The 72,089-nt window shown below is 38.5% G+C and overlaps 2 protein-coding genes across 2 annotated transcripts; one reads left to right on the top strand and one right to left on the bottom strand.

Moving 5' to 3' along the window:
- Positions 1-22,117: 22,117 nt before the first annotated feature.
- LOC103117415 (butyrophilin subfamily 1 member A1-like) lies at positions 22,118-30,312 on the bottom strand. Its single transcript, XM_007527461.1, has 9 exons — positions 30,234-30,312; positions 28,832-29,179; positions 27,317-27,598; positions 27,038-27,205; positions 26,033-26,053; positions 25,913-25,939; positions 24,918-24,944; positions 24,682-24,708; positions 22,118-22,806 (listed from the first exon to the last, which is right to left on the bottom strand). The coding sequence occupies exons 1-9, from the start codon at positions 30,310-30,312 to the stop codon at positions 22,118-22,120; spliced, it is 1,668 nt and encodes a 555-aa protein (XP_007527523.1).
- A 9,809-nt stretch (positions 30,313-40,121) lies between these two features.
- LOC103117413 (butyrophilin-like protein 1) lies at positions 40,122-56,617 on the top strand. Its single transcript, XM_060190898.1, has 9 exons — positions 40,122-40,689; positions 42,579-42,720; positions 46,814-47,164; positions 47,763-48,044; positions 48,177-48,398; positions 49,826-49,852; positions 50,210-50,236; positions 54,727-54,753; positions 55,820-56,617. The coding sequence occupies exons 2-9, from the start codon at positions 42,639-42,641 to the stop codon at positions 56,326-56,328; spliced, it is 1,527 nt and encodes a 508-aa protein (XP_060046881.1). The 5' UTR covers positions 40,122-40,689; positions 42,579-42,638; the 3' UTR covers positions 56,329-56,617.
- The last annotated feature ends 15,472 nt before the right edge of the window (positions 56,618-72,089 follow it).

Genomic DNA, 72,089 nt, shown 5'->3' with positions numbered 1-72,089 from the left:
AGAGAGAGAGAGAGAGAGAGAGAGAAAGGAGAGGCACCTACAGTACTACTCCACCTCTTGTGAAACTCCCAACCTTTAGGTGAGAAACTGGGCCTTGAACCCTGGTCCTTGCATATGGTAACATGTGCGCTCTACCATGTGAACCACCACCTGGACCCTGATTCTCCACTTCTATTGGTAATTATCTTCCCTCTAATCATTTCACCATCCCATTTGTAAATTAAATAAATATCTCACAAGGGAAAGATAAAAACAGACTGGTGGTATGGATTGACCTGCCAATGTCCATGTCTAGCAGAGAAACACTGCAGAAGCCAGAACTCTAATCTTCTGCACCCCATAAAGAATTTTGGTTCATACTCTCAGAGAGATAAAGAATAGAGAACTTCAAAGGGAGTCAGGCGGTAGCACAGTGGGTTAGGCGCGTGTGGCATGAAGTGCAAGGTCCTGCATAAGGATCCGGGTTCGAGCCACCAGCTACTAACCTGCAGGGGAGTCAATTTATAGATGGTGAAGAAGGTCTCCAGGTATCTTTCTCTTCCCTTCTCTGTCTTCCCGTCCTCTCTCCATTTCTCTCTGTCCTAACAATGACATTAATAACAACAACAATAATAACTACAACAACAACAACGAAGTCAACAAAAAGGGAAAATAAATTAATTAAAAAAATAATAGGGAGCTTCCAATGGAGGGGATGGGATACAGAATTTTGGTGGTGGGAACTGTATGGAAATGTGACCCTGTTATCTTACAATCTTGGTAATCATCAAAGCAGCAATAAAAATAAAAAAAATAATAAAATGAATAAAATGGATACAGAGATTAGGATAGAGGCAGTCTAGATAATTTAAATAAGAAATGTGACAAAGGGAGCCAAGTGGTGGCACACCTGGTTGAGCGCATGTATAACAATTTGCAAGGATCCGGGTTTCAGCCCCCAGTTCCCACCTGCAGAGGGAAAACTTCATGAGTGGGGGAAGCAGGGCTGCAGGTGTCTCTCTCACCCTCCCTCTCTATCACCCCCTTCCTTCTTGATTTCTGACTATCTCTATCCAATAAATAAAGATAATTAGAAATTATAAAAAATAAATGAAATAAATAAAATTTAAAAAAGAAATGTGACAAAGATAAGAGAAGTATGGAAAAAGAAAAGAAATGAAAGTGAAAAAGTTCATTGAGAGTGTGTGAGAAACTCACCTGGGGTTACATATACTTTATGATGTATGCCACTCAAGTTTGAACTGGGATGCTATGATTCTGGGGGGAAGATTCAGTATTGTGATATCTTTCTCTCTCTCTCTCTGTATCTCTCTCTCTCTCTCTATCTCTATCTCTATGTAGAAAAGTCAATCTCTAACAGTGAAATGCCAGTGACAACAACAGAATAGTAAAGAACGTGGAGATAACATATGAAAGGAAAACTGTATGTTTCTTGTTTTGTTCTTTTGCAGTCTGGAGAGATGCACCATTATATGCTGGTGAGTGACCTAAACTGTTGAAGAAAATCTTATTCCCAAACATATTTAAAATGAACACATACTGTGTGCATAGCAACATACTGAGAATCAATGAAACTACAACATGTGAACTCAGTCTATGACTCAATATTAAAAAAGATAACGTGTTTTCAACATTAAATATTAGCAGTTTTATTGCTTAGAAATATGATTAACAACATGCTTCTATATTTTCTGTTATGTAATCTAAGTAGACCACAGGACAAATAAGTCATTTGATTATAATGCCATATTCCACATTTGCTATTCAATACCCCCAGTAGATGGCCAACTCTTATACTCAAGGTATGTTAGATAAGAGCACAGAATGGGTCAAGTCTTTAAAAGATATGGAAAGAAGTGAAAATAAAAGTAATATATTTTATTTAGTCATTATAAGTATTGAGTTAATCTTCTGGAATTTATATTCATGTATTATGGGTACAAAGCTTTTCTATCTTTCATTTAATAGTTTCTCATGTTCATATGTTTCTTACAGATTGGAGGAAAGAAGAGTTCAAAATGGGTGAGTCTCTGATGATCGAGGAGGGACAGTGATCCCTGTGGGTTTGTCTCAGAGAAAGATGAATGCAGATAAGCTGCATATAGAAAGAGACAGAGGAGTTCCTATAGAATGGATATCCTCTGAACCAGGTAAACTGAGATCCTTCACAGAGATAGAATGATCTACTTGTCTTTGCAGTAAATGTAATTCTTGATGCAGCCACAGCTCATTCTGCCCTCCTCCTGTCTGAGAAAGGAAAACGTGTAACCTGTCAAGAAATATGCCAAGATCTACCCAGCTCTATACAGAGATTTGACTCCATTCCTTGTGTGCTTGGTCAGCAAGGCATCACCTCAGGAAGACACTACTGGGAAGTGGAGGTTATGGGCAGTAATTCTTGGGACTTGGGAATTTGTAGGGACAATGTAACAAGGAAGGGGAAAATCACTGTGTCCCCACAAAATGGTTTTTGGGTCATTAGATGCTATGATAAGGAATACTGGTCCCTCACTTCACCTGAAACACATCTTACTCTAAATAAAAATCCCCTTACTGTGGGGATATTTGTTGATTATGAGGCTGGAGAAGTGGCTTTCTATAACATGACAGATGGATCCCATATTTACACTTTTGCACACAACACATTCTATGGTGTCCTAAAACCTCTTTTCAGACTTTGGTCATCTGAGTTAGGCTCTTTGACTGTTGTCTATATGAAGGATGAAGACTAATTCAATTCATATTCTTGCCTTCCATGAGAAATTATCGCTTTGGATCCCAGTGATGACCGCAAATCTCCAATAACTCACAGTTTGGTTTTTCTTTCTTCTTCACTGGTTCACTCTTACAATGAAGTTCTGGGATAATATTATGGCTATCTCACATATCAGTTCTCTTTTCTATGTATATGCACATCTACTGTTGTCTGTGCTTTATAATAATCCAGAATGAAAACTAGACTTCCCAGCCTCTCCTGAGTGTAGTGTAATAATGATTGAATTTCTCTTTGTGACTTTTGGGTTCTTAAAGGAATATATATATATATGTATATATATATATATATTTACTATATTTAATATATATATTTACTTCTGATGACTATAATATGCCATGATGAATGGAATTCCAAGAGCATTTCTAAGCAACATATGATATGGATGGTAGAAAGATAAAATTAACTTGGTTTTTTTTTTTGTCTGTTACTATTAATTTTTTATTACTGTTGTACTAGATCTTCAGTGCTTTGAATTATGTTTTAATATAGAAAGAGACACAGAAAACAGAGACATATAGGTAGAGAGAAAAACACTACAACACTTAAGCTTTCACTGGTGTGTCAGGCTTGGACCCAAACCTGGATCACTTGTCCAGCAAAGCAAAAATGGCCTTCCCTCCCCCTCACCTGGTACGGTATCTTGATGGCCCATATTTATGTATTAATTTCTTTTAGAAACATTTGTAACCATATTGTTGTCCAATTTCAGAATTCTTTTGGATTAAAATAAATTTGCAGAGCTGGCAATATAACTCACTTGGATAATGTGTTGCTTTGTCAGGTTTACAACCCTAGTTTGAGCCTGGCTCCTACCATAGTAAAGTCAGCTTCGGTGCTGTGGTTTCCTTTACTCTCTCTGTCTTTCTTTCTGCCTGGATGCATCTACCTTTAAAAAGAAAAGAAAAAAAGAAATTAGTAAATTTATAAGCTATTTATGTACTATATTCTTGTTACTTGGGAATAATTTATGCCTGACTGACTCACCCATAGATAGCCTTTTGAGGTTACAGTCTAAGACAGCCCTTGTTACATATTCATGTGAAATAAGAAATGCAAAATCCTTTAGTGGATGACTTAGTCACTCTTACTTTTTCTAGGGTGTGAGTCTCATTAGAACATCTTTATTTCTGGGAGTCGGGCTGTAGCACAGCAGGTTAAGTGCAGGTGGCGCAAAGCACAAGGACCGGCATAAGGATCCCAGTTCGAACCCCGGCTCCCCACCTGCAGGGGAGTCGCTTCACAGGCGGTGAAGCAGGTCTGCAGGTGTCTATCTTTCTCTCCTCCTCTCTGTCTTCCCCTTCTCTCTCCATTTCTCTCTGTCCTATCCAACAATGACAACAACAATAATAACTACAACAATAAAACAACAAGGGCAACAAAAGGGAATAAATAAATAAAATAAATATTAAAAAAATTTTTAAAAAAGAACTTCTTTATTTCTGTACTTCCAGTAACTCCTGAATTCATTTCTTACCCGTTCTAGCTTAGGTAATTTGGCTACTAATTTTAAGAATCTTAACTTTTAGGTCACTACTAATTGACCTATAGTAGAGCCTGGGCTAGAAAGATTCCTCGCTAAGGAGACCACATGCCTTGTGGTCTATCAAGGACCAATCCCTGGCTCAACAGGAGTGTTGCTACAGCACTGTAGGAAGCTCAGGTGCTGTTCTCTCTCTCTCTTGTCTCTCTCTCTCTTTATCTCCCTCTTTCTACACACACACACACACACACACACACACACACACACACACACACACACACTTTTTTTTACAGGCCATTCAAACTGTACATGTTAGAGTCCCTGCCTCTCATATACTGCTGCTTCAGTTGTTGCTGCTGCTGCCACTGCCACTACTAGTACTATCGCATGACCTTTCTGTCACATGACTTGGTAAGACCACTCTCCCAGTATGGATTATTCTGTGTAACCGTTTTTAATACTTAGTATTCTATAAAATTTCACTTATGTGAACAAGTTGGTTCCTCTATTTTTGTCTGGTCACTGTTCTCCACCTGGATGCCAGTACTGTGTGTGTCAATCCTCCCTCTTATGGGTCTCCAGACATTACCATTTACTTTGGCAGAGCTTATTTTATTTTAAAGTCCAAATTATTTAAACTGCCAAATCTATTTCCACCCATTTTCAGTATGGCTATGGTCCCACTTTAATATTTTCAGTATTCACTGAACATAGTATATCTGGAAAGGGGAACTAATTGAATGTTAGTCTATACTTACTATATTTGAATTCAATTTTAATAAGCTCAAAACTCATAATAGCAGTAGTAACAACTTTATGATTAGAATCAATCAAAATTTAATCATCTCACCTTTATATACGTGACAACACATTCTAAAATCTCACATCTCCATGACTCCTCCCTCATTATTCTATTGATAGCAGTACCCCTCTTCCTTTATAATAAATACCACCCTGTCCATTCTCTCATTCTCTAATACTTTTTTGCTACCTTTTGCACTAGAATCCATGTTATTCCACTTGACTTTTATACTAGATCCTTCCCATAAACCTTGACAATCCAGAGCCAGTAAGATATCTCACTGGGGAGGCTATGTGCTTTGCTATATGTGCAGCTCAAGTTCAAGGCTGGTCCCCACTGTACTGGAAAAAGCTTCAATACTTCAATCTCTCTTTCTTGGAAAAAGTTAACCCAGAGCAGTGATGTCACCTGAGTGGTGAAAGTAAAATAAGGCTAAAACTTTCAAAATCTTTCTCATATAAAAATCAATAAAATAAATCAACATATGTTCTATATCCTCCTTCTAACACCTTTATAATCAAACTTCTCCAAATAATGACCCCAAATTTGTATTTCTATTTATAGTACCGTAAGATGCAACAATACTGCTCCTAGGCATATCCAAAGGATATACAAGACAAATGGATATAGGCATCTCTGTGTTTATAGTGACATTATTTACAATAGTCAGTGCTTGGAGGCAACTTAAATGCCCATCAATAGATGACTGAATAAAGAGGTTATGGAATATATATTCAATAAAATACTTCCCTGCGTTCAAAAGAATGATATTATATCCCTGAGGGCAAAATGAGTGGACCTGGAAATGATTTGCGTAACAAAAAGGTGAAAGATAGCTAATGAACTTGCAAAAACATAGCAGGCAAACTATTTCTCAGACTGTGACTATTATGATGATTGTGAGATGGGGATGGGTGTGCAGAGAACTTTGGTGGTGGGTGTGGTGTGAAAGGATGTCCTTGTCACCTCATATTCTATAAACCATTCTCAAATAATTAATAAAAACTATATTCTAAGGGCTGGGAAGATAGCAAAAATACTTCCATGGCCAAGACAGCAAAGGTCCTGGGTTCAGTCCTCAGCACTACCATAAACTAGAGCTGAACACAGTGTTCTAGAAAATAAAAATATCAAGAGAAATCATGGGATAAAAACTGATTGGAATATGGGACCCAGTAAATGTAACTGGTAATAATTATGCTAAATGACATAAGTGAAAATGTGAAAGAAAATTACTGAATGATTTCAATCATGTATGGAATATAGATAACTAAAACAAATGAATTTTCAAATTATAATAATCACATTGGACTTTGTGAAAACTATGGTAGTTATTGTAGGGAAGTGGATAGAGGAAGTGTGATAGGTGGAAGCTCCTGGTTGGTATGATGGTACAGGATTTTTGGTCACTGTATTGTGAGTTACACATACATATATATGTATATATATAATTACAAAACTGTACTTCTAAGATCTTATTGTAAACTAATATAGAATAGATAAAAATGAAAAAATATTTTCAGTATTCACTGAACATAGTATATCTGAAAAGGGGAAGTAATGGAACATTAGTTTATACTTATTACACTTGAAGTTTAATAAGCTCCAAAACCATATATATATTTCCAGTGTTACTCTTTAATGTTAATATTCTTTTCCAAAATGTTTATATTAATTTTTATTACTACCACCAAACTGTTGGAAGACATTTTGTTTTGTTTCATACCCTTGTCCATCACTGAAATATGTTGACATTTATATTATTTTCTAATGTAGTTTTGTTTTCAGATTATTAATAAAGAAATTGAAAAAAACATTTATGTATCATTTACATTTCCTTTCTATGATGTTTCACTTTGCATTTTAATACTTCACCCTCATAAAACATACCCCATTTACTAATTTATTTACTTATATTACTGTACTAGTTGATTTGTGGGGAGTCTCTTTTTAATTGTTGTAGTTATTATTGTTGTTATTGATGCCATTGTTATTGATATCCTCGTCCTTAGGACAGAGAGAAGTGGAGAGAGGAGAGGAAGACAGAGAGGGTGAGAGAAAGATAGACACTTACAGACCTGCTTCACCCCCTGTGAAGGACTATGTAGACCTAGATATTTTATAGACCTAGATATTGGTCATTTTTGTAGCTTAATGTGTTACAATTAATTTTATCCAGAATACTAAAATTTCCCCCTCTGTACTTACATTATTCCAATTCCAATTCCAATTCCAATTATCACACAAGTATACTAGAGCACTCCCTTTTCCTAATCCAACTCTACCAGTCACCGTTTATTTCCTCGTTGGTAAGAAAATATATTAACTGGATTTGTTGCTTTCATACATGCTTTTAAGTTCTGTCTTGTTTTCCTTGAACCCACACAAAACAGGTCACTTCCAACTGTAATTCTCTTACTTATGTTAGTCTAATGCTGTCACTTTCAATGGTAATTTCTAAAACACCATCTTATTTCCTATCTTAAAATTATATTTACATATCTAGTCATCACTGCATATTGAACATCTTTTCCTGATTTGTTCCTGCATATCACTCTGGGATTCTTATTGCACAGATCTGACAGCCACATCTCATTTTTTTATGATGAATTCCCCTTAACTTTGTAACCTCTCAGTGACTGAGACTTTGATTCTTCTTGTGCAGTTGTTTCCTATGTGCTTTAATTCTTTTTTAAAAATTTCATTTATAAAGTGGAAATATTGACAAGACCATAGGACAAGAAGGGTACAACTCCACACAATTTCTAATCCCAGAAATCCATATCCCATCCCCTCCACTGATAGCTTTCCTATTCTTTAACCCTCTGGGAGTATGGACCCAGGGTCATTATGGGGTGCAGAATGTGGAAGGACTGGCTTTTGTAATTGCTTCCCTGGTGAACATGGGCATTGGCAGGTTAATCTATACTACCAGCCTGTCTCTTTCCCTAGTGGGATGGGTTTCTGGGGAGGTGGGGCTCCTGGACATATTGGTAGAGTTGTCTGCCCAGGGAAGTCATACTGGCATCATGATAGGTTTAAGTTCTAATGAACATGTGCTGATGAAATAGCTTACTTGGACAGCATACTACATTGCTATATGCATGACCCATGTTTAGAGTTGACCCCCACTGCATTGAAGGAAAATTCAGTGCTATAGTTTCTCTCTCTTCCTCTGTATTAAAAACAATAACTAAGAAAGCAAATAAAAAGCCTCTAAGGACTGTTTGACAGAACAGTTTCTATTAGATATTGAGCAGAAATAAGTAAGGTGGAACTTTTTATTTGATGAATTTAATCTGCTTAGAGAACTTGAAAATACCCCGGACACATTTCAGGATAAGGAACAGAAAATATATGACACATGAAATTGTTAAATATAGTAACATGAATTATTGACTATATCTACAATTTGAAGATAACAATAGGAAGTCAAACATGACTTAAAAGTTTGATTACTACTTCCTACTTCACTTCCCTCAATCACTCTAAGTCTAACCTTGTCAGATAAAGTAAAGACTACAAAAGGTGGCTAGAGGCAAGAGACTGCCACACTTTAATGATGTCCCTTTTGGTCACTACCAGACCAACTCATCATCTTAGTCAGGGAATCCTAGTTCCCACATAGATATAATGGGTCTAGACCTCTAACAGACCCCTCTCTCCACCATCGCTGGCCATCTCCATCAGGAACAACATCATAAACCCTCTTAAGGTCCTCTCTAGGACATTGCCCTCAAGGTAGAACAATGGTAGATATTGCCCCACTCTCTGAATGGAGGCTGGGTCAACATACTTTGCCAGTCAAGGAAGACAAGTCCTGAAATGAGTGCAGCCTAGAATGTTCCTACCTGTGACCACGGGATGTGAGCTCAGATTGATGAGAACTCAGAGGTTACACTAAATATGGATAGACATGGACCCTATATCAGAGTGATGGGGTTTACAGCTAATGGTATTGATATACTTTTCTCATATTTGTGAGCTTCTTTCTGCCCTGACTCAGCTTTCCAGTTTTATTCTCAACTCTGACACAGTCTTCTTAGATAATATTCTTAGTTCATCTTCTCAGGCAAAAATTAGGGACCCTTGGAATATAACAAAAATAGACTTCCTAGCTTCTTCCAACATGAAAGCCCCAAATTTCATGTGCCATATTCTTACCTTTAGGTTCCTGATTATTAAAAAAAAAAGTTCTATTTTATATCTTAATGCTATCAGCCACCAGATTGCAGATGCTACTGACTTCCAACCTGACTTCCTTGGGCAGATGATATGACCAATGTATTCTGGAACCTCACCTTTCCAGAGCCCTGCCCCATTACAGAAAGATAAAAAAGGGCTGGAGGTATGGATCGACCTGCCAACTCCCATGTCCAATGGAGCAATCACAGAAGCTAGATTTTCTACCTTCTGCTCCTCATAAAGATTAAACAGGCAAATCAGTGACTCAGTTTCTTGTCTAGCACAAAAACAATTCTAATAAACTAAAAAAAAAAAATCTACCAGATTCACTTTTTTTTTGCTGATCCTGGGTTATGCACATGCACTATTTCATGATTCAGGCTACTTATTAATTCAGATAGAGTGGCAGAGAGGTGTCTGGTGTCTACCACCACAACAGAGCTTCCTCTGGTATTATAGCACCTCTTGTGTGATGTTGGGGTTCAAATCTGGACATTCACATTGTAAGGTATGTACCCTTGGTTGCTGGAAAAGTCATGAAGCATTTTTGCATTGGAAAACACGTCATGACTTTATGGAAAATAGGTACAATAATTTCACCTACAATTCTGGGTCAACTTTTTTCAGATAGGCAGAGATCAACAGAGACAGAGAAAGATGGAGATATACCACAGCACTGATGCTTCCACAATGCTATAGTAGTTCCTATGTTTTGTGTTTGAGGGCTTGAACCTGGGTCACACCCATAGTAAGGCCGACACCTTACTAAGTGTGGGGCTGGCCACTCTGGGTCCCACCCACCTCCCCCAGCCATTGGGGAGATGGAGGTCAGAATGCCATCCAGGGGTTCTAGGGTAGCTCTGCATGCTGAGGGCGCAGAGAGACAGGGCAGTCAGCTCTGGGAAAGCCTCAGTGAGACAATTTGTTTATTGAAAGAAAAAGCAGGTAAATACATCCATAACTTGGGGGTAAGGTTGAGGTAACCATTAACCTAAGCATAGAGCAGCACAATGCATAGTCACATTTTGATCAACAGACTGTTTGATCACAAGTAAAAGATTACCATATAAAGTTTGGTCACAAGATTTACAATGTACATTTTTCCAGAAGTAAATTGCAAGCATGTTAGGGCAGCAGTGGGGAAGGGAGGCAGCTGAGTAATCAGGATTTTTGCTGGTAGTTTTAAGGTTAACCGCACACAGCAGTTCATGGCTGTTAAGTAAAGAAGGAAGGGGAGGCTTGGCATGTGCAGAAAGGCACCCATATCCAGGGGTCAATCCATCATAAATTCCAGAGAATGGAGGGACCTGGCCTTGTCTTGACCCTAAGGGAGAGCTGGGGGTCAACCTGTTTGGACCTCATGGAAAAAACAGCCTGGACTTTCTGGGACAGTGGACCCCACTCTCCAATAACTAGTTGAGCTATTGAACCAGCCCTGGCCTTCATTTATAAAGGACAGTAAAAACAATCTATACACACTACCTAGTACAGTAGTGGAGTTCTAAGTTTCTTATGTTACCATAAATTCTAGCTGATGAAAATGTTAATAATTAAAAAGAAATTCATCTGACTGATAGATTATTCAGTCATAAAGATTTCTGTATATATTTATGTACATGTATAGAAAACATATATACATACATACATATATATACATAGTTACTCTTCCATAGTCTATATGACTTTATTATTTAGCATCTATTATTAATATCTTCAATCAAATAGAAATATTTGACTTTAATAACATACTTGTACTGAGACGTACACTATATCTGGATATAAGTTCATAGTGATTCATATAAATGAATAGAAGGAAAATGCTGATGTTCACTGGAGTAAACTTTTATATATTTGAATATTATAACTGTGCAAAAAATTTTCTTACTCTCAATTTAAAATTCTAGGTGAAAATGTCTGTGTGCATATAGTTTACACTTTCCAAGCATTTATAATTACATGCATTATCTTATAAAAGTAATTTAATATTGATTTTGTCAAATATCAGCAGAAACAGAATAATGGAGTAGTAGAACCAAACATTTTTGTTGTTCTAAAGAGAAGGGAAGCAACTAGGCCACCAGTAGGTATATGAGAAAGAATCAATATTATAAAAATTCATTTTATTTTTTACTAATTGAACTTACAATAATGTGAAGGGATTTTATTTTTTATGCAAGACATCCTCTCCTTTCTCTAAAACCAAATTCCTAATATGTAATTCTTATTTTTAATTTTTTTATTATCTTTATTTTTATTGGATAGAGACAGCCAGAAATTGAGAGGGGAGGCAGATATAAAAAGGGGGAGACAGAGAGTCACCGGGAGACAGAGAGTCACCTGCAACCTTGCTTTACCACTTGTGAAGCTTTCCCTCTGCAGGTGGGGACTGGGGCCTCAAACCTGGGTTATTGCTCACATGTGCACTCAACCAGGTGCACCACCACCTGGCCCCGTATTCTGATTCTTCTTTTCTATAGAAACTTCAGAGTGAGCTTGGTAAGTAGGTGTGGTACCATGCTCCAGTGCAGATGAATCTCTGTCCTCCCAGAGGGAGGTGAAGCTCCAAGGCAGAGGGAGCTGGAACTGCTGCAGCACTTTCTGATTCTGATGAGAGCCTCAGGCTTGATTTTCCCAACCCTTAAGTGTGGTTACTACCAGAGAGGATTGACCAAACACAGGTATCTACAGTGTCCTTCATTCTTCTTTGTGCTTTGGTATTCACAGGGAACCCAGTGAACCTCAGAAATGCCTCTAGGGACACAGTTAAAAATAAATCTCTATGATGTTTGACAGGAGGTGCCTTTGGAGTGTGTAGGAAAGTGTAGCTACCCAGTGCTTGAGACCCTTTGAACACATCAGGCTTCAATAGTGAAGGCAGCATCATTCATCATTGCTATTTGTCACCATCCACTATCCTATGGTCCTGCAGTGGTTATTGCACCTTACTTTCAGAACTTGTAGATTGTAGCAGCATCACAGTTGGGACAGTTTTGCTTCTTTCCCAGATTCATCCTGTGCCCTGTGATTGGGTTGGTAATGTTCCCATTTTTATGATAAAAGTATTTAGAGAGGTTCGGTATATAGCTCACCCAGGAGAGAATTTACCTTGCATTGTATGAGGACCTGTGTGTTAGCCCTTGGTCACCACATAGGAGCACCATGCATAGGGAGATGTTCATGAACTGTGGAGTAGTTCTGGGGTCTCTCTCTCTCTCTCTCGCTCTCTCTCTCCCTCCCTCCCTTCCTCTTTATTTCTGACCCTCCATGGGAAAAAAAAAAAGAAGATAAAAGTTCACCAGAAACAGCTAAATTGTGCAGGTGCAAAGCACCAATGAAATTCTGGTGGAAAGAAATTAGAAGCTGGGAGATAAATGGATTTAGTACCCAAGATAAAAGTTCAATAGTTTAATAGTCGGAGATAAGTGATTTCACTACCTAGGATAAGCCTCTTTGACTTACTTCCATTACTAAATAAAGATACCTGCTTTCTTCTGAGGTTAAAAGGAACTTGTAGCACTCTCTTCTTTCACCAGTAACTGACTTTCATCTACCGCTGGAGAGAGAGAGAGAGAGAGAGAGAGAGAGAGAGAGAGAGAGAGAGAAGAGAAAGAACATGACAGGTGAATTTATGCACATTTAATAGTCCATATAAGAGCTTTTCAGAAATATCAGTATATCAGTGCAGGTAACACTCCCCAATCCTTGCCAGTGTCTGTGATACCTTTGACCTCACTGGGCCATAAAGATAAAGGGGAGCTCTCAGGAAGATCAAAGCTAATTTCACAGTCTGAGGAGAGTTGTGAATCTTGCCTCCCTAGTGGGTTCCCCTTCTTCCTGGGGCAGAGTCTGCTCCTGATGTGACAAAATGTTTAACAGACAGATTTGCTAGTCAAATTAGAGACCTAGCATACACAATACAATCCAACATATTGCAAAGTTGTGCCAATTTTCTGAGACCACAATAAAATACAAGGAAAATGTATAGCTTCCCTTGGTTCCATATCAAGTGTGGAGGGAGGAAATTTGTGTCCTTGAGAGCTTTGAGGGTGTGTTGTTTATTGAGGAGACTAGGAACTTTGTAGCTTCCTCCATCTTGTTCTCATATTAGATCTCAGAGGCAGGACCTACTTGAAAAAACCACAGGCAAGTTCTTTATAGAAGTCTTGCACCTGAAATTTCAACTTTTCTCTGAAACTAAAGTTACTAGACTTATTAAGGAAAAATTCATGTTATATCTCTGGAGTGTTATAGCCTGGCATATCCAAGAGTGAGACCAAGTGGAGAGCATGGAGTTACGTTTATTTCATGTCAGTGGAACCAGGTTTGCTCTACCACACCTGATTGTTCTTCCCCATTGGGGAGCAGCTTTACAAACTGGGTGCAACACAAGATGAATGTTTGTAGACCTTGAAAAAGGTCTGAATCAGAGGTCAACAGCTGATTGGCTACCATCAGAGTCTCCCAGGATGACATGATGACATGTTACTACCAATCCACTGCTCCTTGTGGCCATATCCACTCACCCCCACACACACACTTTTTCCATTTTATTTGATAGGATAGAGAGAAATTGAAAGTGGGGAAGGGAAGATAGGGAGAGAGAAAGACACCTGCAGACCTACTGCACTGCTGGTGAGGCATGTGCCTCCCTCTGCCCCCCCTGAAGTGGGGAATGGGGACTTGGACCTGGGTCCTTCTATAGTTTTATGTGCACTTAACTGGATGCAGCAACAGCAGGCCCTGAGAACACAGCCCCATAATTTTTTTCAATGCACCAGTCACTCAGTGTTTTACATCTTTTTGGTTGCCAGTAGAGCTTCATTATCCCTGGCAGACTTTTTCAGATAGAAAGACAGTCAGGAACACACTACAGTATCTAGTCTCTCCTCATTGTAGCAGGGTCTAGGTTCATACCAGGGACATCCCCAAGACAAGTACACTATACAAATGCACCAAATAGTCTTAATCTCAAGCAGAAGGTAATTCTCCCTTAATCTCTGCTTTCTTCTCCAAACTTTATTTAAAAGGTAACTAAAAACTATGTATTCATTTATTGCCACCAGGGTTATCATTGAGGCTTAGTGCCTATAAGACTCACCCGCTACAAATAAGGGACTAGGAATTACCTGGACCCTTGCATATGATAACATGTGCACTCTGCTGGCTGTACCACTGCCCATCCCCTCTTCTCCAAACCTTTGAATACCCTTACTACCTCTCAGTGACTCTATTTCCAGAGACTCCAGGCTTTGTGCTTTAATATCTCTTTTCCAGAGTTATCCATCACCATAGAGAGACTGAAGGAAGGTGGGATAAATACAGTTAATGTGCACTTTAGAAGGATGGTTTCCACAGCCATTTGTGGAGTGGAGGACATGAACAGAAACACTACGCCATCAGGTTTTCCATTGCTATCTGCAGACAGCCATGGGCTGTTCCATGTAAAGACCATCTGTTAATTGCAAATGAGTCTCATGTGAATGTGACCTGCTCCATTTACAATCTACTTCTCAGTGAGGAAAAAATGCATGTTTTTATGCCTCAGGTTGGTGATGTATTACTCTAAGCTTTGGAAAGTAGATATAAAGACTAGCTCACACATACTTATTTTATTGTCTTTCATTTATTTATTATATTTCTGGTGAAATCTCTTGTAGCTCTTGTAAATCTATTCTTCAGACACTAGGGATTTACTTCTTTGAATTACTCTCTAGAAAAGTCCTGAGATCATATTGTTATATTGCCAGAGACTAAATTCTAAAAACTATAATCTGTTGTTACTCTACCTACTACAAGCTATTTTTTACTGACACAAAAACAATATCACTCTTTTTTGCCCCCTACAAGGAAGGCTTTTTTCTGTATTAGTACTAGATTTCCAGGGCTGGCAATAGCTCAGTTGGACAGTGCACTGTTTTGACATGTGTGTGAGTCTGGTCTGAGACTGACCCCCACTACCTTGAAGGAAGTTTTAGTGCTGTGGTCTTTTTCACTTTACCTCTCTTTCTCTATCTAAGATATAGAAGTCATTTTTTATAGTACCATTTTCTGGGATGTAAACTGGGTAATATTTTTATTAGTGATTTCATAATGATCGACAAGATAGTGAGATAAGTGGGGTACAACCCTATACAACTTCCACCACCAGAGTTCCACATCCCATCCCATCTATTGGAAGCTTTCCTATTCTTCATCATTCTGGGAATATGGACAGAAGATCTCTATAAGATGCAGAAGCCAGGAGGTCTGGCTTCTCTAATTGCTTCCCTGCTGGACATGAGTGTCCACAGGTCTATCCATACCCCCAGCTTGTTTCTATCTTACCCTAGTGGGGCAGGAATCTGGGGAAGTGGGGTTCCAGGACTCATTGGTGAGGTCGTCTGCCCAGGGAAGTCAGGTTGGCATTATGGTAGCATCTGCAACTTGGTGGCTGAAAAGCATTAAGATATGTAGCAGACTGCCGCTTTCTCCGAAGGGATGTCAACATACTCTGCCACTGGAAGAAGACGAGTCCTGCAAGGAATACAGCTTAGAATGTTCCCAGGTATGACTACAGAGTGAGCTCAGACCTACTGGGATGCAGAGTTACACTGGTTCCTGTGATGAACATAAGCCCCATATCAAATAGATAGGGTTTACAATGATCAATATTTAAATACTTTCCCATACTTGGGAGCTAGTCTGCCCTGATCCAACTATCTAGTCTTATTTCCAACTCTGACACCGTCTCTCCAAATAATATATTTATCCAACCTGCATGTTAGCTGTTGGGCTCAGGCAAAAACCAATAAAGTCATGGGCCCCTTAGAACATACCTAAAATAGACCTACTAGTTTTTTCAAAATGGAGACCCCAAATGTCAGCTGCTACAGTCTTGCCTTTGGAGTCTTGATTATTAAACGGTTTGTTCTGCTTTATATCTTAATGCTTTTGCAGCCACCAAATTGCAAATTGCTACCATGATGCCAACCTGTCTTCCCTGGATAGATGACCTCACCAGTATACCCTGGAATCTGACCTCTCCAGAGCCCTGCCCCACTAGAAAAAAAAAAGAGAGACACTGGCAGTATGGATTGAGCTACCAAGGCCCATGTCCAGTGGAGAAGCAATTACAGAAGCCAGACTTACCACTTTCTGCATCCCATAATGATCCTGGGTCCATGCTTCCAGAGGGACAAAGAACAGGAGAACTTCCAATGGAGACTATGGGATGTGGAACTCCAGTGGTGGGAATTATGTGGAATTTTACCCTTCTTATCCTACAGTCTTGTTGATCATTATTAAATCAATAATAATAAAAAGATACAATGAACAAATTGTTTAATAATTAAGGACCTAAGGGTAAGAATATAGCATATTAGATTTGGGATCTTCATATTGGAAGAATCTATGAAGTCTATTTTAGGCATATTCCTAGGGATCCATGACTTTTCTAATTTTTTACCTGAGCCCAATAGCTAACATGCAGATGGATTGAAAGTTTTGTCTGAGAAGATAGTGTCAAAGTTGGGAATAAGACTAGAAAACTGGATCAGCACAGAGAGTAGCTCCCATATCTGGGAAAAGTATATAAATACCATTAACCATAAACTCCTAGGGCCCGTGTCTATTCATGTTTAGCACAGGGACTTATATAAACTCTGTATCCCTGTCAGTCTGAACTTCAATTCCATGGTCATAACTAGGAACATTCTAGGCTTCAACCATTTTAGGACTAGTCTTCAGGTAGCAGAGTATTTTGACCTAGAGTGGGCAGTTTTCATCACTATTGTTTTACATTGAGGGTAAGGTCCTATTGAGACCCATAAGAAGGTTTATGATGTTGTTCCTGATTGAGATGACCAGTGATAGTGGAGACAGGGGTCCATTAGAGATCTAGGCCCATCATGTCTCTGTGGGAACCCCAAGATTCCCTGACTAGGGCCCCAGACGTTGAGGTGGCCTGGTATTGACCAAAAGAGCCATCATTAAAGTGTGGCAATCTCTTGGCCTTATCTAGCTTTTGTAGTCCTTACCTTTTCTGACAGGGTTAAATTTAGAGTGATTGAGGGATGTGAAATAGGAAGTAGGTAAGGAGGGTATCTAGGTCTAAGTAGAAAATATTTGATTAAATACATTATGATGTTTTGTTTAGGTCTCTCTACTTGCTTGCTTCATTTATTATGTCACTGTAAACTATTGTGAACTTTTTATTTTTTATTTATTTTTTGCAACTAGGCTTGGTGCTGGCACTGTGAATCTGCTGTTCCTGGTGGCCACTTTTTTCCTTTTTTTTTTTTTTCTTTAGTGGCTAGGAGAGAGAGAAATTGAGAGCGAAGAGGAGACATAAAAAGAGAGAGAAAGATAGATTCCAGAAGGCCTGCTTCATTTGTGAAGCAACCCCTCCCCAAGGGGGAACCTGGGGCTTGATCTCAGATCCTTGAGTGGGTTCTTGCTCTTTGTACTATGTGTGCTTAACCCAGTGCACTAGCGCCCAGCTTTGATCTATATTATTACTTTAAGGTATATATTTTCCCCTAATTTATGGATACAAGTGCACATTGTCCTATCTCATGGGTTCTGGTCTATATCTAGGTTCTATAACTTTGTTAGGAATTGTGTTACCCAAAATGGAATTTAAGAGTCCTATGAGCTAGAAAAGGTTTCACCAGGGTATTGGAGCTGGAGGTCTGACATCCCAGGCCTGGCATCTCTGGACACAGTTCAAAGTGAAACATGTCAAGGAGGCCCTTGTTACCTTGATTTTATTGAGATCAGCAGATATAGTATCAAATGGTATGGGTCAAGAGAAGGGTGAAGGAAAATTAGCAGAGCCCCAAAGCTCCATACAAGATCTTACCATAAATTATGTCAGTTAATGCTATTTACAAGTAACTACATCTTATATCCTGACCAAACAGTTGCTTCTAGTCTCCCTGGTATAGATTATCAGTGATTTAATATTTCAAAAATATTATTAGAAAAGTATTAACAGTTTAAGCTCAGTGTTAAAATTCAGTTGAAGGAATGTATACTCATAACTGAGTCTATGCATTAAAAAAGCTGGAGACATTCAATCTATTTTCCCCCTCTTGTATTGATTAAATAGTGATTGATAAGACTATAGAGGGTAGGGGTAGGACACAGACCTTTGGTGGTAGGAATGGTGTTAATAAATAAAATGAGTCAGTTTTGTCCTTTTGTGACCTCACCAATGTCACTAATGATTGTAGTGATACAATTGTAAGAGAAAGGGGAAATGCGTATGTGTGTGTGTTCATCTGTTTCCGAAAGGAGCAAACATTAATGCTAGGACACACTTCTAATCTCATCTCAGTTTCTGCAGAAAAAGGAAAAAATTACCAGCTTCCTACCCAAAAGTTTCAGTTCCCACTCTCCTCTCCAGCATAGGAGCTGCTCAGATAAAAAAAAAAAAAGGCTGCCCTGAAATGTTCCTATTTGGGTTCATGGGGTTCTGTGATTTTTACTTGAGCTCCCATAATGAGTGCTTCATAGAAGATACCACTCATTCTTGGATTCACTATTGCAATTGCAACCTGGATTTTGACAAGAGATGTGAAAAAGGTAAGCTAGATTAACATAAGGAGTGTAGAGTACATCTTGTTGTGGAAATCTTGAGGCACACTCCACCCAGGGTCTCTTAATCATATTAGTAGTCATATTTGGAAGTTTTTTGGTGACTACTAAATAATTTATGAAGCATGAGAGTCCATGATTTACTTTCATGTAATCCTTTGTCAGAATTTACAGTGAAAATATAAATAAAATAACTGGAAAATAAAAATTTGATCCCTTAGTCCACATCCCAAATGATATCATTAAGCAAGAAAAAAAAACTTATAGTAAAAATTATCGTGCTTTAAAGATGGAGAGCTAAGGTTTAAATGTGATTCTGTTGAAATGAGCATTTCATTGCAACCTTTCTAAATGTGGGAGCTGAGCAGTGACACACCCAGTTGAGTGCACACATTCCCATGCTTAAGGAGCCAGGTTCAAGCCCCCCAGTCCCCATCCTAAGGGGTAGGGGAGCTTCACAAATGGTGAAGCAGTGCTGCAGTTTTTTGCTCTTTCTCTTTACCTTCCCCCATTTTAAAACAACGTTTTCTTTTCTTTCTTTTTTCTTTCTCTCTTTCTCTTTTTTAGTATTGGATAGAGACAGAAAATGAAAAGGGAGGAAGAGATAAGGAGGGAGAAAGACAGAAAGAAATTAAGAAGGGAGGAAAAGATAAAGAGGGAGAGAAACAGAGAGACATCTGCAGTCCTGCTTCACCACTTGTGAAGCTTTCCCCCTGCAGGTAGGGTCCAGCAGCTTGAACCTGGGTCCTTGTGAACTGTAGTGTGTGCATTTAACCAGGTGTGCCACCTTTATAGAGGTCCTAGGTATCCCATCTTTCCCTTTCTATCTTTCCTTTCCCTCTAAATTTCTCTCTGATTTATCACATAAAAACCTAAATCTTAAAAAAAATAGTGATTTTATTATTGGTGATCCCTGTCGTGATAGAGGACTATTCATGTAATGCTAGAGAGACTATTCTCTGTGTCTGAGGAAATTTTTTCCCCATATTTGTTGCCTTTGTTGTATATTGTCATCACTGCTATTTTTGTTGATGTTGTTGAATAGGACACAGAGAATTGGAGAGAGGAGGAGAAGATAGAGAGGGGAGAGAAAAATAGACACCTGCAGTTCTGCTTCACTGTATATGAAGCTACCTCCCTGCAGGTGGGGAGCTGGAGGCTTGAACCAGGATCCTTAGATGGTCCTTGTGCTTCATGTCATGTGCACTTATCCGGCTGCACTACCTCCCAGCTCCCTCTTAGGAAATTTTTCTACTTTAGATTTGTCATGTCACTGCAATTATTACTTGCCTATTGGATACTGATCTTGTGAAATTATTTAATATCACCTATATCAATTACTAGAATAAATTTCATTTTCTACAGAGAATGGGACAATGCATTCAAATAGCTCATTGAAAGCTGATCCTCCCTGAGGGAAGCAAGCATGTGACCCATGGATATTCATGCAGACAGAAGTCCCATGGAGTGCTGGAGAGGTAGCATAATGGTTATGTCAAAAGACTTATGTATGGCTATGTATGCCTGACACACCAAAAGTCCCAGATTCAGTACTCAGCACCACCATAAACTAGAGCTGAGTGGTACTCTGGGAAAATAACAAAAATGAATGTTTGGATCAATGGAACAAGATATAAAGTCCAGAACTAAATCCATACATTTATAGGCAAAACAAAGTGAATCAAAAATTGGTTCTTAGGCCCAAAAGTATAAAATACATAGGAGATGTTTGTTCCAATACCAAACTGTTTTTAAGCACTACTGCTTTGTAGTATAAACTAAAGTCAGGAATTGTGATGCCTTCACTTTTCTTCTTTTTCCTCAAGACTGCTCCTGGCACTTGTGTTTTTTCATAGTTCCACATGATATTCCATCTCATGCCTTTGAGAATGGGCTTTATCAGCAAAACAAGGTGAGATAAATGTTGGAGAGGATGTGGAGAGAGAGGAACTCTCTCTGGTGGGAATGTAAACTGGTGTAGCCAATATGGAGAATATTATGGGGAATTCTTAAACAAACACAAAAGGAAATACCTTATGATCCAGCAATTTCTCTCCTAAGCATTTATCCAAAAGATATAATATCACTCATTTGAAAGAATGTATGTACCCCCATGTTTATAACCGCATTATTCACAATAATCAAAATTTGGAAAATGGCAAAATGCCCTTTGACAGATGACTAGATAAAAATGTTATGGTCCATATACTCAATGAAGTATTGCTCAGCAATAAAAAGATGACATTGTGTCCTTTGGGATAAAATGGATGGAAGTGGAGAATATTATGTTTAATGAAGCCAGTAAAGAAGTAAAGGACAACTACAGAATACTTTCACTCATATGTGGAATATAGAGAATTGAACATATGAATGTGAGAAAAAGGGCAACTATATCTAAGATTGTGGGACATCTATAGTGGTTATCTAAGGGTGTGGGGATGTGGACACAGACCTTTGGTAACAGGGCTGGTGAGAAACCATATTCCAAATGAAAAAAAAAGAAAGGAGAGAAAAGAAAGAGAGAAAACACACACACAAACACACATACACACACACATACACAGGAAAATACAGAGAGCTGGGAGATATCATACATGTATCAACAAGTCATTAATCCCCCTAATAAAAAAGAAATTTTAAATGACCATTACTTAATGATCTTAAGGTGAAACTTAAGAATAAAGACAGTAAGGGAGAGCATGAAACATGGACTGGGCATAGTGTGTTGTATCAAAGCAATGGATTTGGGAAAGGAGGGTAAGGGATAGGATGAAGGGACACTGGGGATTTGGTTTGTCTCCTAGACACCAACTGAAGGGAGATGAGAAGCTTTGCCTATGTGTTAAAGACTATACTGTAATTCATTAGCCCCCTATAAAATTTTTTTAAAAGAAGGAAGATGAAAGAAGAGCTTGTAACTGTCAAAAGACTTAGACAGGTTTTTACAATAATAACATATATTGGGTTTTCAGTCAACTGTGACGTCAAACCCTATACTGCCACCATTTTTTAAAACAAAATTAGTAAATAAGACATTCTTTTGCATTGTATACTTAAAACTATTTACTTCAACACATACTGAACACAAGAACAAAGAGACTATGCATTTGTTTAAACTTTTCATCTGGTAATTTGTTGCTGCTCAAAAAGCAACTATATTTCTCTAAAAGTAATGCTAAAGAAAATCCCCATCTTCCAAATCTCTGTCTTTTTGGGAGTTATTGGAATTATACCTAGAGATCTTGACCAAGTCTTAACCCAAGGACAACTTTCTTGGGAAACAATACCTCTAAGAAGTTTAGGCAGAAGCAGAGATGCTGGCACTTGGAGTTTTGGGAGGTAATAATGTGCTAGTTTCTTGAGAGACACCCATATCATAACTCCTGAAATGAGTTACAGAGGTCTTTAGAGAACAGTCAGGATGGGTTTTATCATCATCATCTGAAGTTAAGCAGGTCAAAGATGTGCCAGCACCCTGAAGCCTAAAATAAGGACGGAGTTTTCCACAAAGTATGATTCCAGTAAAAGAATAGATATGGGACCCATCAACCATGTTGTAGAAGGACAAGTCCCCACCATCCCAGTCCAGGAAAATTCCTATCCTGTGGGGCAACTGTCTCAGTGACAGAGACTCTTGTTGGGCGGTAAGAGCCCTTATTTCTCCTCCCTTATATTCCACCGCCCAGAAAAGTTTCTCTGGACATTCTACAAACCACCCCACTCTCTTTGCCATTTCTGAGCAAATGCCCAAGGCCCATTTAGTTACAGGTCCAGCTGCTTCCCCCATATTTATTTTTACTTCCCAGTAATATTTCCCTTCATTAAAACAGTTCTGTCCCAGAACAGTGGGAATGTTTTCATAATCCCCTTGGTCTTGACTTGTTGAGTTACCAAGACTCTGAGGACCACTTTTTATTGACACGTGCTTCTTACTTTCAGATAAGTTGAGGTTGGGATGAGATGTGTCTGGATCCAGAGTAACAGTCACTGTAAGTATAAGAAAAAAAAAAAAAAAAAAACCTTCATTTCATTCCATAGGGAAAATTGTTTGACTGGGAAAAATGCAACTCTTGGGAAGGGAGAATGGAAAGAAAAAACAGAATAGATAAAGTAATAGATAAGGCAATCCATTCCATGGTCTTTTATTAGAGATGCAAGATGTAAGGGTTCATATAAGGTCAGAGACAAATCGAACCCTTGGTAACCATCTGCTCCTGGGAGGCTGTGACTATCAGAAAAGAGGGCTGTCCAATCTTAAACTCACTATTCCGGTATTTCAGGGTGCATTCTCTTCATCATTGATCAAATAAAAGTAATAGAGACATTACTTTAATGTGCGCTCTTAAAAATTAAGCTCGGTAATATTTGTATCCAGACTATGTTTATTACATTTTTTTTTGAGATTTTTATCTTTGTTTTTCTTCCTTAGGAACTAGAACACCATTCAGCTTTGGCATATGGTGGTACTGGAGACTGAACCTGTGTCATCTGGGTCCTCAGCCATATGCTTTTTCTATTGTTGAAACAAGCTAGGTTAGTTCCAGATCACATCTACTTTTATTTAAACTTCTTTGGTGTCATTTTTATGTGGGCTTATGTAATAACTAAATAATTCATTTCTCATGTAATGTTATAGTTTGATGGGTGAACTTCTAGGCTCCATAATCAGAAATATCTACATTTTGGTTGTCATTATGTCCTTTGCAGGAATAACCTGGATAGGGTCACCTAGATTCTATGAGTCTCACTTTAATTTACTCTGTGATAGGACCATATAATGCATATAGTAAATGCATTTCCTTTGTTATCCAGGAATAACCTGGATAGGGTCACCTAGATTCTATGAGTCTCACTTTAATTTACTCTGTGATAGGACCATATAATGCATATAGTAAATGATAAGGATAACAGTGTTATATCTTATCTATGACATGCACTTAATCAATTTTAAGTTCCAATACTTATAGTAACACTAATATTAATAGTAATATTGGCAATAGCTGACAGTGCTGGTTATTATTAATTTGAATCTTGTAAGGCCAAAAATTTCTAGTAATTAACAAGAATTTGCATAGATGCTGCCAGGAGATAGCCTAGTAGAATGCAGACCTTGCCAAGCTTGAGGAAAAGGGTTTAAACTTTAGCACTACATGGAAACACTGTGGAAGTAGCGGAAGCTTCTTGGACAGGGAAGCAATTCTGTAGCGTGCCTCCCCACTCCTCTCTCTTTTGAAATAAAAAGTTGTTCTAGGAGAAGAACTGTTTATGCTTGACTTTCGCACACCACAAAAAATGTTATTTATGTAAGATATTCGAGTTTTTCTTAATTTTTGGAGGATTGGATTATCGAAGAAACATTCTTAGACATGGGGTACCCAGAGTAGCATACACTAGAAGCTACTAAATAATTCAAAGTTTTCTAAAGACTCTACAATGAGGAGGGATTGTTTTCTATTCATATTTCTCTGCAGCAAGCTCTTTGCCTCAGGTTGATTATATAATAAACTACCTTCTGAAATAACTATATTTTCTATCCTTTTTACATGAACGGATTTACTCAGAACTAAGTTCCAAGTCTCATACTAAGCATTCATTCCTGGGGAAACTCCTTTAATGTACATTTAATTCATAGAAATTCCTTCTTATCATTCATTACAACTACTATGTGATTTTTTTATTTAAGCTTGAAGTAAATTAGCTCCTTTTAAAAATTTAAAAATCGAGTTAATATGTACACAGTGACTAAGATAACAGTGAAAACATGAAGAGAGGAGAAGGTATAATTGGGGTTTCATACAAATACAAGAGTTTCTCATTTGTACTGATGGGATCATGTAGGACAAAAATAATAAGATCACTCACCTTCTGTGAACTGTTCCTTTCTCCAGTCTAAAAAGAAAAAGACCATTTGGAAAATATGGCAATAATTTAAACTAGAGGAACATGCATCCCATATTTCCTGTACTGGGGGAATTGAAGATGGGGGGGTCTAAACTTCAAAACAAAATATCAAGAAGATGGTGCATTCTGGAAAATGCACTCAAACCCCTAATGAAATCCTGGGATACTTTAAGCTCCAAGAAACATGAGTTACTTACCAGCATATAACTGTGCTTTTCTCCAGTCTGAAATAAAACAAAAGTATTAGATTCTCCCACTCATAGAGCTTTCACTTTAGTAAGTAAATTGCTGCACTACGCCAAAGGTGAAGGTTTATGATACTACTTGACAGTTCTGGGGGCATTTGTTCTCTGTCTTTCTCTCCCTCTTTCCCTTCTCACCCCAATTCATACCTTTATATATGATGAAAAAGAGAAAGAGTGACCACAGCACCAAAACTTGTTTCAGTGTAATGAGGACCAGGTTCAAACCTGGGTTATGGATATAACCAAAACAGCATACTATGCAAGTAAACTATCTCATTGACTTTTGATTTCTTACATTTTTCTGCCTCTGGTGTAAAATATGAGATTCTAGTTCCTTGGGAAGGTGAGATATGCTTGAATTGTGAGCACATATCGTAAATCATAAAATGTCAAATGTTACCTTGGCACCATTGAGTCTTACTGGACTCCAAGTGCTTCACTGAGCTCTCTGCTCTCACCATCCTGTTCTCCCATCAGCAGGAGAAACTACTGCCCACTAGCTAACTTCCCTCTTAGCCGTGTTACCTTAATCCTATCTTAATCTACGTTCTCAACTTAATGACTTCACTTCTTTTGTTAGTCTGTAAATAAATCAGTTCAAACAAATCAATCACATACTTCTACATAAATCAGGGGTATTTATTATTATTATTTTTTTTACCACAAAGCCCATCTCTCACAACCCTTTTGGTTGCTACCATGTGCAAACCCTAAGTCCTTAAGTGGCCCTGTAAGAAAGACTTATGGTGTCCTCCTTCCCTAAATCATGGATACATTTAGTTTTTAAGTGAGATGCTTTTAACATCTTACTTTCATCATTGAGTGTCATATACCTAACCAATTTCCTCTATTTAGAGGGGAACTCCTCCCTAACCAATAAGGTGAATAGATCAGAATATAGGGACAGATGGCATGCTTGACCCAACCTTTACACCAGTCTGACTTACCTTGTTGATATAATTTCTTCCTTGAGTCTGCAAGGAATAACATTCTGTGAGGATGGCAAGTACACAGAAAGGAACAAGGATATTATTTCCTCTTTCAGAACAAAGAAATGGAGAACTTACCCAGATCTTTCTTGAGAGATTCTAAAAAATGAAAATAATAAAAGAAACTTATAGAATGTTCAAAATTTGTTTTCTAAACCATATTACTAAGCCCAGATCCTGCATACCACTTCCTACAACTAGATCAAGAATTTACCTTAGTAGAGAACTACTATGACCAATTTTCCCCCCTTTATTGGGGGATTAATGTTTTATATTCAATAGTAAATACAATAGTTTGTACATGCATAACATTTATCAGTTTTCCTCATAAAAATACAACCCCCACTGGGACCACTGTCATCCTTTTCCGAGACATATACTCCCCCCCCCACTCACCCCAGAGTCTTTTACTTTGGTGCAATACATCAACTCCAGTCCAAGCTCTGCTTTGTGTTTTCTCTTCTAGTGTGACCAGCTTTTGTATCTTAAAGCTTAAACTAGTGAATCTTTAAAAAAAAATTTCTTTCTTTTTTATTAACTTAATTTTATTTATTGGGTAGAGACAGTCAGAAATCTAGAGGGGAGGGGTGATAGAGAGGGAGAGACAAAGAGACACATGCAGCCCTGCTTCACCACTTGCAAAGCTTAACCCTGCAAGTGGGGACTGGGCACTGGAACCTGGGTTCTTGCACATTGTAACATGTGTACCCAACCAGTTGTGCCACCATCCAGCCCCTAAACTAGTGAATCTTTTTGACCAGAACACTGTTGAGCTATAGGTTATACCCATACCAGTGGCTGAACCTAAGACCTCAGAGCTTTAGGCTTGAATGTATTTTGCGTAACTATAATCCTGGCCTTTAAACTAGTGATTCCCCGCCCCCTCCACTGAACTCTTGCAACAGATTTTCTAATGATAGTTCTGAGTTCCGTGTCTTATTGCAAGTCCTGGCACACTGCTTTGAGACTTCACCTGTCTGTATGTTGCAAAAGATGCCAGCTATATACACAGCTATATGCACAGAGCTCTGCTATCAAATCCATAAATTTATAGATCCCACCAAACCTGTGTACAGTTTTTACCTTTATCTTGTATTTCGCTCTCTTTTTCTTTTTTGAATTTTTGTGCTTTCTTCCTTTCTTGTTGATTTTTCCAGGCCAAGAATACATTAGCTCCCAGAGAAGTTGCAAGGACCAAGCAAACTACAACAAGTGGTACCTTCAGAGGAGAAGTCCTAGGGAAGAAGGGCTCTGACATAGAGCCCCCCATAAACTTTATCAAAAAAAAGCAGGTATATACCATCCTAAGTTTAAATAACCCCTCCTTACTTCTGTCTAGAGTCACATTTATGTGATACTCACCTGGGATGGAAATAGTTTCTACCTTCTCTTGTCCAAAGAAAGGATTTTTCAGGAAGCAGGATATATCCCTCTTCGAACTGTCTCTGACAATGAGGGATGCTTCTACCTGAAACAATCCATCATTGTCTTGGGTTTCAGCTTCAGAGAGAGATGCTATCTTCTCTCCCCTTGAGTCCTTCCACTGTATCTCAGGCTGGGGGAACCATCCCTTGCCTTTGCATGCCAACCTTATTCCACCATCTTCTGGACCCACCATGGAAACATATGGACCAGAACCCAGACCTGAAATGGAAATCATTCATCTAGATGAGTAATTTTTGTCTCCAAGTCCCCAATATTATACAGTGACACCAAGTATGGGGTGATAGAGAAAGCATCGAGAACTTTGGGTGAATGAAAAGGACTTCATTACTTCGCAGTGAGCTAAATGAATACAGGGTTTTCAAATATTACAAAAGACTTGAAATGGCACTAAGATTTCAGAAACCATATATCAGTTTATCTTTATTCAAAAGATATTACAATATATAGATTATCGTATGTTTTGCTCAGTTCCACTCAGTATCTCAAATGGAGGAAATATATTAGGCACTTCAGTTATTTAATCTTATTTGGCTGAAAATTTTCATACAGGTAATAATTTTTACTACCAAATTCTGATATCCCTGGAAGGACATATTTGTGAAAAACAGAACTGTCTTCTTAAAATTGCCTGACAGTAGTGAATGAAAGCAAATAAATCCAGTTCTGAGCAAGGTACGACAGAACGTGGCCTAGAGAACAAGAACTGATAGACCAAATAGATTTTGAACCTTATGGACTATAACCATTGAAGTCCAAGCTGAAATAAACAGATAAAACTATACCGATGTTGAGAATGAGAAGTGGGGAGCAATACCAATTCTTGAGTGTAGACGTGATTGTACTGCACAAAGGTTAACTGAATGAAGATAACGCAGATATATGATTTACTAACTGCATCTAAAGGTAGAACCTTTTGTTAAAAATTGCTACCAAGGTTATTGCTGGGGCTCGGTGCCTATATGATGAAATCTACAGCTCTTAGCAGCCATTTTCCTTCTTCTTTTGATGATAGAGACAGAGAAAAATTGAAAGCGAAGGGAGATATAGAGAGGGATAGAGAAAGAAAGAGCTGCAGCACTATTGCACTGTTTGTGAAGTTCCCCTCTTGCCAGTGAGGAAAAAAAAAAAACGTGAACCCTTGTCCTTCTACATGGTAAAATGTGAGCTCTACCCCTTGCATCCCCCTTCTCCCCTTGAACTTATCTTCTGCCTACCAGTCAGTTAATGAACTGATATGAGGAAGTTCATCACCATAAGAAACTTAGATCCTGATCTTTAAGGGCAATAGTGCATGTTGATCATGTAGCTGAGCAGCTCCAATAATACATGAATTTTTGTTTCTCTCCTTTTCTCCCTGATTCCCCTCCCAAATAAAATACAGAACATTAATATTTCTTGTAGAATGATCTATATTCTCCGATAATTACTCACCTATTACTTTCAGCTCCAAAATAGCTTCTTCAAAATCACTACCCCTTTTGAAAAAACAAGTGTACATTCCATTGTCTGAGACCCGGAGACTTCGAATTCGCACAGCTACTCTTCCCTCAGTGATGAAATCTTTCACCAGCTCTGTCCTCCCTTTGAAATCTACTACCTGTTCTTCTGTCTGTTCCATTCCATTCTGGTACACGTACACAGCCTCATTGAACTGGGAGCGGAACCACCGCAGCTCCATGTTCTCCACACTCATGGCTGGAGACACACGACAGGGCAGCACTGTGTCTGCACCCAGTATGGCCACAATGGGCTCAGAGGGGCCAATCACCAAGAATGAATCTGTGAAATAAAGTCAAAGTCAAAATATGTATATACTAGAATGGCCTTCCTGCATGTTTTAGAACTAAAGCACTTTAGACCAGGTAGAGTTGATAGGCATGGCCTTACTCTTTCAGCAATTATTTCCAGTGCATATTCAGTTGAAGATGGTAGTGAGCAAGAGAAAGTATTTTTATCAATCAACAGGGTAATTATATATTAAAATTATTTTAATGTACTGGCAGTATTTTTTATTAAGGAGAAGGGAAGCATTCTGGAAAATCTTAAGATTGGAGTTTTTAGTCAGACCTTGAGCATCAGAAAATATATTCCTTGTGAAGCTGAGTTCTCAGTGCATTAGAAGACATTAGTGAAGTAATTCTGCATGGTCATCTCGCTTTAAATTTTATTTTTATTTATTACTAGATACAGAGTGAAATTTAGAAGAGTGGGGGAGGTAGAGAGGGCAAGAGATAGAGAGAAACCTGCAGTACTGCCACTCATGAAGCTTTCCCCCTGCAGGTAGAGACTAGGGGCTTGAACCTGCATTCTTACACAATGTAATGTGTGTGCTTAACTAGGTGTGCCACTGTCTGGTACCCTTCTTTCTACAATAATCTTAAAATAGCTTATTTACTCTTACAAGTGGGTAGATAAATCATTATGTCAACATAAAGGATTAGGTTAAAACAGTCATTTGTGGGAGTAGGGAGGTAGCACAGTGGGTTAACTGCACATGGTGCAAAGCCCAAGGACCAACATAAGGATCCTGGTTCAAGCCCCCGGCTCCTCACCTGCAGGGGAATGGCTTCACAAGCGATGAAGCAGGTCTGCAAATGTCTGTCTTTCTCTCCCCTTCTCTGTCTTCCCCTCCCTCCCCTCTCCATTTCTCTCGGTCTTATCAAGCAACGACAGCATCAGTAACAACAATAAGGACTACAACAATAAAACAACAAGGGCAACAAAGGGAATAAATAAATATATATATTTTAAAAAAACAGCCATATGTAAGAAGTAATGGAGCAATGTAGTCCTTGGATTCAAAGAATTCTAGAATCTGGGTAGGGACTCTCACCTGAGCCCCATATGGACATCTGGAAAATCAGGATAAAGATGAGGTCTCTTGGCCGAGAAGAGTCCACAAAAGCTACCATCTTTTCTAGACCAGAAATTAGTATGACACAGCAGGAGATCCTGAAAATAGCTAGAGAAAGAAATGACAAATGACCCAGAGTGTAAAAAGCTCATAGCCAAAGACATTCACAGTACTTCTAAGAAGTGACTTACCCTAGCTTTCAAACAACACTATCCTGTAGGAAACACCAGGGTAGGCTTTGACACACAAAAAGGTAATTTTCCTAAGAAAATAGCCTTCATCTCAATCATCAGTATTTGGTGATAAATCTGTCTAGATCTGTGGAAAGTAACTTAATCAAGAAGTCTTTTTTTATTCTCTAATAAATGAAGAGGTGGAGAGGAGAAAATAAACAACTGCTGACAGGATTGACTTTAGCACAGGCCTTTGTCTGGCCCCAACAATTGCCCATATGATGAAGGCACAACTATAACTTTCCTTGCCCTCTGTTACTCCAAAGTACTCTAGTTATTTTCCTTCACTTCTCTCGTCACTCCCAAATACCCTACTTACTTTCCTTCAGTTCTCTCCTGTGTTTGATCACTCAGCAAATGCAACACTCATGTGCTACTCACATATGTTAAGTACTTCTTGCAGAGATGAAGGCGTCCTGGAACTTCTCACTCTCACCGCTGCTGACAACAGAAGCAGATTTCTTTTCCATTCCTCCACATTACTCACTCTTGGCTGTCCATAGGTTTCTCCTGTTGAGATCTTTCCAATATGCCCAGGGGATATCAGCCTTGAGAAAATTTGGAGTCTTGATAGAAGACTTGGGTGGTTTTTTGAAGGGTTTCAGAAAACTGAAAGACCATCCCTTCTTAATAGTCTCTCAGATGTGAATTCTCTTTTGCCACTCAAACATATTAAAAACTGAAAGTAAGAGAACTTTGACCCGCATGTATAATAAATACACTGATAATATATTTACAAAATATGAATAGAATTAAAAACAGATTTCTTTCTTTATGTAAAACATTTTATTACTGCTATTAGAACTTGAATAACTGAGTTAAAATCCTGATGACCATACTCTCAGAGAGGTGATTGTTAAAGGAAGATGACCAGAGAGCTTTGAACTTTAATTCCATCAGGACCCAGAGAGAGAAGAAAAAAAAAAAAAGGAAGGACACTTGAAAGTAGAAGGTTTGACTTAGATAGGAAGAATTTGGGTCCATAGGAAAAAATGAGCAAATACATGTAAATATAGATAAATAGTTATAGAAATAATAGTCAAACCATATGTGTGGTCTTGGGAGAATTAATGCAGTTTCCAGTGGAGGGAGGGGGGTCACAGAACTCTGGTGGTGGGAAAGGTGTGGAATTATGCCACTGCTATCTTATAATTTTGTAAGTCAACATTAACTCACTAATAACAAATTAAAAAAATTATACTGAAACTGTTCACAAGTCAATGATTTTGAATAAATTCTATAAACTTTTTATACCTCAGATCCTTGTATGATAATGAATCTGAAAATATAAATAAAAGTATGTGTTCCCTTAATTTGGCATGAATGTTACATTAATATATGTAAAACACTTATAAAAGTAGTAGTAGTGTGAATTCTGAGTATTAATAGTGCTCACTTTAAAATCTTTCTCAGCTCACATTAATATATCTGTGATTTTGATTACAATTTTTATAATATCTTTTTGTATTATCTTTATTTATTTATTGGATAGAGAGAGCCAGAAATCGAGAGGGGAAGGGGTAATAGAGAGGGCTCAGAGAGACAGAGATATACATGCAACACTGCTTTACCAGTTGCAAAGCCTCCCCCCCTGCAGGTGGGGGCTTGGAGCTAGAAACCAGATGCTTGCACATTGTAACATCTGCATTCAACCAGATGCATTCAACCACCACCCATTCCCTATGTATCACAAATTTTTATCTACCTGTTAGGTCTCTGATTTCATCAGATGGAGAATTCAAAGGGCATGGGTACATTCATATTTATTATCATTATAATTTTAAAAATTTTATATAAAGCCAGGAAGAGAGAGAGAGACGACAGCAACAAAGTCTCCATCAATGCAGTGGGACTGGTATCAAATCTGTGTGTACATATGACAAAGCAGCACATTATACACATGAATTGTCGCGGACCACTCAGTGGATGAGCAGCAGGAGGGTCAGGGGTCTTGAAGGCAACCTCCCAGGTGGGTCAGGAGTCGGCGAGGGAGAACAGATAGACACCACACTCTATTGGAGGGTGAATCTGGACTCATTTTAATAGTGAAACTGCATTAGCTTTTATACTTTTTTCAAGTTACATTCAGGTTGTCTAAGCAACCAGCTCATAAAGAAGTAACAATAGTCTTGTGACTTTGGCAGGCTACATGTTATTCCCCCATAACTGTAAAGAATGGGTACAATACTTTGTATCGTTCTGTTCCCAGGGGAGGTCATACCCAGAATTGTTTTAGACTTTTGTTGAGGGCTATCTCTACCATTAATCTTCTATGGGGGCATACAGATCTTTGACTAGTCGTGGACCACTGCTCATCTAGGTCTGGTACAGTTTAACTATTAATCTTTCTTTGTTTTAATATGTCAACTTGTACCTGGGAGGCCTTAATCTCTGTATTGTTTCTATGAGGGGCAAGTCATAACATGACTTGTTTTGTCTGTCTATGCTGACCCACCTTCTCCACTTTCATAATGTAACTTTCAAATATGCTCCTGTGTAAGGGAGAGGGGGTGCTTCTGACTCTCCATTTCCACCAGGCACTGCCAAAGCATTATTAATCAATTGTGACAGTATAATTGTTTGTAGCAATAACAGGGGGAGAAGAATGCGTTGACCCATTCCCGTCCTTCTGTCCAGCTTCTTTGAAGTCTGAATGCAGGTCTAGAGGAGATGACTTTGTCAGTCTCTCTGGTGGTCGTGACGGGGCTGCGCAATGAATTATTTCACCAACCCACTTATATATTTTTTAGTATCTTTCTATTCCACATAGAATCAATCTAGACAGGAATGGAAGAAAAACATTTTAAATTCCCAAAATGATTCTGATTTTCTCATCTTCTCACTTAAAATAGTCATAATTAAATTATTATCCTCTATATGCATAATTAATATTTGTAGACCCTCTAAGCTCTATGAATTCTAATATAGTTGCCTTATTTACCTATAATATAAGAAATACATTATGAGTTATAGATTAAAAAGGTTAAAGAAATTCTGATTTACATTTTAGAAATTCTGCATCTAAAAATGAACATCTATGCATGATTTATTTTTCTTTTCAAAATGTTTACAAGTCAGTGCAGTTTGTATTCACATAACTACTTAGCCATAATCAATCCACAATTCCAGAGAACACTACATAATCCTTGAAAAAACAGGCAAACCTAGGCTCCTATGCTCTTATTTTGGCTGCAAATCAAATCAGTGGGGTTTGCAGTCAACAATATTTATATACCTTTCCCATATTTGGGAGCTACTCTTTTTCCTGATCCAGCTTTCTAGCACTTTTTCAGCCATAACATCATGTCTCCAGACAGTAATTTACATCCACCTGCATATCAGATGTCAAGCTCAGAAAAAAAAAAAAAAAACTAGTACAGTGTTGGGCCTTTTGGAATATAACTAAAATAGGCCTACTAGCTATCTACAAAACAGAGACCCTCACATCTTCATCTGCACTATTCCAACCTTTAGGTTCATATTTAGTCAACAATTTGTTTGGCTTTCTATGTTAACTCTTCTTTCATCCACCAAGTTCCAGATGCTACCATGATGCCTACTGGAACTCCCTGTGCAGATGACCCACTAATGAATCTTGGAGCCCTGTTGGGGTTTCTGGCGGGGTGATCTCCAGGAGAAAGGTAATGGACCGGTTCTTTCTTGATGGCGCAAGGGACGACATGAAGTAAAGATACCGGGGAGACCTGCAGCGTACTCAGATCTCAGATCTCAGGTCTCAGATCTCAGGTCTCGTTTATTAGCAGGTGGGCAAGCTTTAAGTAGAAAACCAACCAAGGGACATTATCCAAATATGTCAGAAATTACAGGTTTCTTAAAGGTCAGCTTGCCCCTATGGTAGGGGGCTGGTATGACAAGAATTGATGCAGATACCTAAAGGTCAAGATAATTAGTCTCCTGATGCAGGCATTTAATTATCCAAAGGCATTTGAGGGGAGGAGGGGGGTTGAACCAATTAAGGCAAGACAGAGAGAAGATAAGCAAATTAAGGACATCAAAGGGCACTGCTAGGAGTGTGTGATAAGGTGTGTTCTCCTCTGTGAACTGTGAGCAAGTGAATCTTAAAGTAGGCGGCCATGTGGCCTACAGTTAATGGAGAGAAATATTGAGGTCTCTGTGGGCTTGAGAGACTAACAAGGCAAGCTTAGTCTGGGAGACTTTTTCCCTCTTGGCTCACCTCTATGATGAGAGAGACTTATAAGTGGGGTGTCTATCCAGACCTCCATCCAAGGATGGGAGAGCTCCCCTATGCTCTACCAAGCTATCACATAGTCCCACAGAGCCCTGCTTCCCCAGACCCCCACCCCACTAGGGAAAGAGAGAGACAGGGTGAGAGTGTGGATTGACCTGCCAATGCCCATGTCCAGCAGGGAAGAAATTACAGAAGCCAGACCTCCCACCTTCTGCACCCTATAATGACCCTGGGTCTATACTCCCAGAGGGATAAAGAATAGGAAAGCTATCAGGGGAGGAGTTGGGATACAGAGTTCTGGTGGTGGGAACTGTATGGAGTTGTACTCCTCTGATCCTATGGTTTTTGTCAGTGTTTCCTTTTTATAAATAAAAATTGAAAAAATAAACAAACAAAAACCAATGAGAGACCAGCTCACTAAATGATGGCCTTTTTGGTCAATACCTCGCTACCCCATAATCTGGGGTCCTATGTTTCCCCCCATAAATATAATGAGCCTAGAACTCTAATAGATCTACTTATTCACTATCACTGGTCACTGCCATCATAAACATCATCATAAGCCCTTTGAGGGCCTCTGAAGGACCATGCCCTCACTATAAAGTAGCAATGGGAGGAACTTTCTCATTCTCCAAAGGGAGACTGGGTCAGCCTACTCTGCCACTCAAGAATGACTGGTCCTAAAATGAGCACAGCCTAGAATGTTCCCAGTTGTGACCATGGACTGTGATCATAGATTGACAAGGACTCCGAGATTACATAGATTCCTATGCTAAATAGGAATATACATGGGCTTTGGGTCAGACTGATATTGTAAACAGTAAATTGTATTTATATATTCTCTTCAAGATTGGGAATTTTTCTCTGCTTTAATCCTGCTTCCTAGTTTCATTTGCAACTCTGACTACATCTTCCCAGACGATATTTCTAGTTCACCTCAATGTTAACTATTAAGCTCAAGAAAATATGACTATTCATCCCAGTTCAAGCCCCTGGCTCCCCACCTGCAGGGGAGTTGCTTCACAGGTGGTGAAGCAGGTCTGCAGGTGTCTATCTTTTTCTCCCCCCTCTGTCTTCCCCTCCTCTCTCCATTTCTCTCTGTCCTATCTAACAACAATGACATCAATAACAACAATAATAACTACAACAATGAAAAACAACAAGGGCTACAAGAGGGAAAATAAATAAATATAAAAAATGTTTTTTTTGAAAAAGAAAATATCACTAGTCATGCACTCCTAGGATCATATCTTAGACTTCCTAGCTTCTTACCATCCTAAAATCCCTATTGTTACTTGCTCTATTCCTACTTTCTGGTTCCTGTTTATTAAACATTTTTTTCCTGCTTCATATCTAAACTACCTTTTAGACACCAAGTTGCAGATGCTACTATGACATCCTGACTTCTCTGGGCTTATGACCTCTCCAGTGTGCTCCCAGAACCTCCCTTCTCCAGAGTCCCACTAGAGAAAGATAGAAACAGTCTGGGGGCATGGATAAACCTGTCAAAAATCCATACCCAGGGGAAACACAGAGAAGCCAGAACTCCCACCTTCTGCAACCCATAAAGAATTTGGTCTGTACTCCCAGAGGGGGAATAATATGAGAGGAAGATGACTGGAGGACTCTGAAACCCAATCCCATCAGGACTCACAGGAAGAATAGGAATAAAGGAAACACATTCAGAAAAAGCAATATGTGGAGGTGTGACTTAAAAAGAAAGAGAAGTTAGGACCATAGGAAAAAATGGACAAAAATAATAGTCACCCATATTTGTAATCTTGAAAGAACCACTACAGTTTCCAATGGAGGGAATGGTAACACAGAATTCTGGTGATGGGAACAGTGTGGAATTGCACCCCTATCATCTTGCAATTTTGTGAACAAATATTAACTGATAATAAAAATACCTGAAAACTTTACACTATATGTGATTTCTAAGAAATCCAGATGGAATAGTAGAATGACTTGATATAATACCTATTTAAAATTTTCCGCTACTATGAAATGGAATGCCAGGCCTTTCTCAAATCTGCTAACTAAATTAATAGCAGCATATCTTTCATCTCCACAAGACAGCAACACAGTCACTCTGGAGACTACTGCTATATTTGAAAAGCCTGCCAGAGATCAAGTCAGCAGCTGACATCCCTATTCCTATTGGTTAATTTCACAGACAACATCTAACAAATCTATTATTCTATCATATTTCAAGTCAAGTAACACTAATCAACCAGGGTAGGTGCAAAGATAGGAGCACAGGGGTATTCTGGAGGTATTTATACCTGCTCTCTGCTTTAAATTTCTGCACTCAAAGCCTGAAACTTTCACATTTATAGGCATTTATAGGGAAGGAGAGATGGAAGGAGAGGTGGGTAGATGGGGGGAGGGAGGGAGGGAGAAAAAGATAATGAGAGAGGAAATCTGTGACTTCCTTTAGTGCTATAACACTTTTCAAGTGGTGATGTTGTTGGAGCCCCAGCTGGGTCTTCTGCCTAGCAAGATATAGTTCCAATTCAGTGAGATATTTCTCTGGCTCCTTCAGTATATAAGATTTTTAATGAGAGAATATTTCTTATTTCTTGCTTGTGCAAAACTTTCCCTTTTCCCAAACCTTGCTAGTTTTGTTGGGAAGACATGTATAGCTCCTTACCACTCAGGAATATGAAGATCACATTTAATAGTGTTTAGTAAACTTTTAGTTAAGAATGTTGATTGGCAGATGTAGGATGGATTGTAATGATGATGTATCATAGGGAATAAACCCAGTCTTTCTCATACATATGTGGCAGGCACTGCCAAAGCAGGCTCTTCTGCTCAGTTTTCTTGCTATTCTTTTTTCTTTTCTTTCCCTTTCTTTCTTCCTTACTTCCTGTCTTTCTTTCTTTCTTTCTTCCTTCCTTCCTTTCTTCCTTCCTTTCTTTCTTTCTTTCTTTCTTTCTTTCTTTCTTTCTTTCTTTCTTTCTTTCTTTCTTTCCTTCTTTGTTCCTTTCTTTCTGAAAGAAACAAATACAGAAAGAGGAGAGAGCAATGTTACAGCAAGACTTTACTATCCAGGGAGCTCCACTAGTGATGCTCATGGACCTTATCTGTGGTGCCTGGGCTGAATCCCAGGGTTTTATATATGATGAGACATGTGCTTTACCGGGTGAGCTATCTACTGGGTCTAGAATCTAATGCTTTTTCTATGGACACAACAGATTTCACTGGACAATGGAAGCGTTGATATTTTTATTTGCTTGTCTGAAACTCTAAAACTTTACAATAAAATTTTAAAGATGTGAATATACCTAAAATACACCTACTAGCTCTTTCCAAAACGGAGACCCCAACTCGTCATCTGCAATATTCCAGCCTTTAGGTTCATGATTAATCAACAATTTATATGGCTTTATATGTTAACTGTTTTTTTAGCCACCAGGTTGCAGTTGCTACCATGATGCCAACCGGACTCCCCTGGGCAGAAAACCCCACCAATGTGTCCTGGAGCCCTGCTTTTCCACTAGGGAAATTGAGAGACAGGCTAGGAGTATGGATCGACCTGTCAGTGCCCATGTTCAGTGGGGAAGCAACTAGAGAAGCCAGACTTTCCACCTTCTGCATCCCATAATGATCCTGGATCCATATGCCCACAGGGTTAAAGAACAGGAAAGCTATTAGGGGATGGGATGGGATATGGAGATCTGATGTTGGGAATTGTACCTCTCTTATCCCATGGTCTTGTCAGTGTTTTCATTTAATTAATTAATTAATTAAAAATTTAAAGATGAATATATTTTATGAATTACAGAGAAACAGATAGACTGACACACTTAGTACTCCTCTCTATGAATGACAAAACAGCTTACTTGAATAGTACATTACTTTGCCATGTGCTTGAGCCAGGTTTGAACATGGCCTTTACTGCATTGAAGGAGCTTTGGTGCTGTGGTCTCTCCCTCTCTATTTATTTCTCTATCAAAATTAAAGGAAAATAATTGGCCACTGGGAGTGATGGAATTGTGTAGGCACCAAGCATATGTACTATATAACTTCTTATCTTTAACGGTAGTCCAGTTATTATTATTTGTTACAAAAACACTTTTCCCCTTGAAATAGATTTCTAAGGAACATAATATTTTTTGAGATGGAAATGTTCCTGTTTAAATTGAAGTGGCTATTATATTATTGTGCATTTCAAAATCATGCATTCTAGTCTATGTCAATTATAGCTCAAAATCTGATTTTTTAAAAAGAGTTGAAAGGGCCAGGCAGTGGCACACCTGGTTAAGTGCACACACTATAGCATGCAAGGACCCGGGTTCAAGTCCCTGGTCCCCACTTACAGGGGGAAAACTTTATGAATGGTGAAGCAGGGCTGTAGGTTTTTCTCTGTCTCTTTCCCTCTCTCTGTCTCCCCCTCTCAATTTCTATCTATATCCAATAATAAAAATTAAATAAATAAAAATATTTAAAAAATGAGTTGAGAATCAGTAAAATAATTCTCTTGGACAATGAGCTCCTTTGCCATGTGTGTGACTCAGGTTCAAACTCAGCCCCCACCATATTGAGGGAAGCTTTGGTGCTGTGGTTTCTTTCACTCTCTTCTGTTCCTCTCTGTCTCAATTTAAAAACAACTGGTTGAATCTAATTATTAGAAAATATTTAGGGAGTTGGGCAGTAGCGCAGCAGGCTAAGCACAGGTGGCGCAAAGCACTAGGACTGCCCTACGGATCACGGTTGGGGTCCCTGGCTCCCCACTTGCAGGGGAGTCATCGCTTCACAAGTGGTGAAGCAGGTCTGCAGGTGACTCTTTCTCTCCCCTTTTCTGTCTTCCCCTCCTCTCTCCATTTCTCTCTGTCATATCCAACAGCGGCATCAATAATGACACTAATAATAACTACGACAATAAAACAAGAGCAACAAAGGGAAAAAATAAATAAATATGTTTTTAAAAAGAAAGAAAATATTTATTCAATGTGTTGGTGTCCCTTAGGCCAGACTACTATACTAGTAGTTATCATACAAATTTTTATTTAGTTGATACCTTTAAGCCCTGTGTGGTATGGAGAAGCATGAATTAATCTTGGAAATAATATGATATGGTAAAATACCTTTTGAACAATTCTGTATCTGATACTGTCTATGAATCTTGAAAATAGATCCCTATGTTTTGATTTTTTTTTTTTTTTTTTGGATAGGACAGAGAGAAATTGAGAGGGGAGGAAGATAGAGAGGGAGAGAGAAGGATAGACACCTACAGACCTGCTTTACCACTTAAAGTGATGCTCCCCCCTGCAGGTGGGGAGCCAGGGGCTGTGGGATCTTGGTGGGATCTTAGTGGGCCACCACCTGGCCCTGGCCCCTGGCCCCTAAGTTTCTCAGAATGCAGAACCTTTCATTTTTGCTTTCTTACTTGCTCCTGCATAGCTCTGCTCTGGGCTTCCAGTGTCACTTATGGTAAGGCAGGACAAAGTACACATGTCTGGGTTTTAATCTCTAAATCAGTTAAATTTGTGAAATGAATATTGAGATGACCAAGAGATCTGGATGAAATGTAGAAAAATGATTCCATCTCTCTAAATAATATGATTTTCACTCTTTTCAGATAGAAGGAGAAATTGAACACTTTTTACATAAACTTTTTTTTTTTTTTGAGTTCTTATCATTCTAAAGCTCAGCCCAGTCTAAAGTTCTTTGGTATAACTTTTTGGTTTTTACTTTCAGTTTCAAAGCAACTAAATGATTTGAAGACGCTCTGTGACCTTCTTCTTAGACTTGTTTTAGGGGAAACATTAACATGACAATAACTTCTGACCGTCTTATTTGTCTCCCTTCTTAATATTTTCCCTAACTAGGGCTGGAGAAGCTGCTGCTGCCCCTACGGTCATACCCTCGGATACTGTTCTCAGAATAACCAGGTGCAAACTGTCTCTGGAGCCAGGCTTTCTGGATGCATGGAAGAGAGCAAGAGCTTCCAGGAAATCCCTCTGCCCTCTGCTTAGTCTGTATGGTAAGATAGAAATGTGTGGTCGTGTGCAGGTGTGACTGTGGGGTTTGCTATACCTGACAAAGGAGTATCTGAGTTCTGGGTCACATAGTTAAATTTATACCTTCTTTTTGGAGAGTTAAATAAGAGCTATTTGTGGTCCAAACAAATAGGTGTATATAAATGAATTAATGTATGAATAAACTTGAAAGCAAGAATGAGGAAGGAAAACTGCCTGTGAGGAGTGAACTTATTTTATATCTCTTATTTTTTAACATGAGATTAAGGTTTTCAGTTTAAATCATGCCTTGAAGAGAAGAGGATGAGTATCTGTAGATAAAGAAAAGAGTCCACAGGACACAGCAAATGGTTTAGTATGTGTACTTGCTGAGGAAGCAGCTTGGCTTCAGAAAGAATCAAGTAAGGAAAACTTGTGAATGAGGGGAAGGAGTGAGTCAATCAGTTGTGTTGTTAAGGATTATGAGGCAAAACAGTTACGAAACTATTTTTATTTTTAACACTTAACTTACTTTCAATATAATAAAATCCCTGGATGAACTTTTATCAGTGATTTAATTATGGCTTATAAAATTATAGAGGTATGACGGTGGAGGCGAAGTCAAGTCTTCTGTCTGACAAAGTCCAGAGTAGACTGAGGCTGCCTGCAAAGTGGGAAGTCCTAGACAAAACCGAAGCTTCTCATCCTTTTGCTTATGATCACATTAATAATTTGGGGAATTATTGGCTACTTTAATTATAAAAACGTTACAGGGGGAGTACATAAAAATAACAGTTACAGCAGTGAGTGTAATAAGCCAAAGGTGGCTTAAAAGCAAGAGCTACTGCCCTCTTCAAAAAGCTCACAGAGGAAGAGCTATTTGCTCCCCAGCCTGCGGCTACTACAGAATCAAATTGGCTAAACAGATACAAGAGAAAAACAACCTTGGGTTCTTCCCGTGGCACAAGGGCTGCCTTGGGTAGCTTATACAATAGGTGATAGATTGTAGTCTTTCCCAAAGTATAAGGGCCCATAGCAATTACCCCCACCTACTGCCCCCCTTCCATTTACAGGCATCTATGATGAATACAGTGGTCATGTGGGTATGTAGCATTAAAGGCAAGTAGGCTGAGGTTAATAAGTTATCATTTATATAGACACTAGCAAGGTCCGGGTCCCCCTAGGTGTGTTGTTGCCAGGAAACAAAGACAAGTTAGATAAGATGAACTGCTTCATGAAAGCTGACCTATTAGAAACAATAGATGCTTTATAGGAACATAATAAAATACAGGGCTTTTGTAAGCATATAGGACTTTTGTAAGATTCCAGTAAAACTTAGTTAATCACAGTATAGATTAAGCTTAAACAAAAAACATTTAGGGAGTACGACTACACTGTACCCACAACCAAGTTTCTGCTTCTCGTCCTGCCCAACAACAACCTTTACAGTTGTCACAAAGCCTTTTGGTTACCTTTTTTTCTTGTTATTTTTGTTCTTCTTCTTTCAAATTTATGTGTTTCAGTTCTCTGTTTTCTACAGATGAGCAAAACCATCTGGTAGTTATTTCCAACTCCTTACTTCACTAATTATAATCACCTTCAGTCAAAGCCTTTTGTCCTGAAGAACAAAATATTGTCCTTTTTTTGTTAACTGCAGGGTCACATCCCATTGAATATATGTTTCCTAACTTCTCTATTGATGAACATCCAAGTTGTTTTCACTGTTTAACTGTTGTTAATAATGTGTATGTTCAAGTCAATGTTTTCATGTCCTTTGGATATATATCTAGGAGTGGTATTGCTGGACCATAAGGTATTTCCATTTTTACTTGTTTAAGAACTCTCCATACTGTTACAAATCTATGTATTTTTAAAGAACTATGACTGCTGGATTTCTTGTTACCTTCCCTTACAGAGTATCGCATTGTCAAAGTGAGCATTTTGTACTTCCTTTGCTCCATTCTCTGCTCTAAAGATGAAGGATTTCCCTAGCTTCTCTCTAGCTGGATTTCTCCTGCCCTTTCTCCTCCTTCAGGGTTCCATGCAGTGCTCAGCAGGTAAGTGTTCCCCCTTACGCCATTTAGTTACGGGGTTGTTGTCAATGACTCTTCTCATATAATGAGAACACTGATGATGATCAGTCACAATTCTGGTTCTAGTCAAAGCAGTTGTATCCTAGGTAAATTATAGCGGTGTCTGTTACTAACAAGAGCCACAGGGTGTCAGGCCAAGAAGGGGAGTGTTCTGCCTCATAACAATGCCCTTTGCTTGTTTGGGTAGACTTAATATAGCTCATAACTGTAATATTTACCCAAATCTCTATTGAGGAGTAGTGACTTTAACCTGTATAATTCTTATGCAATTATTTGCTAAGATATTATAATGTTCACATTTCTAAGAAATCCCAAATCTGAGTACAAGGAATTTGGGCTCAAGATCTTTGAGCTCTATCTGGTTATGAATTTTTAAAACAAATCATTACTTTATTAAAATATCATTATGATTTTTGTTTCTCTTGTTTTACCACCAGGACACTACTCAGCTCTGGCTTATGGTGGTGCTGGAGACAACCTGGTACTATGAAACCCCAGGCATGAAAGTGTTTTTACATAACCACTATGCTATCTCCCCAGCCCCAAATAGTTAATTTTCCTGAGAGATGAGTTCTTTCATCACAAAGTAAAAGCACATCCTAGGATCAGTTTTCAGAGTTTAGGGTTAGAAATACACCAACTATAAGATCACAGTTATGCCACTGTTTGTTATTATATACTTAACTTAAAGCCAGGTATGAGTGTCAAAATGTTTCATTCCCATGTATGTGGGCTCAGCAATTCAACGACAATATGTCCTAAAGAAAACCTATCCCACGACAATATGTCCTAAAGAAAACCTATCTATCCCATCGACAATATGTCCTAAAGAAAATCTATCCCATGTGCACACATACACACACATATAAAATGATGATTTTGAGACAATGTAATAGTAAATTGAAAACAATGTATATATTCAATGATATAGGACACGCTTAAATACGAAGGTGTAGCCAGTATAAAAATAACCAGGTAGATTCCGGGTTCCAGCCCCCGGCTCCCCACCTGCAGGGGAGTCGCTTCACAGGCGGTGAAGCAGGTCTGCAGGTGTCTATCTTTCTTTCTCCCTCTCTGTCTTCCTCTCCTCTCTCCATTTCTCTCTGTCCTATCCAACAATGACAACAAGAATAAGTACAACAATAAAATAACAAGGGCAACAAAAGGGAATAAATATTTTTAAAACTAGGTAGAGCTGATCATATGTGTTAAATGTTTATTTTTTTAAAATTTATTCTATTGGTAATTTAATAATTACTGAGTGAAGGAGATAGTATAATGCTTATCTAAACAGACTCTTATGCCTGAGGTTCTGAGATCCCAGGTACAATCCCCTACACCTAAATAAGCCATAGCTGAGAAGTGCTCTGGAAAAAATAAATCAATTTAAAAGAACCCCAGTGATTTAAAATAATTGTTTCCCTCCACCAGGGTTCTGTGTCCCCATTCCCTTTCCAGAAGAAACTTCAATAGTTCTCCCAAGGTCACAAATAGGGATTGACTTTACCTCTCTCTCCATTTATATATTTGCCCACTAAATGTTTTTTATTGAGGGCCTTCATATATTATATTTTATTATTTTACCAAGTAAGAATTTTTCATTAATTTGTGAGTATAAGCAATATCAAACAACTCATATGTCATGACAAAAAGTCCATCAGTCAATTAACTATAGTCATATGTCCACTGGATTAGCCCAACAGCCTATGTTTTCCATGGGAATGGAAAAGAAGGGGGAGCTAGATCTCAGTCCAGTCTGATATCCAGCATCATATTCTTTCCCCTCAATTGTCTGATCCACATTTTGGGAGCAGACTGGACATGAGCTTCTGCCTCTAAACTCCTCTACCTTAGTCATCTGTGTTCTATCTCCTGATCACTTACACAAACTTGCCTTCTTTTATTTCTTATTTCCTCCAGGATTGTTGCTGGGGCTTGGTGCCTGCGAGACAAACTCACCAACCCCTGCAACTCCTGGTGGCTTTTTTCTTTTTCTTTTTGGATGGAGATGGGAAAAATTGAGCAGGGAGGATATATATATATATATATATATATATATATATATATATATATATATATATATGGAGAGAGAGAGAGAAGAAATGGAGAGAGAGACAAAAAAAGAAAGGGAGGGAGAGAGAGAGATACCTGGTAGCACTGCTTTATCTCTCAAGAAGTTTTTCCATGTAGGTAAGGGTGGGGGCTTGAACTTGGGTCCTTGTGCATGGTAATGAGTGCATTCTTCAAGGTACTTGCCACCTGACCCAATCTCTTGCCTCCTGTGCTCTTCTTAATCCAGAGATATTGCATCTGTAGATATCAATGCCCTAATAAGTCACAGAATCCAAAATACCTGGGCACCTGACAGTGCAAGCATTTTTGGAAGGCAACATCCCCTATAAACAAACCATCATGCATTTCCATAGTATAATAATTTCTGAGAAGATAATTGTATGTGAATTGGCAAAGAAAAATATTTCATAACTCAGAAAAATTTCTATTCCTACTTACAGATTTTCTTCCCCTAATCTGGGGAATCCAAACACCTATTATATCTTTTTAAAAAACCTTTATTTATTCATTGGATAGAGACAGCCAGAAATTGAGACAGAGGGGATGAGAGACAGAAAGACACCTACAGCCCAGCTTCACCACTCAAAAAGCTTCTCCATTGGGGGGTCGGGCGGTGGCGCAGTGGGTTAAGCGCATGTGGCACAAAGCGCAGGGACCGGCGTTAAGGATCCCGGTTCGAGCCCCCGGCTCCCCACCTGCAGGGGAATCGCTTCACAGGCGGTGAAGCAGGTCTGCAGGTATCTATCTTTCTCTCCCCTCCTCTGTCTTCCCCTCCTCTCTCCATTTCTCTCTGTCCTATCCAACAACGAATTGCGTCAACAAGGGCAATAATAATAACTACAACGAAGCTACAACAAGGGCAACAAAAGGGGAAAAAAAAAAAAAAGCTTCTCCATGTAGGTAGGGGCCGGGGACTCGAACCTAGGTCTTTGAGCATTGCAATATGTGCACTCCACCAGGTGCCCCACCACCCAGCTCCCTATTATTTCTTTAAAGGCTTGTAACTTCTGGCCTCCAAGTCCTGGACCCCTCTTAGACCTGTTTTTTCTCTATCAGAATTATCACTAGGGCTCTCCATCTGCATGGTTCCTTTGTTACTGCAGACCTTTCTTTAATTTCAATTAGAGACTGAGAGACAGAGAGGGAAAGAAAGAGAGGAACAGAGACACAGAAAGGAGAGACACTATGATACTCCACCACTCCTGAGCTCATGGAGCTTTTCCATGCAATTATTCCCATCTGGTAGCTGGAGACTTGAATGTGAGTCTTCATCATGGAAAAACATGCAATCTAAGAGATAAACTAGATTTTGGTTCCTGGAAAACAAAACTTTTTTTTTTTAATGAAAACATTCTCTATTATTCTAACCTTTCATAGTTGTTTAAGAGAAAAAAGGTCCACTTCATTATATAATTTTTTTTTTTTTGCTTTGGGATCAACACGGGTAAAACTTTCTCCCACACCTCTCAAATACATGATAACCTAAAATTGAAAGTTAGAAATGTCTCCTTAGGCACAGACAGCTGGGAAGCAAGGAGATAAACATGGAGAGAAGCGCCTTCCATTTCCTTCCCACCAAAGAAAGGAATTATGGCTTAATAGGCTACTTTGCCACATATCGTCCTCAACGAATCCTTTTAACATAGATTGCACTTAGCTTAAATATAAACACATTTGAAAATTCATAGAAAAATATGTTAAATCATTAAGGAACTTATAGCTTATTTCTGGGAGTAGTTAGATCATGTGTATATCTTTGCATACAACAAATATTATAGATAGGCAGTGTAAGTAAACTATGTGCAGTATATAAAACATGTAAAATGCATATATAATAGGCTACATATAATATTTATAAAAGCATATAACTTTTTTAAATAATATGACTGGGGAATAATAATAGTAGGTCTCTGAAAGAACTGCATGCAGTATCTTCCATGTCATCTCTCCTCACTCATCATACCAATCTCTGATTTTCATGCAGTGTCTAAGTTTTCTGTGAAAAGACCAGCTGAGCCCATCATGGTGTTGCTAGGGACAGATGCCACTCTACCCTGCCAACTGTCTCCTGAGCAGAGTGCAGCTCACATGCAGATCCGGTGGTACAGGTCCCAGGGCTCCCCTGCGGTGCTTGTGTACCAGAATGGCCAGGAACTAGGCGGGGAGCAAATGCTGGAGTACCGTGGAAGAACGGAATTGGTGGCAGATTCCATTGGCAAGGGGGCTGTGGCCCTGCTGATTCAACAAGTTCGTGCCTCTGATGATGGCCAGTATTGGTGTCATTTTAAGGATGGTCACATCTCATCAGAGGCTGTAGTAGAGCTGCGTGTTGTAGGTATACTAACTTGAAGCAGTGTGTGTGTGTGTGTGTGTGTGTGTGTGTGTATGTGTGTGTGTGATGATGTAAATAAGAGAATGATGAAAACATCTAGATTCTAACTGGCATTTCTTGCGAACATGTTAGCATGTCACTTGTTGAAGGTTAATTTCCCAAAGTGTGCAGTGGCCACATACTCTGTTTGCTTTTAAACACCAAATAAGATGATAGTTTTGAAGATGCTTTGGTTATTCTGAGAGAGACTGGTTTTGGTGAGTAGTATTAACTTAGAATGGTATTGATGCCCTCAGGCATTAGTTGGTTACTCAGTCAGCAAAGGTAACTAATAGAATTAAATGACTTTTTTTTTCTCCCTAATTTTAACTCTGTTTTCTTCTAGCCTTGATATGAGAGTAAAGGTTTCTTTGTTTAGGTAAAGTGCAAAGACATCCAGTGGGTTTCAAAAACAAATCATGATTTCTCCCAATATTTTCTGTGAATGTTGACTCTGGACTTTAGTGTACTCATCATTTTAGTAAAACACATTTCAGCCTATAATCTCAGGGACTTCTGAGTTCTGAAGACCACAGGATTCAAACCCGTGTCTTCTCCTTAGGTTTGGGATTTACTCCTCATGTTCACATGATGGGGCCTGTGGATAGTGGGATTCGAGTACAGTGCTCTTCAGATGGCTGGTTCCCCAACCCCAGGGTGCAGTGGAAGGACAAGACTGGCATGAAGCTATCATCCCTCTCTGAGTCTCACACCCAAGATGGAGATGGGCTTTTTCATGTGGAGGCATCTCTTGTGGTCACAGACAGCTCTCTGGGCAGTGTCACCTGCTCCATCCAGAATCCCCGCTCTGACCAGGAGAAAGCAGCTGCTGTCTTCCTTCCAGGTTAGTGAGGAGCAACCCAGAATGGGGTGTGGCATGGGCAGGGAGGGAGGGCTAGAGGGTTTATGGGAACATCAGAGAAAGCACAGGGCTTCCTTCAGGCCGATTCTCACAGTCTTCACATGCTCCTTTCAGAGCCCTTCTTCCCCAGGGTGTCTCCATGGAAGGCAGCCCTGGCAGGGACAGTTCCCGTGCTGGGGCTTCTTCTCATCGGGATCAGCTACTTCGGTTGGAGAGAACATCAAAGCAAAGAGAGAGAAGTAAAGAAAAGGGAGAAAGAATCTGAGGACAGAGATCAGATGAAGAAAGAAATGGAAGATGCACTTAAAATAAAAAGTAAGCGGAGGGAGGCGGGCGGTAGCGTAGCTGGTTAAGTGTACATGGCGCAAAGCACAAGGCCCGCATAAGTATCCCGGCTCCCCACCTGTAGGAGGTCGCTTCTCAAGCGTTGAAATAGGTCTGCAGGTGCCTATCTTTCTCTCCTCCTTTCTGTCTTCCTCTCCTCTCTCCATTTCTCTCTGTCCTATCCAACAACAGCTATGACAACAATAACAACTACAACAAGCACAACAAGGGCAACAAAACGGGAAAAATAGCCTCCAGGAGTGGTGGATTCGTAGTGCAGGCACTGAGCCCCAGCAATAACCCTGGAGGCAAAAAAAAAATGTAAGTGGACCACAGATTTAGAAACACACACACACACACACACACACACACACACTGAAAACTGAAAGTTTTAGGGCCTTGTCACTAAACATCTAGATTAGGGTTCCTTAGATCACACTGCCTTCCTATGGCCCATCTGTGCTGCTGTTTCTCTTTGCAGAAGCGACTTCCCCTGTACTCTCTTCATATTTGCCCTTCAAGAACAACCTTCAGGGTTGGAGAAGTAGTTTATTAGGTAAGGCAGCTGTCTTGGTATGTGCAGTACAGCCCAGGTTCAAGTCCCAGCACCACATGCAAAGTGCTATAATGGCAATGGGAGAATTTCTGGTATCTTTTCCTCTGTCTCTCTTTCTCTGGGTGAAAAAGTTTCCCAAGATTATAAGATCAGACATGCTTGGGGGTTGGGTGGTAGCGCACCGGGTTAAGCGCATATGTCGCCAAGCGTAAGGGCTGGCATAAGGATCCCTGTTTGAGCCCCCCCCACTCCACTCCCACCTGCAGCAGAGTCCCTTCACAAGCTGCGAAGCAGGTCTGCAGGTGTCTTTTTCTCCTCCTCTCTCTGTCCTATCCAACAACAATGACATCAATAACAACAACAATAATAACTTCAACAACAAGAAAACAACAAGGGCAACAAAAGGGAAAAAAATAAAGAACAAAGATTAGACATGCTCATGGCCCCAATGACAGAAAATTAAGCCTTCAAAACATGTTAAAAAAATCTTAAATCCCCTTGAATAATGGAATTCATTGCTTTGTGAATCCACATTTCCTGTGTAACCTTTCTGAGTATTTGTCATTTAAAATTGAACATGTTTACTAATTTCTAATCTACAGACAATGTGGCATTTAAGGTCACACCAAATATTCACTCCCTAAACTCAGAATAAGTCAAAACTCAACTTGATATATATATATATATATATATATATATATATATATATATATATATATGTATGTATATATATATATATGTATGTATATATATTTTTTATCTGCTTATCTTTTAGAGAATCTCGAGGAAGACCTTGGTAAGTCTTATTTTTCTCGTTTTCTGTATAGAATTTCCTCTTCTTTTCATATATGTTGAATCTCTTACTGAGTGTTATTTCTTTCAGAACGACGAAAAGCATTATATGAAGCAGGTAAGAGACTCTGTCAAAATGCTTCATGTCCTGGTGCTAATAACTTTCTCATCTTCTTATTCAGGAAAAGGCTGGAATGCCTAATAATGACTAAAGGCAGAATGGTGAAGGAACAGCAGGGAATCTTCATGAGTGGTGGAGAGGCATTATCATCTCTGCTCTCTGTTTGTCTATCTTCTCTTGCCTGCTCTCAAAGAAATATAAGAACATTTTTACCCAAGGGGCTAGTCAGTAGATTGCACCGGGGTCATTTTGGCGCATCACTTAACATAATAATAAAAATAAGGTGAAGGGGAAGAATTTGAGATCACAGATTGATGTCTCACATTTCCTTACGTGAATCTTGCTCTGTTTTAGATTGGAAGAAAGCTCTGTTATATCCTGGTAAGTGGCTCTGCTCTCTAACCTTAGAGATCACCAGCTGTGTCTTATAGTGTGAGTATAATAAACAGAGATATAAGTGCTGTCATACATGTCCACTTCAAAGTTGTGAAGACTTAATTTGGTATAAATTTCTATTATTTTGTATTTGGAAGCTCAAATAATCAATTGTATTCCAGAACTAAGGAGATATAGCTGCTAACCGACGACAAATTCTCCCATATAGTTATGGTATGACTCAACATTAGTTGCTAACGCATCCTCTATGGGAAGCATTTCTTTACTACAAATAAAGATTCTAAAAGATAGAGTTTTTATGTAGTCCCAGTGGTCTATTTTTGCTTTAATTTTTCTTGCAATTTAATTTGAATTGATGAAGATGTGACAAAAACTAACATAGGAAAAAGTTCTGTCCATGTTTTCCTCTACCTTTTAAATCTTTGATTCATTTGGAGTTAATTTTCTTATATGATTAAATGTGGTATTCAATTCAATCCAGCTTTCCCAACACCATTTGTTAAATTATCTCTCCCTCTTTTTTTTCTCTTTGATATTTTGGCCTCCCTTCTCAAAAATTTAGTTGACTGTAGGTATGGGAACGATTTCTGGGTTCTTTTTTCTATTCCCCTAGTCTGTGTGTCTATTTTGGTTCCATATCAGGCCTTTTTGATTATAGTAGTTCTATAGTATGTCTTGAGGTCAGGAAACATAATGCCTCTATTCTTGCTCATTCTTTCAGGATTTCTTTGGCTATCTTTGGTATTTTCTGTCTCCATGTAAACTTTTGTATCTTTTTAAAATTTTTTTTATTTTATTTATTCAAGAAAGGATAAATTAACAAAACCATAGGGTAGGAGGGGTACAACTCCACACAATTCCCACCACCCAATCTCCATATCCCACCCCCTCCCCTGATAGCTTCCCCACTCTCTATCCCTCTGGGAGCCATATACAGATTTAACACAGTCCCTGTCAAGGTCCCACAAAATTTCTTTAAGAGACACAAAATCTCTCTTGAAGAAATTTTGTGGGACTTTGACAGGAACTGTGTTAAATCTGTATATGGCTCTGGGTAGAACAGACATTTGACAATGATAATTATTCTAATCCATGAGCATGGAATGACTTTCTAGTCTTTATTTCTTTTTCTATTTCTTTGAGAAATATATATATATATCATAGTTTTCAGTATAAATACCTTTCATTTCCTTTGTTAGGCATATCCCTAGAAATTTGATTGTTTTTTGCTGCTATGGTGAATGAAATTATTTTCTGGATTTCTTCTTCTGGTTTGATGTTTGCATAGTGGCATGCCAATGATTTCTGTATGTTGATTTTGTAATCTGACACCTTATGGTATTGCTTGATAGTTTCAAGAAGGTTTCTACTCATCCAAAAAGAATCCCTTTTGTATTTTCTATGTATACTGTCATATCATATGCAAATAGTGGAAGTTTGACTTCTCTTCCAATATGTATCCCTTGAATCTATTTCTCTTGCCTGATTGTTATACTAGGATTTCCAAGACTATGTTGAATAGTAATGGTGACAGCTAGGGTTTAACTTCTATGGAAAATAGTCTGGAAATTAATCAGGATTCTGGAAAAAAAAAAAAAAGACTTGCTTTATGACCCAGCAATTCCTTTCCTAGGGATTTACCTAGGGAAAAAAAAACCTATGCAAATTATGTATGCACAGCTATGTTCCTAGCAGCACAGTTTGTAGTAGTCCAAACTTGAAAGTAACGCAGATGCCCAACAACAGATGAATACCTAAGAAAGTTGTGGTACAATGGAGTATTATACAGCTATTACAAATGGTGAGGTAATCTCCTTTGCAATGTTGTGGTTAGAACTTGAAGGTATCATGTTGAGTGAGAGAAGCCAGAAAGAGAAAGACCAATATTGAATGATAGCACATATGTGGAATTTAAGACAGTAAAGGAGGGCATGTTATGAAATTTGGACTGGGTGTGGTGTATTGCACGAAAGCATAGGACTCTGGGCAAGGAGTCAAAGGAACAGGATGAAGGAACACTGAGGTCCTATTGTATTTCCTAAACATCAGCCAAGAAGAGATGAGAATCCATACCAATGTATTAAAGATTACACTGTAAACTATTAATCCTCCAATGATTGTGATTTTAAAAAAATGAATTTTTACACCTTAAGAATAAAATAAAATATATTTAAATAAGTTTTTATTTGAAAAATAATATTGAAAATACTATATTTATATTTTTTGCCACAGCACTGCTCAGCTCTGGTTTATGGTGATGTAAAGGACTAGAAGGAGGATCTTTAGGCATGAAAATCTGTTTGCATAAACTATGCTATCTCCCCCATCCTCTTCATATCTTTTTAAAAGTAAAAATCTATGTCTGGTGTGAAGTAAATTGCCTATTTTATATCTTATAATACCCAAGTAAATGTATTGTGTGGTTTTGTGAGCATTCTCCCACATAATATAGAATTTATCCTTGAAAACACACAAAGCCATTCCTTAAATATTTGGGCATTTGTAAGTGCTGGGTGTTATGTTAGATATAGGCTGCATATATTCTGCATATATAGGTTAAATACATTCTGTTTTCTTGTAGAACATAAAGTCCACTTGGGGAACTAAATTATGAACCAGGCAGTAGCACACAGCTTGTTAATGGTTTCCATAAGAGATCAGAGGAGCCCGTCTCAAGAATTAAAGTCAGTTAAACAGTTCTTATTAAGAGCTTTTTAAAAAAAGTTTTTAAAATTTTTTTATTATCTTTATTTATTGGATAGAGACAGTCAGAAATCAAGAGGGTAGGTGAGATAGAGAGGGAGAGAGAAAGACACCTGCAGCCTTGCTTCACCACTTGCAAAGCTTTCCTTCTGCAGGTGGGGACTGGGGCCTCAAACACAGGTCCTTGTGCACTGTAACATGTGCGCTCAATTAGGTGCGCTACCACCTGGTCCCAACTTTTTTACACACGTTGCTTTAAAATGTTCCTATGATTCTAGAGGTGATAAAAGTGTTAAAAATGAAATATAAGCTTTAGTTCAAATTCTATAAATTACTGTTGAAGAATCAGATAATTTTTCTTTACCGAACTCACACTTACTAACTTTAAGATGAGGAGGTTGGACACCTGGGTTGCTTCCAGGTTTTGGCTATTGCAAATTGTGCTGCTATGAACATATGTGTACACAGCTCCTTTTAGATGGGTGTGTTGGGTTCCTTAGGATATAGCCCCAGGAGAGGAATTGCAGGATCATAGGGTAGGTCCATTTCTAGTCTTCTGAGAGTTCTCCAGACTGTTCTCCACAGAGGTTGGACCAATTGACATTCCCACCAGCAGTGTAGGAGGGTTCCTTTGACCCCACAACCTCTCCAGCATTTGCTGTTGTTATCTTTTCTGATGTATGACATTCTCACAGGAGTGAAGTGGTATCTCATTGTTGTCTTTATTTGCATTTCTCTGACAATGAAAGACCGGGAGCATTTTCCATGTGTTTCTTGTCCTTTTGGATCTCTTCTGTGGTGAATAACCCACATTTTGGATGGGGCTATTTGTTTTCTTGTCATTGAGTTTGGCAAGCAATTTATAAATTTTGGTTATTAGCCTCTTGTCTGACGTATGGCATATAAAGATCTTCTCCCATTCTGTGAGAGGTCTCTTGGTTTGGATAGTGATTTCTTTTGTGGTGCAGAAGCTTTTTAATTTGCTTAATTTAATTTAATAAATTTAATATAAATTATCTAATTACAAGGATAAAAATATCAGGAACTATATTAAGAGTCTTAAGTTCTACACCAAGGAAATCATAAGTTGGAGAATCCCAAAATAAAATAGACTAAAATGAAAATAATATTTACATTTCTCATTCTCAATGTGGAGGACTATAAAGATTTAAGGGTAAAGACTCTTAGAATACTAAACCCTACGTAAGGGTCCTGGTTCGAGCCCCCAGCTCCCCACCTGCAGGGGATGAAGCAAGTCTGTGGGTGTCTATCTTTCTCTCCCCCTCTATGTCTTCCCCTCCTCTCTCCATTTCTCTCTGTCCTATCCAACAGTGATGACAATAATAATAACTACAACAATAAAGCAACTAGGGCAACAAAAGGGAATAAATAAATAAATATTTTGTTAAAACAAAAAGAATACTAACCCCTACTCCCAGTGTTCTTCACACCTGACTTGGCCTGGTGAAACTTGTTCTCCAGCATTGAGTGAACTAGAGATAGTTTGAAACCTGAGAAAAACACAATAAGTTTACTATGTGCCCTGGACTTTCTGGATAGTGTTAGATATTTAGGAAATATTTCATCTATTTTTATTTTTATGAGAGATACAGAAATACACATGGAGAGACCAGAGAACTGCTCACCTCTGGCTTATGATGATGCTGGGCATTGCACCTGGAACCCAGGAGCTCGGGCATGAAAGTCTTGTCTCCTTTTTATTGTCTGGATGGGTTTCCATCCCACTCTCAATTTGTATTGATCTTTTTCAGATTGGAGGAAGGAACAATTCCAGGCTGGTGAGTTACTATCTTTTTTATTTCTCTCAGATTGCTCTCTGATATCCTGTTTTTCACTTTCTAATGTCATTTCCTAACTGAAAATACTGTTATTTTGGTACAAACTGAAGAACATAAAGATAATTCAATATTCATCTGAACTGATAATTGTTGCCGGGATTAACTGTTCTGGCTGTCATCCACCATCACACATTTAGGTTGTTCTAGTCCAGCTTTCTCATCTGTAATTCTAAAATGCATGATTCTGAAAAATAAATACTGTAGTCTTTCAGCTGAAGAGAATATCAACTAAAATCTGATAAAATAGCCAAAGTAGCATAATTACTCTATTTAAAGGAGTCAGAGCACACAGAGTCTGCTCCTAATCAATAAGCACAGGCATGATTTGTAAAGAATATAAGAATACTATTCTTTAAAAAAAAAAAGGGAGGGGGAGAAGCAGTATGCCCTTGGCAAGACACTAATAGTAGTTAGTATAGACAATAGAAGACAGGTAGCATAGAATCCATGGTGGGAGTACAATGCCTCTTCCTAGCTATATCCCCGCCCCCATGAAAATGTCTTGGGGGTCAGGTGGTAGCACAGTGGCGCAAAATGGAAGGACTGGCCTAAGGATCCTGGTTTGAACCTCCAGCTCCTCACTGGCAGTGGTGTTGCTTCACAAGCGGTTAAGCAGGTCTGCAGGTGTCTATCTTTCTCTCCTCCTCTCTGTCTTCCCCTCCTCTCTCTATTTCTCTCTGTACTATCCAACAATGATGACATCAGTAACAACAATAGCAACTACATCAATAAAACAAGGGCAACAAAGGAGAAAATAAATAAATAAATATTAAAAAATTTAAAAAGCAAGCATAGTGGGGGGCTGGGTGGTGACACACCTGGTTGAGTGCACATGTTACAGTGTGCAAGGACCTGAGTTAGATCCCCCAGTCCCTACCTGCAGGGGGAAAACTTAAAAGGAAAAGTTCTTAAAGAAAAACCTATGGATTCCATTTACACCATTTCTTTAAGGTGTCACCTGTACATATTTCTGAATTACACAATGTTAACTTTCCTTTCTTTCTAGCCATTGTGACATTCACTCATGAAATCTGTCACCAGCACAGTTCTGACCCAGAAGGAAGAGAGAATTTCAGAGAGGACACAGAAGACATGTCTTCTAGCAATAAGACAGAAGACTGCAACCTTATCAAGCTTGGTCAGGAAAGCTTCACTTCGGGAAGATACTATTGGGAGGTGGACCTTAAGGACAGTGATGAGTGGACTCTAGGCATTTATGAGGTATTGCCAGAGAAGAGTGGTCCACACAAGAAATTCCGAGTATTAGAGAAGAAGGGATGTGAATACAGGGCTCTCACCTTCTGTCTCCAAGATATTTCCTCAGAACAGCATCTCCAGATAGATGAATGTCCACAAAAGATTACAGTTTTCTTAGATTATGAGGACAGTGACATTTCTTTCTACAATATGAATGACGGTAGCCACATCTTCTCATTCAGGCAGGTTTGTGTCTCAGGGTCACTCTATCCTTACTTCAGACTTAAATGCTTGGAGTTTTCCCCAACTGCTCAGTAAATTAACTAAAGGAAGAATCTGTATTATGAAGATAATAGAACATCCTCTCTAAACCCTGGGACTCTAGTCCTGACAAATATTCTCACATGAATAGATTATGAGATCTTCTTAATCTAAGGCTCTGTAAATCACCAGGACCAGATTTTCTGACTATCAAGTGGTACTTATTAAATAATATTCCAGAGATAAACATTTTTGTCATTGTTGTAATTTTACCTAATTTATGCTAGCATGTGACAGTTTTTCTAAAATAAATTACTGTAAAAGTAAAGTGAATAAAATCAAATATGTCTAAGCATATGTGGTAATTATTTTACTACACTCAGTATGCTTGAATTTATTTTGTCAGTCTACTACAAAGTGCTTTAAAACTCTATTTATGCATTTGTCTCATAAAGAACTAGTAAGAAACATCTTATATTTTGGTATTAGTTTGTGGTACAGATTGATTTATTTGTTTTACCATTAGGTTTATCACTGGGGATTGGTGCATGCATGAAGAAAACCACTTTTGGCAGCCATTTTTTCCTTTATTCTTTTTTTTTCAATCTTCATTTGTTAAATTGAAAATCAAGAAGGGAGGGGAAGATAGTGTGAGAGACAGAGACATCTTCACTACTTTCTTCCTCCCTGCAGGTGAGGAGTAGGAGCTCAGACCCAGGACCTTGCTCATGGTAGAATGTGTGCTTAACTAGATGTTCCATTGCCTGATCTCTCAGTTTTAAGTAGCACTGCTAAAACAACATTCCAAGTAATCTATAGGGTTTTAGGTGGTGGAGCAGTTTGTAGAATATACACAGAACCATGGAGTTTAAGAGTATTTTCATTATTGCAAAAGGAAATTACATAATCATTAAATAGTAGTCACCTATTTTTTTTCTTTTCCTAGTTGTCAATAATCACTCTGAATTTGTCTCTGTCTCTATCAATTATACTATGTTTAATTAATTATACTATGTTTCCAATAAATAAAGTCATGCGACATAATTTTTTTGTCTAGATTTTTAACTAAGTATGATACCTTTAAAATCCATCTACACTGTTCCAGTAATCTCTTGCTTTCTACTTTTAATTAAAATAATTTTGGGGAGTCAGAGAGGGAAAGATACAGAGACACCTTCAGCACTGCTTCAGCACCCACAGAGCTTTTCCCCTGTAGGTGGAGAACAGGAACTCAAACCTGGGTCATTGTGCATTGTAACATGTGTGCTCAACCAAGCATGCCATCACATAGTGGTGCAATGGGTTAAGTGCACATGTCTTGAAGCACAAGGACCGGCGTAAGGATCCTGGTTCAAGCCCCCGGCTCCCCACCTGCAGGGAAGTTGCTTTACAGATGGTGAAGCAGGTCTACAGGTGTCAATCTTTCTCTCCTCCCTCTGTCTTTCCTTTCTCTCTCCATTTCTCTCTGTCCTATATAAAATAAATAAATAAATAAATAAAATAAAAAATAAAAAACATCTTTACAAAATAATTAATTCTTAATAGCTAAAACACACACACAAAAAGATTGACAAGTTCAGGGCACTCTCATATCCTTTTATTGAATATATCACCATTGTGCATTGTTGTAATATATTCATTGAAAATTTTTAACCGAAGTCTACAGTTTACATTTGAATTCAAATTTTGTGTATTTTGAAGCTGGATAAGAGCAAGAGACTAGCACACTTTAATGATGGCCCTTTTGGTCACTACAATCATCTAGGGCTCTAGTCTGGAAACTCTGAGATTCCCTTATAGATATGATTGGCCTAGACCTCTAATAGATCCTTCTCTCCACCATCACTGGCCATCTCCATCAAGAACATCATCATAAGATCTTTTGTGGTCCTCCAGGACTTTGCCCTCAATGTAGAAAAACAGTGGTGAGGCCTGCCCCACTCTCTGAAAGGAAGCTGGGTCAACATACTCTGCTACTCAAGGAAGACTGGTCCTGAAATGAGTGCAGCCTAGAATGTTTATAGCTGTGAACATGAACCGTGAGCTCAGACTGACAGGGATGCAGAGGTTATCCAACTCCTGTGCGAAGTATGAATAGATGTGAAGCCTAGATAAGATTGACGGGGTTTACAGTTAATGGTGGGAACCGGGGACTTGTGCATTGTAATGTGGACACTCACTATGAATTTGTCTTTGTCTCTATCAATTTTACTATTCTGGATATTTCATATAGGGTCATGAGACATATTTTTTGTCTAGATTTTTTAACTAAGAATGACACTTTCAAAATTCATCTACACTGTACCAGTAATCTGTTTTTTGCTTTTAATTAAAATATTTTTAAGAGCTGAAGTACAGTAAAAAAAAATTGAAAAGTCCAGAGAGCACTCCCTATTGAATATATAACCATAACTGAATTCCACAGTTCGCATTTGACTCCAAATTTTGTGTATTACTGGGAAACAATACCTATAAAAAGTTTAGGCAGAAACAGAGATACTGACACTTGGAGTTTTTAGAGGTGATAATGAGTTAATTTCTTGAGAGACACCCATATCATAACTCCTGAAATGAGTTACAGAGGTCTTTAGTTACAGAGGTCTTTAGAAAACAATCAGGTTGGGTTTTAACATCATCATCTGAAGTTAAGCAGGTCAAAGATGTGCCAGCACCCTGAATCCTAAAATAAGGATGGAGTTTTCCACAAAATCTGATTCCAGTAAAAGAATAAATGTGGGATCCATCAACCATGTTTTAGAAGGACACATTCCCATCATCCCAGTCCAGGAAAACTCCTGTCCTGTGGGGCAAATTCTTCTCTGTACTTTCCATAAACCACCCCACTTTCTTTGCTGTTACTGAGCAAATGCTCAAGGCCCATTAGTTACAAGTCCAGCTGCTTTCCCCCTCCACTATTTACTTTTACCTCCCAGTAATATTTCCCTTCATTAAAAGAGTTCTGTCCCAGAACACTGGAGATAGCTTAGAATTTGCTTGATCTTTATTTGTTGAGTCACCAAGGCTCTGAAGACCACTTTTTATGGGCCACAGATCAAATTGATGGGGTTTACAGTCAACAATATTTATAAACCTTTTCCATATTTGGGAGCTACTTTATCCCTGACGTAGCTTTCTAGTTCTTTTTCCAGCTATGACATCATCTCCCCAGACAATAACTTGGATCCACCTGCATATCAGATGTCAGGTTCAGGAGAAAACTAGTATAGTCATGGGCCATTTGAAATATAACTAAAATAGGTCTACTAGTTATCTTCAAAATGGAGACCCCAAATCTTCATCTGCACTATTCTAGCCTTTAGGTTCATGATTAGTCAACAATTTGTTTGGCTTTATATGTTAACTCTTCTTTCAGTCACCAGGTTCCAGATGTTACCATGATGCCAGCCTGACTTCCTTGGGCAGACAATCCCACCAATGTGTCCTGGAGCCTTGTTTCCCCCAGATACCTTACCAACTAGGGAAAGAGAGACAGGCTGGGAGTATGGATAGACCTGCCAATGTCCATGTTCAGCAGGAAAGCAATTACAGAAGCCAGACCTTCCACCTTCTGCACCCCATAATGACCCTGGGTCCATACTCCCAGAGGGATAAAGAATAGGAAAGCTATCATGGGAGGGAATGGGATACAGAGTTCTAGTTGTGGGAATTGTATGGAGTTATACCTCTCTTATCATATAGTTTTGCCAGTGTTTCCTTTTTATAAATAAAATTTTTTTTAAAAGAATGTCAGGGTTGAACAACAAGTAGCTTTGTAACCATCTATTCCAGATAGGTTGAGTGTGTATAGTCAAGAAGGCTTATATTCTCTGTAAATTTCAAGATATATATATCAGAATGGAGTCTTTCTTTAAAAATGTTATTTTAAAATTTTTTTGGTATTATCTTATTTTATTTATTGGATAGAGACAGCCAAAAATCAAGAGGGATGGGGATGGTAGAGAGGGAAAGATACAGAGAGACACCTTCAGCACTGCTTCAGCACCCACAGAGCTTTTTCCTCTGTAGATGGGGACCAGGGATTCAAACCTGGGTCCTTGTGTATTATAACATGTGTGCTCAACCACGCGTGCCACCATAAGGCCCCCAAATACGTTACTTTAATGCTTATTCTTAACAGTTGTATTTCTATTTTTTACAGTTGTTATTTCTGTTTTTTTTTCCTATTCCTGGTCTATGTGCACCAAAACCAATAAAATATCTAGGAGTAAACCTAACAAAAGGTGAGAAAAATTTGTATACTGAAAACTATAAGTCACTATTCAAAGAAATAGGAAAAGGACACAAAGACTTGGAGAGCTATTCCATGATATGGATTGGAATAGTTAATGTCATTAAAATGAATATTCTACCCAGAGCCATAAATAAATCCAGTGATATCCCCATCAAGGTCCCAGCAATTTTTTAAGAGATTAGAATAAAAACTGCAAACATTTATCTGGAACCAAAATATACCTAGAATTATCAAAGCAATCTTGAGAAGAAAACAAAAAAAGCAGAACTGGAGGTATCCCATTCATTCTCAGATCTCAAACTATATTACAGGGCCATTATAGTCAAAACTTACTGGTACTGGAACAAAAAATAGATACATTGACTAGTGGAACAGAATTGAGAGCCCAGAAATAAATTTGTTTCCACTATTCTCAGTTACCCACTCTTGGAAACACACAGGTTTCTACTTCGATAGTTTCGAATAGAATATTCGAAATATCGAAATATGCGAATAGAATATCAGACATGAGAAAATTAAGGGCCTGGGCAGGAGCCTTGGGTAGTATTTTAAAATGTTTCAGGAAATTGTCTTCCTAACTCTTCATAACAGCCTGTCAGCTATAAATTCAGGTTTCATCACCTAGACATACTCAAAATTCAAAGTCAAGTAAGATAAGGAATGAAAACTAGGGGAAAGAAAACTGGTAACGACGAGTTAAGAGCACATAGCAAGGACTCTGGTTCAAGCCTCCACTCTTCACCTGCAGGAGGGATATTCTACAAGCAGTGAAGCAGGTATGCTGGTGTTTTTTTTGTCTTGTTCTGTCTCCTCTTTCCCTCTCAAGTTTTCTGTCTTATCAAATCAAATCAAATCAAGGAAAAAAGGTCGTCAGGAGTGGTGAATTTGTAGTGCCAGCACCAAACCCCAGTAATAGCCTTGGAAGCAAAAAAAGAAAAAGAAAAAAAAAAGAGAAAGCTGACTTGGCATGAATAATATACTTATCTAATTTTTTATTACTTTTTATAATTTTATATTACAGAAGTACATGTCAACAAGGGTATGAATCAACACCATTTCACCACCAGCCTTCTGAATCTTCACTCTCCCCACTGTAATCCACCACAGTTCCCCTAAAGTTTTAGACATGGGCCAGCCATCTTCTCTACAAATATCTGTCCACATTTATATGTAGTTACCTCTTCTTTTTCTGATTCAATCCTCTTTTTCCTTCTAAGCCACTCATGACATCATAGCTACCTCCATATACCCCTCTCCTTTTCCTCTCTCTCTGGGTGCTGATGGAGCTGGAGTGCAGAGCCCTCTTATTTTCATCCTATCACTTCTCCCCGCTGAGAGTATAGATCAACGTTGATTATGGGGAGCAGAAGGTAGGAGTTCTGGCTTCTTTTTGGATCTTGTTTATTTATTTTTTCTTTTTTATTATTTATTTATAAAAATGAAACATTGACATAACTATAGGAAAAAAGGGTACAACTCCACACAATTCCCACCACAAGAACTCCATATCCCATCCCCTCCCTTGATAGCTTTCCTATTTTTTTTTGTAATTTTATTTATTTATCTTCCCTTTTGTTGCCCTTGTTGTCTTTTTATTGTTGTTGTAGTTGATGTCGTCATTGTTGGATAGGACAGAGAGAAATGGTGAGAGGAGGGGAAGACAGAGAGGAGGAGAGAAAGACAGACACTTGCAGACCTGCTTCACCGCCTGTGAAGCGACTCCCCTGCAGGTGGGGAGCCGGGGTTCAAACCGGGATCCTCATGCCGGTCCTTGCGCTTAGCGCCACCTGCGCTTAACCCGCTGCGCTACCGTCCGGCTCCCCCTATTTTTTTTTAATAAAAAGGAGACATTGATAAAACCGTAGGATAAGAGGGGTACAATTCCATACAATTACCACCACTAAAACTTCATATCTCATCCCCTCCCCGATAGCTTTCCTATTCTTTATCCCTCTAGAAGTAATGACCCAAGGTCATTGTGGGATGCAGAAAGTTTATGGTCTGGCTTCTGTAATTGCTTCCCTGCTGAATGAGGGTGTTGACTGATCGATCCATACTCCCAGCCTGTCTCTCTCTTTCCCTAGTAGGCTGGGTCTCTGGGGAATCAGAGGCCAGGACACATTGGTGGGGTTGTCTGTCCAGGGAGGTCTGGTCAGCATCATGCTAGCATCTGGAACCTGCTGGCTGAAAAGAGAGTTAACATACAAAGCCAAACAAATTGTTGAACAATCATGGACCTAAAGCCTGGAATAGTACAGATGAAGAGTTAGAGGACTTCCATTTTGAAGGTAGCTAGTAGGAATTATTTGTTATATTCCAAAGGGCCTGTGGCTGTACTGTTGTTTTTTTTTTTTCCCTAAGCCTGAAATCTGCTATGCAGGTGGATCCAAATTATTGTCTTGAGAGATGATGTTATGGCTGGAAAAGAACCAGAAAGCTGGATCAGGGAAGAAAGGAACTCCCTAATATAGGAAATGTGTATAAATATTGTTGACTATAAACCCCATCAATTTGATTTGGTCTGGGGCCCATGTTCAGCTTAGGAGCCTATGTGACCTTTGCATCCCTACAGATATGAGCTCACATTCTGTGGTCATGAGTAGGAACATTCCAAGCTGACCTAATATCAACCCATCTTCCTCAGGTATAGCATATAGTATGTTGTCTGTCCTCCCTTCGGAGGATGGAACATCCTCTACCATTGTTGATCCAAGTTGAGAGCAAGGTCCTATGGGGGGCTCACAAAGGGGTGTATTTTGCTGTTGCTGATAGATATGACTGGTAACAATGGAGAGAGGGATTTATTTGAGGTCTAGGCCTATCATGTCTATTTGTGAATTTCAGGTCTCCCTGAATAGGGCCCCAGCTGATGGGGTGGCCTGATAGTGACTAAAGAGTCATTATTAATGTATGCCAGTCTCTTGCCTATATTCAACTTTTGCAGTCAATGATTTTCTAAGGTTAGCTTGGAGTGAGTGAGAGAACTGTTATAGGAAGTAGGTAAGGAGGGTATCTAAGTCTAATTAGATACTATTTCATTAGGAACTTTATGCTGACTCACTGCAGACTATTGTGTACTTTTGCTTAAAGGTATATGTTTTTCCCTAGTTTATGGATACATGTTCAGGTCTCACCCAAGTAATGAAGCTGAAGTCTCTGGACACAGTCTGAAGTGAAGCATACTGAGATGGTACTCCTTACATTGATTAGGCTGTGATTGGTGAATGCAGTATCATTTGGTATGAATTGAGAGAAGCATGAAAGTGAGCCCCACTTTAGAGGTTCCAGAACTGGGGGAAATATAGGATCTATACTGGAAATGTGAGGTTCCTGCTGTCTTAGAGTTTAAGAAGACAATAGATAGTTATTGTTATAACCACATTATTTGGTAATTGGGTTAACTTAGAAAAATCCCTTTGTTTGGATTTGCTGTATCATACCCAACATCACCATAATTTATGCCCATTGACATTATTTATTTATAGCTGTGTCACCGGTTGCTTCTATGCTCCCTGGTCTAGACTTTTGAGAGTCAAAATATCAATACTCAGCCTATGTATTAAAAAGACTCAGTCTGTCCTTTAAAAAGTTTGAGACATATAATCAATGTTCCCCATTCATATTAAGTAATTTAGTGATTTATATGACTACAAATAAATAGGAATGAATATAAACACCATTCCCACCACCAAAAGGCTGTGTCCCATCCCACCCACCCCAACCCTGTCGCACCAAGAAGCAGAATATCCACCCTCACACTCATCCTCACCCCAGGGTTTTTACTTTGGTGCCCTATTCCAGATTTAATCAAATCCTGCTTTTATTGTCCCTTTCTGTTATCCTTTCTCAATTACTGTTTTTGACTGGGATCATCCCATACTCATCTTTATCTTTCTGACTTAACTCATTTGACATAATTCCTTCTAGCTCTGTCCACGATGGGTCAGAGAAGTTGGGTTCATTGTTCTTAATAGCTACATAGTATTCAATTGTGTATATATACCACAGCTTTCTCAGCCACTCATCTGTTGTTGAGCACCTGGGTTGCTTCCAGGATTTAGCTATTATGAATTGTGCTGCTATGAATATAGGTGTACACATATCTTTTTGGTTGGGTGTTATGGAGTCCTTGGGGTATATCCCTAGGAGAGGAATTACTGGGTCATATGGAAGGTCCATGCCTAGCCTTGAGAAAGTTCTCCAACCTGCTCTCCATAGAGGCTGGACCAGCTTACATTCCCACCAGCAGTGCAGAAGGGCTCCTCTGTCCCCACAGCCTCTCCAGCATTTGTTGCTGCTGTCCTTTTTGATGTATGCTATTCTCAGAGGGTTGAGGTCATATTTCAATGTTGTCTTTATTTGCACTTCATGGACAATCAATGACTTGGAGCAATTTTTTCATTTGTTTCTTAGCCTTTTGGATCTCTTCTGTAGTGAATGTTCTGTTCATATCCTCTGCCCATTTTTGGATGGGGTCATTTGCTTTTTTTGTTGCTGTTTGCTGAGCTCTTTGTATATTTTGATAATTAGTCTCTTGTCTGATGTATGGCATTTGAAGATCATCTCCCATTCTGTGAGGTGTCTCTTTGTTTGTGTGATAGTTTTTTTGGCTGTGCAGAAGCTTTTCAATTTGATGTAGTCCCATTGGTTTGTTTCTGCTTTAGTCTTCCTTGCAATTGGGTTTGTTTCATCAAAGATATCCAAGAGGTTTAGGTGGGAATGTATTCCACCAATGTTTTCCTCAAAGTATTTGATAGTTTCTGGTCTAACATCCATGTCCTTGATCTATTTGGAGTTGATTTTTGTTTCTGGTGAGATAAGGTGATTCAGTTTCATTCTTCTGCATGCTATAACCCAGTTTTCCCGGCACCATTTATTGAAGAGAGCTTTCCCTTCTCCATTTAATACTTTGGGGCCCCCTATCAAAGATTAGATGTCCATAGATGTGTGGGTTTAGTAGTGGGCTTTCAGTTCTGTTCCACTGGTCTGCGTGCCTATTTATGTTCCAGTACCAGGTTGTTTTGATGATGATGGCATTATAATATAGTTTGAGATCTGGAAGTGTGATGCCTCCATTTCTGTTACTTTTCCTCAGGATTGTCTTGGTAATTCTAGGTGTTTTCTGGTTCCAGATAAATGATTATAGTTTATGTTCTATTCTTTTAAAGAAGCTTGGTGGTACTTTGATGGGTATCATGTTAAATTTGTATATGGCTCTGGGGAGAATATTAATTTCGATGATATTAATTCTTCCAATCCATGAGCATGGGATGTCTTTCCATTTCCTGGTATCATTTTCTATTTCCTTGAATAAGTGAATCTTAGTTTTCAGTATACAAGTCTTTTACTTCTTTGTTGAGCTTTATTCCTACCTATTTTACTGATTTTGCTACGGCAGCAAATGGGAGTGATTTCTGGGTATCTTCTTCTACAGATTTTGTGGTTGCATAAAGAAGTACCACTGATTTTTGTACATTGATTTTGTAGCTTGACACCTTGCTATATTGCCTAATAACTTCCAGTAGTTTTCTGATGAATTCTTTGTTTTTCTTTGTATACTATTATACCATCTGTAAATAGAGAGAGCTTGACTTCAAATCTGTATTCCTCTGATTTCTTTCTCTTGCCTTATTGCTATGGCAAGAACTTCCAATACTATGTTGAAGAGTAATGGTGATATGGACAACCCTGTTTAGTCCCAGATCTGAGGAGGAATGATTTCAGCTTCTGTCCATTGAGTATGATGTTGCCCATAGGTTTTCTATATATGTACACCAGTATCTTGATGAATTTCCCATCTATTTCCATTTTCTGTAGTGTTTTGAGCAAGAATGGGTGTTGGATTTTGTCAAAAGTTTTCTCTGCATCTATTGAGATAATTATGTGGTGTTGGGTTTTCCTTGTATTGATGTGGTGAGTGACATTGATTGACTTACCTATGTTGAACCAGCCTTGCATTCCTGGGATAAATCCCACTTGGTCCTGATGAACAATTTTTTTGGTATACTGCTGTATCCAGTTGGTCAGGATCTTGTTTAATACGTTGGCATCTATATACATCAGAGATATTGGTCTGTAGTTTTCCTTTTTTGTTGTGCCCCTATCTGCTTTTGGTACCAGGGTGATGTTGGCTTCATTGAAGATGGAAGGGAGTGTTGCTATTTCTTCAATTTTGTGGAAGAGCTTTAGAAGTTTAAGTACTAGCTGTTTCCTGAGGCTTTTGTAGAATTCGTTTGTGATGCCATCTGGTCCAGGACTTTTGTTGTTGGGAAGATTCTTAATAACTGTTTCAATTTCTTTGTCTGTGATTGGTGCATTTAGGTTTTGTAGTTCTTCTTGGTTCAGTTTTGGAAGGGCATATATTTCCAGGAATTGTTCCATTTCTTCCAGATTCTCTAGCTTGGTGGCTTATAGTTCTTTGTAGAAATCTCTCATGATGTTCTAGATTTCTGTGGTGTCAGTTGTGATATCTCCTCTGTCATTTACAATTCTATTTATTTAGGTCTTCTATCTTTTTTTTTTTTTTTTTTTAGTGAATCTGGCTAAGTGTTTGTCAATCTTGTTTAACTTTTCAAAGAAACAACATTTGCCTTCATTGATTTTTTTTGTATGGTTTTCTTATTTTTGATGTTGTTTATTTTTGTTGTAATTTTAGTGATTTCTGTCCTTCTAGTTGCTTTAGGGTCCCCTTGTTCTTCTTCATCTCCATTCTTAAGGCTTCAGTAAGATAGTTTATTTGAGCTTTTTCTTTTTCTTTAATATGTGATTGTATTGCTATGAGTTTCCCTTTCAATACTGCTTTAGCTGTGTCCCAAATATTTTGATAACTTATCTCTTTCTTTTCATTTATTTCCAGGAACATTTGAATTTCTTGCTTGAGTGCCTCTCTGACCCAGCGATTCATAAGCAGTTGTTGCTGAGTTTACAAATTCTCTGACTTTTATTAATCTTCTGTTTGTTGATGAATGTTAGCTGTACTCCATCCACTATGGTCTGAGAAGATACCTGGGATGATTTCAATGCTCTTGAATTTGTTGATACTGTCTTTTTAGCCTAACATGTGGTCTATCCTTGAGGATGTGCTGTGTGGATTTGAAAAGAATGTGTATTCCAGTTTTGAAGTGACAGACTCTGAAAATGTCCAGGAGGTCTAGTCTGTCCATCTCTTCATTTAATACTCTTGTTGCTTTGTGGATTCTCTGCTTTGTTGATCTGTCTAAGTGTGAGAGTGTCATGCTGAAGTCTCCCACTATTATTGTACTACTATTGATGTATTTTACTAGTTCTTTCAGTAGGTGTTTGATGTATTTAGATGATCCCTCATTTGGAGCAAAGATGTTAAAATTGTTAAATCTTCTTGATTGACTGATCCTCTAATCATTATGTAATGGCCTTGCCTATCTTTTACTGCTTTATTTAATTTAAAGTCTGTGGTGTCAGAGATGAGAATGGCTGTTCCTGCCCTTTTTTGTGGTCCATTAGCCTGTACGATAGTTTTCCATCCTTTCACTTTAAGTCTGTGTTTGTCTTGTTGGGTCAGGTGGGATTCTTGTAAGCAGCATATGGTTGTTTTGTGTTTTCTGATCCATCCTCCCACTCTGTGCATTTTAATGGGTGAATTTAATACATTGACATTTATTGGAATTATGGATTGAATGTATTTTAGTGCCATTATTCAACAATTTTTTATTTGTTCTGATATATGGCAATATTATGGTGATGTTCTTGCTTATAGGAGGTGTTTTAGAACCTCTTTCAGGGTAGGCTTGGCTATTGTTGCCTATTTTATCTGTTATCTGTCTGAGAAGGTTTTGATCCCTCCATCTAGTTTGAATGAATGTCTAGCAGGATATATTATCCTTGGTTGAAACCCTTTTTTATTCAGGCCTCAATAGATATGTTGCCATTCTCTTCTGGCTTTTAGAGTTTGAGTGGAGAAATCTGTTGATAGATAGCCTTATGGGTTTTCCCCTGCATGTGACTTTTGGTTTCTCTCTTGCAGGCTTTAGGATCCTTTCTTTATCCTTATTTTTTTTTTCATTGTATCTATGATGTGTCTTGGTGTCTTCAGGTCTGGATCGATTCTGTTTGGGACTCTCTGGGCATCTTGAATCCTAATGTCCTTTCTGTTGTTTAGGTCTGTGAAGTTTTCTTCTGTAGTTTCATCTAGAATGCTTACTTTCCCTTCCTCTTTTTCTTCCTCTGGTAGGCCAATTATACAAATGTCACTTCTTTTGAGATCATCCCATATGTCTCTGTTGTTGTTTTCAGTGTCTCTCAAACTCTCTTGTGGCTCCTTTACCTCTTTTTTTGTTTTATCTAGCTAATACTTTGTCTGGCTAATTCTGTTTTCTGCTGCTGTTAGTCTGCTTTCCCTTCTCTCAGCTTCTTTCTTCAGTTCAGATATAGTATTAGCTTTTTCTGCTAATTGGCCTTTTAGCTCAGCTATTTCAGCTTTCATTCCTTGAGGTAGCTTGTATTTTCTTTGAGGGCCTCCTCTGTTGTTTCCCTAATTCTGATAGCCCTTTCCTCCATAGTTGTCTTCATTTCTGTAATTATTAGTTTTATTATTGCTTGCATGCTTTTCTTATCTATGGTTAGTTCTGACTGTTTGGAGTTTCTTCTAGGCTCCTCTCTTGATTCATAGTGGTGGCAGTTTTATTTGCTATGAGTTAACCATTTATTTAAATTGATGTTTTAATTTTTTTTCTTCTGTCATTCTTCTGTTGTGTTTTGAGTACAAGCCATGCTATACTAAAGACCTTAATTTAAAAGTTCATCAACCTCAGAAATTACTACAATAGTAACTGAATCAAGGACTGATGCACTTCAACCAATACCAGTTATCCAAACAACACCTCCAGTCCAAGAAAAAATAGCAACCAAACAAAATAAAAAGAAAGATACAGGAAAAAAGAGAAAGCAAGAATAGACAACTATGCAGATATACTGTCCACTATAAATTCTAGGGATAGAAAGGGTAGAAAGGGAAGTAGATAAGACACATACACACAGAGTGCACTCCAGGTCAGATTTCTTCCCCAAATCAATTTACAAATGATTATCAGTGAGTTAAGAATACAAAAGAAAGAGGAACAGAAGAATTAAAAAAAGGAAAAAAGGAAGAGCAGTGAAAGGAAAGCTTATTATTATTATTATTATTATCTAGGAGGAAGGAAAAAGGAGAGTGAAGAGGTAGAGAAAAACAAGTTCCTCTCACAATGGAAAGGACACCTAGTCACCTAGTAATGGAAAAGACAGTGGTTAATTTTGGTCAACCTGAAGAAGGTAGATAGAAAAGGGACATGTGTATATAATAATAGTAGTAATAAAATAAAATAGAGTAGAAAACCCCTAAGAGTAAGTCTGCAGCTAGGATTGGCTGCAAGCAGCCTGAGCAAAGACAACCAATTGTAAGAAGTATCAAAAAAAAAAAAAAAAAAAAAAAAAAACCCTTCAGGTAGTCTTTCCCAGGCAGGGATGAGGCTCTGTTTGGTCAGGTATTTTGTCACTCAAACAGAGCTCCAGCCACTTTAAAAAAAGAGAAGTTAAAGGGAGAGGCTTGGAATGACACCCCTGTTGAGCCAGGAATCTTGGTAAATAAGAGAGCTCAGTGGGGACCCTGCTAGGGGGCTGGGATGTTTTTTGGGGGGTGGTAAGCTCAGAAATAATCAAAAGATTTTCCTTTGTCCCCCTGGCCTCCATTTGTCAACCCAAGAGAGTTATGGGACTGTATTTTGGTGTCACTCTGATAAGCCTGTGTTCACCCTGCTACAGACAGCCCAGTATCCTAGCCTATCCAGAGAATCCTGTGTTTCAAGCTGCTGCCTCTTGAAGTTCATGGCAGCCGAGGCTCCAAAGTTGTCATCTTGGCTCTGCCCCTTCTGTAGCTGCTTCTCCAATGAGCATGGACGTTGACAAGTATATCCATACCCCCATCCTGTTTCTATCTTTCCCTAGTGGACCAGAGCACTGGAGATGTGAGGGTCCAGGACACATTGGTGAGGTCATCTGCTTGAAGAAGTCAGGGTGGCGTCATTGTAGCTCTGCAGCCTGGTGTCTGGAAGGTAGCCATGACCTAAGTTCAGGCAAGATGGTTAATGAATAGGAACCGGAAATTAGGATCAGAGCAGATGAGATTAGGAATTTTAGAGTAGAAGAAAACTAGGAGAACCATTTTAGGCATGTTCTTGGGGGTATACAACTATAATAGCTTTGCTTGAGTTTAGTAACTAACCTGAGGTTGGATGAGAACATTGTCTGAGAATATGGTGTCAGAGTGGAGAAAAGGGCTAAAAATTTGGATTACAGAAGGGAGTAGCTCCCATTCTTATAAAAAAATTTTGTGGCTAACATTAACTACTTACCTCCATCCACCTGCTTCAGGGCCCAAATGTAAGTGCATATTTACATTTTATACTTATTTAATTATTACTTGTACACTGTCAATAGGATTATAAAAACAGTGATTTATTTCTTTAATATATTATCCAGATTGATACTATATTTACTGGAACTTGACTAAGTTAAAATACTAGTGAGACTGTTATATGCTAATAATTTTGAGTTAAGTTAACACAACCTCTCTGTGCCTGAGTTTCCTCATATGACAATGAGTGGAAATGCATTTATTCTAAGTTTTGCATAAGGATAACATTAATTTGTGTAAAGTAGTTAAAAAGTAGTAATAACATAAGTTCTGAATGTTAACAATTTTTATTTTAAAGTCTTATTCAGTTCACTCTAATATACCTGCCAATATGAACATAAAATTTCATCTATGGTCAGCAAAATAGCTCACTTGGCCACTGGGTCTCTAGCCTACTCTATAGCTCCTTTATGATACCCACTCCTTAAAATCTTTACATATACTGAAGTTATTCTTTCAGCATATGTTTCCATTGTTTTATTTCCCGGGATTATTCACTTACTATAACCCCCTCTAATTCCATTCATTTTGTAATAGATGAGGTTCTTATCTTTACTTTCCCATGAATACTAATCCCCTGTGGTTTTAATTTGCATTTTCCCAATAATAAATGCTACTAAAATTATTTCATATGTTTGTACTCCATCTGTATGACTTTTTCTGGAAAAGTATCTGTTCAGATTTTTATCCACATTTTTATTGTGTTGCTTTGTTATTGTTGTGTTGAAAGTTTTCCTTAAATATTTTTATATCAATTATTTGTCAGATGTGTAATTTTCAAATGTATTCTCCCAGTTGTTATTTTATTTTATTGGTCAGTTCTTTTGATGTGAAAAAACTTTTTAATTTGAAGCAGTCATATTATCTCATAACATCATTGTTATAGTCCCCATTGCTATGGAGTCTGGCTTCACAAATACATCTGTGATTTTCAAAGTCACGGAGTGTATTAACTATATTCTCTTCTGCATATTTTATAGTTTCAAGTACAGCTATGAATAGTGAGGATTTCTCATCCTCGTTTTTTTCTTTCCCACCAGGGTTGTTGTTGGGGCTAAGTACCTGCAGGGTGAATTTGCTGCTCCGGATGGTCATTTTTTCCTCTTTCTTTCTTTCTTTCTTTCTTTCTTTCTTTCT

Source organism: Erinaceus europaeus, chromosome 4 (genome assembly GCF_950295315.1).
Source record: "Erinaceus europaeus chromosome 4, mEriEur2.1, whole genome shotgun sequence".
NCBI classification, from domain to species: domain Eukaryota; kingdom Metazoa; phylum Chordata; class Mammalia; order Eulipotyphla; family Erinaceidae; genus Erinaceus; species Erinaceus europaeus.
This window is presented reverse-complemented; position numbering and strand designations above follow the sequence as displayed.

Coding starts and splice junctions, on each gene's coding strand:
- LOC103117415 (XM_007527461.1), bottom strand. CDS start 30,312: ATGGTAGCTTTTGTGGACTCTTCTCGGCCAAGAGACCTCATCTTTATC. Junction 25,940..26,032: donor ATCTCTCAAGAAAGATCTGG/GTAAGTTCTCCA, acceptor TATTCCTTGCAG/ACTCAAGGAAGAAATTATAT. Junction 24,709..24,917: donor AAAAGCACAGTTATATGCTG/GTAAGTAACTCA, acceptor TTTTCTTTTTAG/ACTGGAGAAAGGAACAGTTC.
- LOC103117413 (XM_060190898.1), top strand. CDS start 42,639: ATGAAGGATTTCCCTAGCTTCTCTCTAGCTGGATTTCTCCTGCCCTTT. Junction 42,721..46,813: donor TTCCATGCAGTGCTCAGCAG/GTAAGTGTTCCC, acceptor ATTTTCATGCAG/TGTCTAAGTTTTCTGTGAAA. Junction 50,237..54,726: donor GAAAGCTCTGTTATATCCTG/GTAAGTGGCTCT, acceptor GATCTTTTTCAG/ATTGGAGGAAGGAACAATTC.